The following is a 71356-nucleotide window of genomic DNA, read 5'->3' as shown; positions in this document are numbered from 1 at the left end:
TGTAGAGTTTATATGGGTTTATTTCCGGAGCCTCGCAGTGATGTTTATTGTTTCAGGCTGAAATTTAATATATCAAAATTGGGCTATTGTTTTCGTTATAAAAATGTTTCCTTACAAGGCCCATTAATTGAATAAAGCAATAAACTGGGGGGGGGGGGGGGGGGGCGACCTGCACCGTTTGCAACGTCTTACATGGTTGATCGAAAGGACAAAAGAACGAACAACAGAACAATGCTCCCAACCCTAAAATAATGCAGCTGCAGGTTATAAGGGTCCAGTGAAACAGGGCTTTTGAAGGGTGCAGGTCTATTGTACACTGTAGCCGCTATGAAACCAAAGAAGGCTGAGGATGCTAAGGTTTAACATCTCCCGTGATACAGGAATAAGATTATCAAGCAGTGATAGACACCGGTGTCATTGATTTCTTTTGTTTACTTTTGACTATTTCCAATGTCCTTTTGATTTTGTTTCACGAGTTATAATATAAAACCGAACGCTCTAATGTAGACTGAACTTGTGAGCGAACGTTTGCTATTTCCTCTCACTCCTGTTTCTGAGTTATCTAGGTATTTTTTGAACAGAAGTTCTTGTTAATATGTTTAATCTTAGAAAGTGACGACGAAAGTACAAGTTCTACTTGTGACGTAGCTGAAAAGGAGCTTCAGCAACTCGAGAGACTGCTGTTGTCATTAGAACCCTCACTCTATCCCCCGACAGGTTAGTACATTAGTCTTTATATGCCTCACTCTACCCCCAAAAAGCTAATACACAAATCTTCAGACGCCTCACTCCACCCACCTTTTAAAACTAGGGAGTTTAAGAACGAAAACGTCACAAAACAGTAGGATACAAACTATAGCCCGACACGTGCGTTATAAAGTTTGATACATTTCGTCGCCAAACAACAACGTGACAAGGTTTTGTGGAGAACCTAAGCACATGAAAGTAAATTTTTCATTCTCCGTCTCAACTTGAACGCCGTTCCCACCTATTCTGAAATATCGTGCCATAGATGTGGAGGGCAATAAAAGGTTCCCAGCTCAAATTCTCAAGCTACAACACGACAACATAATACATTTTCTCCTAGTTTAAGGACCAAAAAAGTAGAATATGTTACCTTATAACCCCACGGAGGTCACCTACATCGATGTAAAAATAGAAATGGATAGAAAAGTCTTTCGTTGTTCTTAAAAAAGGTATGTTGTTGTAACAGTTCCTATCGCTATAATGTTACAAAATCAACCCAGATCAAGGCGAACTCAAAAACATGCAAATAAAAAGAACGTTTAAAGGGTTTATATACTTTGATTGGCTATGTTGTGACAGAAACGGATATCAGCGTAGGAAAGTCGCGCGATATGAAAGGCAGAAATGTTTAAAGACGGTGTCTCCTAATACAGAAGTATTTTTTGCCCAGTTCCTGACTATGCGGGAAAAGTAGGTCTTAGCAACGTCTAATCCAAATATAAAATTGGGGGTAACCTCGCATTTTTTAGAGATAATTAAACAACAATAATTCTTAAAAGTTCTAAAATATATAAAAATGTAGGGCATATCTTTTCAAATTGAAGTTAAGTTATCTCTGAAGAGAGCGGGTTACCCCCAATTTCTGTTGGGTTTTTAGTGGCCCTTGCTAAGATCTTCTTTTCCTGTGTAATAAACCGCGCAAAAAATACCTTGGAATTAGAAATCATCAAAGAAATAAGAGTTTCTCGGACCAACCCGAGGTGATGATGACGATTTGAAACAATGCGTAGTGGTTCGTTCGGTTTTAATTTATTGAATTATTTTTTGTTAGGACTGACTGAGTTTTCTTTTCAATTTTCAGAAGGTGAAGAACCAGTCAAAAGCAGGTAAAAGATGTCACTTACATAAAAGTGACGGTAATATACGCTTTTTTCTTTAATGTTACCATGGTTGCGTTTCTTACAAACTTTACTTTTGAAATGTTTTGAATTGCAGAGTTCAACAAGAGACAAAATCCTTGCCTCGAACACACGACTTAAACACTACGCCAGAAGAGGTAGATGTCCTAAAAACGCTGGATGAAATAGCCAGAATAGAAGGTATATATTAACCACTTTGCCCTCAATGTTGTTGGGTTCTGGGCCCAGTTGTTCAAAGCGCGGTTAAGCTAATCCTATGTTAACGTGAACGTTGAGTGGAGGTACCAATCGATAAAAGTTCTTCCAGAAGATTTTTGCCCCTAGGTTTTGATTAAGACTGTTTTTTTCCATTAGCTTAAAACTAGCTTTTAAAAACATTTTAAGGAGCGGGATGAAAACCTCGGTTTCTTTTAAGGTGGCCGAACACAGTTTTCCAGTATACAGGTGTTGGTAAACATTATTTGAAAACTACGTACTTCTGAGTACCCGAAATTAGCATGGTGCAAGATTAACTAAGAAGGAATAAATTTTGATACTTCTTGTTGAGTAAGGTGCCGTTGCCATGGCAACACAGCAAGCTATTAACCGTCCACAAATAATGGTTTTCCTCAACTTTTAGAAAATGCACTCGTTAGATTTTTTCCATATTTTGTATCCAGAAAAACTCACAAAATACTGACATAGTGGCGCTGCTTTCTTGTAATTTTAACAGAGAGATCTCCTGTAAATGTTGTTTTTGCACTTTAAGGATTTTTAGAAATACCCTCTGTTAAATTTTAGTTTTTGTTTGTAGGCGAATTACGCTTTTAGGGAACTACTGTTGTGTCAAATTTTACAAAATTCTAACGAGCGGTTCCTTAGAAAAAGGTTTATTTCCATTAAAACAACCAGTCACAATTTTTTGGTCAAATGCGCATGCGTGGCTTTAAATTAGTTTTCTCAGCCTAGAAGAAAAGCCCGCAAAAAGGCTTAGCTCTTCGTGAACTCACTTTCTTTGTTCGGTGATAAATGAAGAAGGATTCACAGATGAAAAACTGAGTTATTTTAAGAGCAAAACTCACCTTTGTGATCAATTTAGTATACAATCGAGGGATCGATAGTATTTGCTTACCACAACCTTAGCGCGCGCTCAATAGCATCACAAACAGAATCTGTAGCGCGCGCAAAAGCGCGCGCAAACTGTGTTCGGCCACCTTAATCGCGGATTAGCGTTAATCGGCTTTCGAAACACTGGGCCCTGATGATTTGTTCGATATTGCTGTGGAAACCACGACGGTGACGCCAACGAAAACGTCGCTTGAAAATATAAGTTCACGTTACTTGCACCACTTTGCGATTATTCCAATTCGTTCAACTTGTACAATGTGGCTAAACTATCCAGTATTAGTATAAATCTACTAGGGTTCTATCACGAATGCCGTTCTCTGTTTGGCTACGCTACTCGCTATCTATTCTGTGAGAGATAGTGAGTAGCGGTTTTCAACAAAATGGCGGCCACTTCGTCGCGTTTTCGAAGTGTCTGCGATGAGGATATAAATAATTTATTCGTTTAGTTTCGAACGAATAGCAGATTTGTACTTAAACAATTAGATTATTCGCTCTCGATTTCTATGCGTGATAGCTGTTTCGGGCTGCGCCCTCATCAGCTATCACGCGATAGAAATCTCGAGCTCATAATCTAATTGTTAAACAGAACAGGTGGGAACGCCGTTCAAGTTGACACAGGATCGGAATGAAAATTTACCGTCATGTGCTCACGTTCGTTTCTCCAGAAAACCTTGAATTTGGTCATTTCACGTTGTTGTTTTACAGGCAAAGAAAGGTACCAAAATTTATAAGGCACGTGCAGGGCCTTTGCGTTTCTCATTAAATCCTATTGTTTTCTAACGGTCTCGTTGCCATCGCCGTGGTAGCTTTTTAAAATCCCTAGTTTGGAATCTGAATTGCGAGCGGCGAGGCTGTGCAGCGGTTCGGCGAGGTCCGGCTCAATTTCGATTACGTCCGGCATGCGTTCACGATTTCTTTGTTGAAAAGTCGTGAATCAACCAAAAACTCCAGCAAAAACGGGTAACCGTAACGGAGGCGAAAAACGTGCGAAATCCTGACGTTTTGGCAAGCAGAGGACAAAATATCACCTGTGTGAAGCTCGAAAAAATGTGCGTCCAGCCGTTTGGCAGGCCAGCGAGGGAAAACGTTCAACCTGTGTTATTGAACACGCAACCGGCCCGGTTGAACTAACGCGGAAAAAAGTAACCGGCCCGGTTGAACTAACGCGGAATAAAAATAACCGGCCCGCATGAAGTAACGCGGGAAAACAAGTAATAGTCCAGTCATTTTGTGGCTGGACCTGCCACTAATTGCAACAGAAGGTTTCTCTTCGCCAATCATTAAGGAATGGTATCTAGATGAACATACTAAAAGTCCCAAAGGATCCAAGCACGGGAACATGTAAAAATTTTAATGACTAATAACTCCCGATTTGGTGCAACATGGAAACGAGGTTAAAAACCAGAAGTTGGTTTTTTTCTGCTTATTTATCTCCAGAAATGCACTCAATTCATCCAAATTTGATCAATTTTACTTCAGATACTTCTGCGAACTTTCACCTTGTAGATAACTTTACTTAATACGTGTATAAGCTCAATTAATCTCAAAGCCATACAGTATTTCAAATTTTCACTTAGAAAGGTCTGTACTAAAGCCATCTTGTAACATTTCATTATCGTCCAACAGTACCCAGCTACTAGGTACAACTGGTTTTCAATGATACTGATAAACAAGATATGTCTGACAAAAATAAAATAGGCTTTCGCAATACTATCTACGAAAATTTCACACGTACGTACGCACGTTTTAATTTCTAACTCGTCGGAAATTAGTCACTCAAGGAAGTCCAATTATACCAGAAGGTATACGTATGTCACTAGAAGAAGCATTTCTTTACGTGTCAACTAGTACGTTCTGCTCTTTTACAGTTTTTTTTAGGATTCTGTTATTATTTCTCGATCAGTAGACAGAAGGTCAGCGAGAAACACGCGTCGCAGGTGTTTTTGAGCAAAATTTCAATGACAACATCAACGTCAACATCCTGGTCATAGTGGATGTTATGACAGCAAGGGAAAACTCTCGTTCACTATACATAGTTGCCTGTAAGTAAGCCTGCAATCGGCTAAAAGATTGGCATTCTGAAGAGGTTACTAGGGTGCAGAGGATTCGTAACAACTTGTGAGTGTTGGGATAGAGATCAAGGTCGCATTTAGCCAGAGCTTTAACCGCGTTGTGTAATGAAGATTGCAGCTATTTTCGGCGCAACGGAGGAGTTCAAAGTCGGTGACCTGAGGCAATAAAACTGAAGTGCATCTTTGAGCTGATCGAGACAGTAGTCCTTCTGGGTAGCTAAGTGATCTAGCAAGGGAATTGCAAGAGCCCTCTTGAAATACTCTTCGGGCGTCGTTGCCTCCACGTCCCACGTTACTGCGATGCTCCTGTCGGCCTTGGAATAGAGGGTTCGATGCCGACTTTTCTTGCAAGAGTAGCAGCTGTCTCAAGCCATTGTTAAAACTGGGTGTCAATCTGCTCTAAGGATAGCTTGAGGTCGCCTTTGAGGTCATCAACTTGGCGGTATGCCTCCTACGCATCAATGTCGTGTTTCTCAGTGTTGCCCAATGCTCAGGGTCTTTACGAACGATAAGTACTTCATAGCAGTAAATTGAGTGATGAGGAAGGGAAACCTCAATACGGCATTTAAAAGCGAACACGCTTTATTTCGACTTTCACTATTCCAGTTCCATGTAGTGTTGCTGTACTGGTTTTGGAACAGTCGTTCATGGGAGATGGCCTCAAGTGTCTTGACGACAGAAGGTAACATGTCAAAAAATACCTCGTATGCTTCATGCCTTTCGACCCATCGTGTAGACTAAAAAGCGTTGTTTTCTTTGTATCGGCAGCCTCCCTTTCTATAACTGCGCGCAAAAGCTGGTTTCGTTTAGGGGGGTTCCGGAACCCTTGGAACCCTCCCATGGGTACGCACCCGATTTGACGGGTTATCGTAAAATTCGTCCAAATTTTCTTTTCTTAAGACCAGGATGTTCTGAGGCAAATAGCAGTGGGATTTGCTTTTTGGTCCTAAAGTTCACGCTGCACGCCTGATGACAAATGGCATCGGCCGCTGGCAAATCATGAACATGTACTACTTCTGCCCACTCATCTTTCCTTTCGGAACAGGTTTGTTACACAGTATCTTTAGTTTCGAGGGTTGTCACCCTGAACACACCCCCTTGTCTTCTCTTTTCAGGTTCCTCGAAATCAACTTTCGTTTCACAGAATAAACAGTCAGTTTTAAAGATGAAAGACTTTCCAGCCTTGCGATCAAAAGAACGGCGGCTACTTGATAATTGTGAAATGGTACTCTCCTGTTTCTTAGCTCTGGTGATGTCAGTTGGGTGGCAGTATGTGCGGCGGTATGTTTGGTGTACCTTTTGACCGGAGCAGGTTGAATGATGTCATTGCGCTCTATGCTTGCCCGGTTAATACCCTCCCTTCCCTTCTCACAAAAGAGTTACAACGTCCTTTACGTTATCAAGTGATTTTTGGCAAATTGCGCAAGTGTTTTTTTCATCCATTTTAGGATTCTTGATGGTCTAAAAAATAATTAGGATGCAACTTAGAATGTACCAAGCATACTTAATAGACCTTGTCGCGGTTTTCGATGCATTTTTTGTTCAATGAAATATGCTAGAAAATATTATGTTTTTCAAAAAAGTTTCGTGAAAAAAACAAAAAACAAACAAGAAAAACAATCAGAAATTTATTTTTTGGGGGCAGACAATTGATTGTGCAAGACGTCGTACTGCTTCTTTCTAATTTTTCTATAGATTTTTCTGTATGCAATTTCCCGCGGACTTCAATCCGGTTGAGAGTTTCGCGGGAAAAATTATTACTGACCACAAATTGTACGGGAAAATAAAACGTGACTGGGCGCTTTTCAGCACAGCTGCAGCCGCTAACTTGTTGTAGTTAACTGATGGCTTTGATATCTAAAGTTTTTAATTGAGAAATGTTTATCAAATTACTTTGTTTTTACGAAAATGCTTTGTAATCTCGGAATCTCGTAAACTGGTCACTTGATGTGTACTTGCATGTTTTTCCGTTGTGTAAATATCAGAAATCTGATTGAAAATATTCCGCAAGGTGTACAATGTCTTTTTCTAAAGAATCGCAATTAATAGGATTTACGTGTCTGTATCTTTTGTAATTATCTCGGTGTTTGTGCATGTTTTATTTATTCATGCAGGTCGACTCTTTCCGAAGACACATGTTTAGTGTGAAGAAGTACTTAATTCAATTTACTGTTATAAGAACTAAAGAATATTGTAGGTACTCTTGAGTGTGTCTTACCAGAACTAAACATTGCAGAATCACGTCTTCTAGCCATTTTGCTCGACAGAAATATTACAAACGTGCAAGGCAAGCACAAGCACTCCGGAGTGAAATGTACATGTGTAACAGCGAAGGCGCTAGCTCCTACAAGACCGACTTCTAGTGAACCCGCAACGTTTTATTTTCCCACAATAATTTACAACATATTTAAATTAAATTATTTTTTTTTAAACCTAAACGAAATCAATTCGGCAAGTGTAAACTTGAAAACAAAAACAAAACAAAACAACAATAACAACAACAACAAAACAACACTCTACCCAAAAAAGCAGACTTAAAAGTTTCACCAATATATTAAGCGTTTCGCTAGTACAGCTTTTTTTTTTTTTCAACAAAACAATATCTTCTGTTACTTAAAGTATTAGGAACACATTAAATAGAACATTTAAACACGAAATTTCATTACATTTTATTAAGTTTAAGATCTTTACACGCGAGTTATAAAAAAAGTATAAGTCAGCCTCGTTCCCATGCCGTCGTAAAACGGTTCTCAGAGCTTCGTAATAAATCCCGTTTTTTGGCAACTTCCCCTAATGGGATTTTTTGGGACTTTTGGTATGTTATTAAGGATACATTTCTGAGTCTAAAACCGTTGAAATACCTTCTGTTGCAATTAGTGGCAGGTTGACCGAATTTTCTTCATAAAATGACTGGACTATAACCGGCCCCGCTGAACCTGCTCGGGAAAAGAGGTAATCCTCCCGGTTGAACTAGCGCGGGAAAAAAGTAGCCTGCCGGGATGAACTAACGCGGGAAAACAAGTAACCGACCCGCCTGAACAAGCGCGGGAAAACAGGTAATCTTCCCGGTTGAACTAGCGCGGGAAAACAAGTAACCTTTTTCAAGGGCTGAAAACACACTCAATTCACTTTCGATTTTATTTCTGCCGGCGCTAAGTTGTTTTTCTGATCTATTGCTGATCCTCTGTTTCTAATCTATTTATATTTGTTCTCATTACAGGGGCCATAGCTGATCTGAGTTCACTAGTTTCGTTGGAAATGGAACAGTTATGATTTGTGTAGATAGATGATCCTTAGAAATGTTACCTTATATAAGTGTTACATTTTACATAACATGCGGTTTTTTGTTTAACAAAAAATGCGTTAATGAATAACGCTAACCTACTCTAGGTTCGCGTTTTCAGCGGTTTTGATAAAACTGTATAATTTAGTAGAAATTGGTTGTAAGATGCACAGTTGTGAAAAGTGTCTCTAGATTTTTTTGTAAAATAGCAATAACTGTAAATTTGCACTTTATACATCTAAAACGTTTAGTGAGCAGACGAAATGAAGAATTAAAACATGGCCTAAACTAAGTACTTCATATGAGCCGCCATGGTTGCTTTGCCATCAAGAATACAAAAGTGAATTTTTAATTAAAGAAGAAAAAGAAGTTTGTGCTATTGAAAGAGGCTACATTTACTGTGTATATCAGCTGAATACCAAAATAAAGAAAAAAAGGCATAAACTAAGAAAAAACGAAGATACACTTCAAAATAGTTACGTTGATGACAAAAAATATCGTAGTAAAGGTGCAGGTATGATTGAAGGGAACAGATTTATGAGACAATGTCAGCCACTAAGCCATGACTGGGTCAGTGACGTAATCTACAAACATGAATGTGCTCGTTGGTCGCGAGGTTTGTCCCGAGCCAAATCCGTTACGCTAACTTGACGTTGTGCGTCACGTGTTTTGAGGGAATAAGCTTTTGGTCCTGGTTAACATGCAGTGAGGGTGTGGACCCTAGGGTGTATTGGAACCAGGCCTTTCTCAATCTCGTGCCCAGAGTCTTCAGGCTCTTTGGCCAGCGGTTGGTCGCTAGGAGAGACTCTGGAGAATTCGTACCCCAGAGTCTCTCCTGGCGAACAACCGCTGGCCAAAGAGCCTGAAGACTCTGGTTACGAGAATAGGTCTCTCTCTCTCTTTATTGACGCATTCTGTGAATAGTTGTAAAAGAGTAGTGCGAGTGTGAGAAATAAACGGCGTTGTGTTGTACCTCTTGGGTTCGGGACTGAGCAGTGTTGCTTTCCCTGGCTCCTACAATAAACGGCCGCGATGCGTCTGGGTTTTGTTTTGTGCGTGTGTGTACAAATATTGTCAGTAGACCTGCATCCTTCAAAAGCTCTTTTTTCACTAGACCCTGATAACCTGCAGCTGCATTGTTTTTTAGGGCTAGGAACGTTGCTCTGTTGTTCATTCTTTTGTTCTCTCGACCAACCATGGAAGACGTTGCAAAAGGTGCAGGTCGTTCCAACATTGTGTACACGTGCTTCAATAGGCCATTTCCGAGTTGCTTGAACCTCATTACGAAAGCGAAGCTAAGTGCAAAGCTTTTCATGTGAAAATTAGTTTTGTTTGCATATGAATGAAAACTAATTTCCATAATAACAACTTTACACACAGCTTCGTTTTCATAGTGAGGTTCAAAGTTATTCGCTAATGGCTTTTTAATACAGGTCTTATGAGAATTGCTAAAAGAAATTCAGAAGTTGGCTTCGTAATAATCTGAGATAAAATCGCTCAAAAGGAAAGCAAACTCCATGGTCAAAAACGAAAAAGCCTAAAAAATGACCCGCAAAGGATGCAATGTCTCCGAGCATTTGTGGAGCATTTCTCAACATTGACCGCCCCCGGGGATTTTACCTCAGAACTGTCACCTCCTTTAAATGATATCGGCAAAAAACAATAAATTTGTGATTCATACGACGAAGGAGGATAAAAATGAGAATAATTTTGAATAACTTGAATAACTTTGTTTCCACCATGAGGCAATTGCCCGTTTATTTTTAAGAAATCCTTTTTCCCTGGAGTCAGTCCGGGGATGGGATGCGGGGTATTTTGGAAATAACTGATTCATAATTCAACAAACTCGCGAAAATAAAGTGACACCTCGATCAGGGCCCCACGTTTTACTGATAACATCGCTCGTGAAGCTAAGAGGGATTTTATTCTATTTTTAAAATGCAGATCATTGTAGTTGATGTCTAAGGTTAAAAAACTTTTAACTCATGGCATAAAAAAAATTTTGTATTAAGTTATTTTGGGTCGAATTTGGCAGTTTTTTTTATTTTTCCCGTTGTCTTTGAAAAGAAAGATATAGTTATCAGCATAACAAATAAGGTTCAAGGTGAAGTTTTGTCGCGGCAACCATTGCAAGTTTTTGATCTCGGCTTCAAAACCACGTAAAGCCGGATATAAAGTAATCACTCTCGAAAACCAATTGGCTGATAATGGATTTCAACAATTGTACGAGAAAACATTAAGTGCAAAACATCTGCACATTGAAAGGAACACATTGAATGAGTGAAGTACAAATTATTTAACGTATTCATCAAACAACTGAGTTTATAAAGATATATTTACACTTGAATGAAAGTCTTCAGACATTAAAAGGAAGTATTCCCATCCAGTTTTACATTTGAATAAAGATGTATTTATCCGGCTCTGAGAGCTTTACCGGTAAAACTTGACCTCTTTTCCAGAAGATTGGCTCTGAATTGAGTTTATGAAGAGATATTTACACTTGAACGAAAGTCTTCAAACCCTCAGAGGAATATTCCCATCCAGTTTGACATTTCGATAACGATTTTTTTTTCAGACTCTGAAAACCTTACAGATAAACACTTGACTTCTTTCCGAGAAGATTGGTACTTGATAAGGAAGATAATCAATCTGTTGTTAGAAGCTTCCTTTTTAAAAAAATGTTTGTTTTACTCCGATTTGAATCTACCGTCAGTGTTTTATAGAAGGGATGAATACTAAAGCCCAGTTGTCCCGTGTGGGATCCTTCCGCTTGTTATTAGAAACTCATAGCTCTTCTTTATGGTTTCTGGCTTATCAGTTACAGTTAACGTCTTAAAATTTAAAGTTTTGATCCCTCATTACAAGGAAACAGAAACTCAACTCATAAACAGAGTTGCAACTCCGGTGTAACGTCAACTGTGTATGTAGTTGGAGCCGTTGTGTTATGCTTTCTACCCGGAGCTAGCGTCCTTGTATTCCGTTTGTTCGGACAAGCTAAAGCATTTTTACAGGCAAGTCTCGCGCCTTGGTTACGAACGTGCGGCATGTTAAACTCTCTTCTTAATCCATTGATTTACTGTTGGCGGCAAAAAGAAATGAGAAGATTTGTATTTAGACTTTGGACAATTCAGGTCGTGCATCCCGCTGAACGAAAAGAAAAAAAAAGCAAGATGCATAGAACACAAACACACAAATCCAGCTTTCTCTTGATATAAATGAACTTGATAAAAAATAAAGGCCGAATTAAAGGACTTCATTTTAATTTTTTTCTTAACGTGTTTAGTGAAGTAGCTCCATGTCTTTTACGCTGTTTGGGTAGGCTACTACACAGAGGGAGTATGTTAAAACAAGACAATCCACCTTAGATTCCAAGTCCAATTTTTTCCTCTCTCGCGCACCCATCCTCTTCCTTCATCCGCGCCAAATCGTTTCCTTCGTACACACCAAATCTTTTCATTTACCTAGCCCCGCGCGAATACTCTCGCTCGCACCAAATCTTTTCCTTCGAGAACCAATTTTTTCCTCTATTCGTATTATAGCTTTTACTTCCCGCACCAAATCTTTTTCTTCGCTCGCACCAAATATTTTCCTTCCACCTCAACAAATCTTTTCCCCCTTGCGCACCAATTTTTTTCTTCAGCTCGTACGAAAGTCTTCTTCGCTCGCACCAAATCTCTTCCTTACTCCGTACCAAATCTTTACCCTCAAGCGCTATCATTTTCTTTGCCCGCACAATTTTTTTTCTTTGCACTAACAGACAAAACGTTGTCACAGGCAAACGAATATCGCAATTATAATAACGTTCCTATTTAATATTGCTTTTATACGTTTTGTTTAATGTTGTGTTTCAGTCGGTACAGTTTCAAATGCCTGTTAAAAATGTACTGTTCAATAGAAAATAAAAAAAGTTTTCATACACGTGGTCCTTTTTTTCAATCCTTTAACAAACGATATCGCACCAGTTTTAATCGGCTTTCATCGCCATCAAACAAAGCCTGATGAATTATTATTTACTTTTGTGCGTTGGAGTAACAAGTGTTATTTGTCATTATTGCAAATTTTGCCGGATGAAAGTACTTGAAAGGCATGCGTCAGACGATCAAAAAACATTAAAGATAACTGAATAATCGCGATCAAATAATTGATTGACAAATAGTTCCGTTACGACGGAGTTGACCAATGGTTTCATAGGAAAGGTTAAGTGGCCAACATTTGCACAGTAAAAGTGCAAGCACAGCAATCAGACTTTAAAAATATAACTCAGTGAGTCTAGGGTCCCTTTTAACGCCTTTACGCTTTCGTCCCAACATGATCAGCCTTTTTGATTCAAATTTCACGAACACAACCGAAAAGCTTTCTAATGCTACCACAGAAAGCCACGCACGAAATGTCGCACTCGAGGTTTCTTACATCTTCACCATCATCATTAACAGCATCACTTGTCCCTTCACAGTTCTGCTTAACGTGTTGGTGATAATGGCGGTGAAAAGAAGACCGAGACTTCAAACCAATGCTAACATCCTGCTGGTCTGTTTAGCTGTGACTGACGCATTAACTGGTCTCACAAGTCAACCGTCGTTTATTTTGTGGAAAACATTCCAGCTGCATAGTATGACCAACTTTGTAAACGTAATGGCAATTTTTCACAACTTTTGTATTATTACCATTTCAATTTGCTCGTGTCTTCATCTGATGTTAGTAACTTGCGAGAGACTTATAGCGATCAAATTTACCATGCACTACCAAAACTTTGTCACAGTGCGAAACATTAGAGTGTCAGTGAGCGCGTGTTGGTTCGTCTCTATTTTTGTTGAGGTATTAAGTCTTGCAAAACAGAGAATAATTGTGAGAGTTTTATTAGCTCTTATCCCAAATTCATGTGTCCTTTTCGTATCGTTTTCTTACGCAATGTTGTATCGTGAAACAGTCAAGCACAAACAGAGGATCAAAACTCAACAACTGCCGCGAGAAGAAGTGGAAAGGTTTGTTAGAGAGAGCAAAGCGCTCAAGACAACTGTGTATGTAGTTGGAGCTGTTGTGTTATGCTTGCTACCCGGGGCTAGCATCCTTGTGGTCTATATGTCCAGAGAAGCCAGAGAACTGGTATTTTGGCAGCCAGAAAATCTGTCCCCGTGGTTACGGACGTGTGGCATGTTAAACTCTTTTCTTAATCCATTGATTTACTGTTGGCGGCAACAAGAAATGAGAAGATTTGTATTTAGACTTTGGACAGCTCGTGTCGTGCATCCTGCTCCATGAAAAGAAAAGAGAAAACAACACAAGCAAGATCCACAAAAACAAACTCATAAATCTCGTAGCCACCCTGATAAAAATAAACTTGATAAAAGATAAAAGGCCGGATTGAAGGAGTTTGTTTTAATTTTTTCGTACTTTGTTTAGTGAGTTAGTTGTTTGGTGTCTTTTCAGTTATGTTATTTGGGTAGGCTACAATACAGAGGGAGTATGTTGAAACAGGACAATCCACCTTAGATTCCAAGTCCAATTTTTTCCTCTCTCGCGTATCAATCCTCTTCCTTCATCCGTACCAAATTGTTTCCTTTGTACACACCGCCAAATCGTTTCATTTACCTGCCCCTAATTTCCTACCCAGAAACAATCAGGGTTTGACATTAACCTCTCGCCAATACTTTTCCTTTGCTTAAACCACCCAATTTTGTCCTTACACCACACCAAATCTTTTCCCTCGGTCGCAACAAACCTTTTTCTTACACCGTACAAAATCTTTTTCGCGCACCAACTTTTTTCTCTTCTCGTATTATAGCTCTTAATTCGCGCACCAAATCTTTTTTCTTCGCTTGCACCAAATATTTTCTTTCCACCGCAAAAATCTTTTCCCCCTCGCGCACCAACTGTTTTCTTCCGGTGGTACGAAAGTCTTCTTCGCTCGCACCAAATCTTCGCTTGTACCAAATCTTGTTCTGCGCTCGCACCAAATATTATCCTTCCACGGTACCAACCCATTTCCCTCACGCTTAATCATTTTCTTTGCCCGCACAATATTTTTTCTTTGCGCTAACAGACGTAACGTTCTCGCAGGCAAACCCACGATATCGCAACTTTAATAACGTTCCTGTTAAATTGTGGTTCAGTCTGTAAAGTTTCAAATGTCTGTTAAAAAGGCCGGCTATTCAAAAAAAAAAAGAAAAAATAGACGCAGTTTTAATATTCCAGTTCCTTTATTTTCAATCCTTTAACGCACGAAATCGGACCAGTTTAAGTCGGCTTTCAACGCGATCAAACTAAGCCTGACGAATCATTATTTACCTTTTCGCGTTTGATTAACAAGTATTATTTGTCATTATTGCAAATTTCAATCGGCTTTCTTCAATGACGAATCATTATTCAGTGACTTTTGTAGTTTGAAAGTAACAAGTATTGTTGCAAATTTTGCCGGATGAAAGTACTTTAAAGGCATGCGTCACACGATCAAAAGGCATTAAAGAAAACTGAGTTATTTGCAACAAAATTGACTAATAAGTTCCGTTCCGCAGGAGTTGACAAATGGCTTCATGGGAAAGGTTAAATGGCCAACATTTGTACAGTTAAAGTGGAACTAGTACAGTGATTAGACGAAAAAATGTAACTAAGTGAGTCTAGGGGCCTTTTTAACGCCTTTATGCTTTCGTCCCAACATGATCAGCCTTTTTGATTCATGATCAAATTTCACGAACATTACCGAAAAGCTTTCTAATGCTACCACAGAAAGCCACGCACGAAATGTCGCACTCGAGGTTTCTTACATCTTCACCATCATCATTAACAGCATCACTTGTCCCTTCACAGGCTACTTAACGTGTTGGTGATAATGGCGGTGAAAAGAAGATCAAGACTTTGCAAACCAATGTTAACATCCTGCTGGTCTGTTTAGCTGTGACTGACGCATTAACTGGTCTCACAACTCAGTTTTTTGTACGAGCGCTAGAAGTGAAGGCAGTCTTGTCGATATTTTCACCTATCGTTCGCATTAGTCCCCCACTCGGCCAAATGTGTCTAAATGTGGAGCGTGACGTAAGAAAAGGACATCGTGCAAAAATATCCGAAGATTCGTGGTAGTGTTTCAATTGTAAACAGAGAAAATGGTTGAAAAATGTGTGGTTTTTGGATGCAGCAACTCTCGAAATGTAGAGAAAGGAATCAGCATTCATAAGATTCCTTCTGAATCCTTCTGGAGTCCTTTTCTTACGTCACAGCTAAGAAAGTGTCAAATATCGGACGCTTCTCATTGGCTCGTTCCTAATGAGCCCACGAGACAAAAATTTGAAAATTTAAAAATTTCAGTAACTTTTAGTGCTCGTCAAAAAAAAAAAAAAAAAAGGATTCAATATTTCAAAACAAAATCTCGAAAATGAGTTCTTCACAGATGTGGAAACCTACCAAAAGAAAACAAATTGAAGGGTTAGGGGCACTTTAAGATTTAAAACGTTGACCCCTGATTTCAAAGCAACTGAAACTCAAAACAGTGGAAGTGGAAAGGTTTGTTAGAGAGAGCAAAGCGCTCAAGACAACTGTGCTTGTAGTAGGAGCTGTTGTGTTATGGTTCCTACCCGGAGCTAGCGTCCTTGCATTCAGAGCCGGAACTATTTTGGCAGCCAACCTTAGATTCCAAGTCAAGTCTTTTCCCCTGCGCGCATTAAACCTCTTCCTTCGTCCGCACCAAATTGTTTTCTTCCTGCACACGAAATATTTAACTCCCCAAGCCCCTAATCGTCTACCCGGCGAGATATTATTAGGGTACGGTATTTACCCGCGCCTAATCTTCTCCCTAGCGCACACCAAATATTTTCCTTCCACCACAACAAATGTTTTTCTTCGCTCGTAGCATAGCTTTCCTTCGCCCGCACCGATTTTTTTCCTTACACAGCACCAAATCTTTTTCCTCCTGCGCACCAAATCTTTTGTTTTTCTTCACTACAACAGTATTACTACACTAAGCAAAACACACTTAACTATTGCTGTCAAACTGAACACCTTCTCGATATCGGAATTTTAGTAACGTTTCTATTTCATATTGATTTTATACGTTTTGTGTGTTTCAGTCGATAAAGATTAAATTGTCTCCAAACAACGTATAGTTAAATCGAAATAGAAAAAGTTTTAAAATTCAGTTACCTTTATTCAATCTTTTGACACAAAACCTCACACCAGTTTTCATGGCCTCAGTATCTCGATCAAACTAAGCAGGACGAATCATTATTTACTTTCAAGGGTTTAAGTAACAAGTATTATGACAGATTTTGCCGGATGAAAGTACTTTAAAGGCATTTGTCAAACGATCAAAAAACATTAAAGGCAATTATCGCAAACAAACTTGACTAATAACCAATAGCTGATTGGCAAATAGTTCCGTTAGCCGGAGTTGACCAATGGTTTCATGGGAAAGGTTAAGTGGCCAACATTTGCACAGTTAAAGTGGAAGTACAGTGATTAGACCCAAAAAATTAACTCAGTGAGTCTAGGGGCCTTTATAACGCTTTTACGCTTTCGTCCCAACATGATCAGCCTTTTTGATTCAAATTTCACGAACACAACCGAAAAGCTTTCTAATGCTACCACAGAGAGCCACGCACGAAATGTCGCACTCGAGGTTTCTTATATCTTCACCATCATCATTAACGGCATCACTTGTCCCGTCACAGTTCTGCCTAACGTGTTAGTGATAATGGCGGTAAAAAGAAGACCGAGACTTCAAACCAATGCTAACATCCTGCTGGTCTGTTTAGCTGTGACTGACGCATTAACTGGTCTCACAAGTCAGCCGTCGTTTATTTTGTGGAAAACATTCCAGCTACTTAGTAGCACTAATGGTGCCACTCTCCAAGATTTTCACAACTTTTGTATTGTTACCCTTTTAGGTTGTTCTTGTCTTCATCTGATGTTAGTAACTTGCCAGAGGCTTATAGCGATCAAATTTACAATGCATTACCAAAACTTTGTCACAAAGCGAAACATTAGAGTGTCAGTGAGCGCGTGTTGGATCTTCTCTATTTTTGTTGAGGTATTAAGTCTTGCAAACCAGGTAATAACTGTAAGAGTTTTATTTACTCTCACCCTAATTTCATGTATCCTTTTCGTAACGCTTTCTTACGCAATGTTGTATCGTGAAACACTCAAGCACAAACAGAAGATCAAAACTCAACAACTGCCGCAAGAAGAAGTGGAAAGGTTTGTTAGAGAGAGCAAAGCGCTCAAGACAACTGTGTATGTAGTTGGAGCTTTTGTGTTATCGTTCCTACCCGCAGTTATCGTCATTGTATTCTATATGTCCAGACAAGAGAGGCGATTCAGACAAGTGTCAGTTTGGCAGCCACAAAGTTTGATCCCGTGGTTACGGACGAGTGGCATGTTAAACTCTCTTCTTAATCCATTGATTTACCGTTGGCGGCAACAAGAAATGAGAAGATTTGTAGTTAGACTTTAGACAACGCTGATCGTGCATCCTGCTCAATGGACAGAAAAAAGCTAAAGCTAAACAAGATGCACATAAAAACACAGAAATCTCGTATCCATTCTGATATAAATGAAGCAAATAAAAGTAAAGGCCGGATTTAAGAACTTTATGTCAATCTTTTCGTACTGTGTTTAGTGAATTGGTTGTTTCAGTGGTGATTTTTTGCGTTAATTTTCATGATGATTGCAACGTGTCCTCGACGATTTTTAACTCAGCTTTATGTTGCCTTACAAGTTGTTACCATGTACATGTAACAGAGCGCGGGCAATTTTTACGAAGCAGTTTGTCGCGGCAACCTTTGCAAGTTTTTGATCTCGGCTTCAAAACCACGTAAAGCCGGATATAAAGTAATCACTCTCAAAAACCAATTGGCTGATAATGGATTTCAACAATTGTATGGGAAAACATTAAGTGCAAAACATCTGCGCATTGAAAAGAACACTGAATGTCCGATCAGAGTTAAGTATATTGTATGTTAACGTACTCATCAAACAACGGGAGTTTATAAAGAGATATTTACACTTAAATGACAGTCTTGAAAGCCTTAAAGGAAGTATTTCCATCCAGTTTTATATTTCAATAACGATGTATTTATCCGGCTTTGATAGCCTTACCGGTGAAGTTGACTTCTTTCCGAGAGGCTTGGCACACAATTGAGTTTATAAAGAGATATTTACACTTGAATGAAAGTCTTCAAACCCTCTGAGGAAGTATTCCCATCCAGTTTTACATTTGAATAACGATGTATTTATCCGGCTCTGAGAACCTTACAGATAAACACTTGACTTTTTTCTGAGAGGTTTGGCACTTTATGAGGAAGGTAATCAATTTCTAGTTCACTGAAAAGCTTCTTCAGTTTTTCAAAATTGTTCCTTTTGAGTTAAAAAATGTTCCTTTTGACTTCGATTTGAAGCGGCACATCAGTTTTTATCCTTGCTAGAAAAGATGGTAATAAAACTAATGTAGTTAATAGATGAAAGATCCTCGCAGTTATTTACTCAACTTAAGCAGTTGCGAAAAGAAAGCCTTAAAAAAATTCAGGCTTGAACTGGATAAGCACAAGAGCACTGCATTGACATCGCAGAGATCATGGGTTCAAATCCCTTTCAAGCCTAAACGTTTTCTCAAGCTTTCTTTTCGCAACTGCTCAAATTGAGTAAATAAGTCAGTGGAAGGATCTTTCTTCCATTCAATCTTTCACCCGCAGTTCAAATATATGCTTCATTAGATTCATATTCAGAACGGTTGATTAAGAAAATCATAGCTCTTCTTTGTGGTTTCTTTTTTATCAGTTACACTGAGTGAACGCCTTAAGATTTAAAACGTTGACCCCTGATTACAAGGAAACTGAAACTCAAAACAGTGGAAGTGAAAAGATTTGTTAGAGAGCAAAGCGCTCAAGACAACTGTGCTTGTAGTAGGAGCTGTTGTGTTATGGTTCCTATCCGAAACTAGCGTCCTTGCATTCAGAGCCGGAACTATTTTGGTAGACAACCTTAGATTCCATGTCAAGTCCTTTCCCCTGCTCGCATCAAACCTCTCCCTTCGTCCGCACCAAATCTTTTCCTTCGTGTGCACCAAATCGTTTTTTCCCTGCACACCAGATATTTAATCCCACGAGCCCCTAATCGTCTACTCAGATATTATCAGGGTACGGTATTAACGGGCGCCCAATCTTTTTCCTAGCGCACACCAAATATTTTCCTTCCACCGCAGCAAAGGTTTCCCTACGCTCGTAGCATAGTTATAATCGCTCGCATCAGTTTTATTCCTCACACCGCTCCAAATCTTTTCTCTCCTGCGCTTCAAATCTATTTTTTTTCTTCACTCTGACAGTAATACTACAGGAAGCCAAACACGCTTAACTGTTGCTGTAAAACAAAACCTCGAAATCGGAATTTTAGTAACGTTCCTATTTCAAATTGATTTTATACCTTTTGTTTAATCTGTTTTGTTTCAGTCGATAAAGATTAAAATGTCTCTAAACAACTTATAGTTCAATCGAAAAAGATAAAGTTTTTAAAATTCAGTTACTTTTATTCAATCTTTTAACACAAAAGGGCACACCATTTTTCATGGTCTTTTATCGCGATCAAACTATGCAGGGCGAATCATTATTTACTGTACTTTTGAGGGTTGAAGTAACAAGTATTATGACAGATTTTGCCGGATGAAAGTACTCTAAAAGCATTTGTCAAACGATTAAAAAACAAACAAACTTGAATAATAACCAATAACTGATTGACAAATAGTTCCGTTAGCCGGAGTTGACCAATGGTTTCATGGGAAAGGTTAAGTGGCCAACATTTGCACAGTTAAAGTGGAAGTACAGTGATTAGACCCAAAAAATTAACTCAGTGGGTCTAGGGGCCTTTTTAACGCCTTTTCGCTTTCGTCCCAACATGATCAGCCTTTTTGATTCAAATTTCACGAACATTACCGAAACGCTTTCTAATGGTACCACAGAAAGCCACGCACGAAATGTCGCACTCGAGGTTTCTTACATCTTCACCATCATCATCAACAGCATCACTTGTCCCTTCACAGTTCTGCTTAACGTGTTGGTGATAATGGCGGTGAAAAGAAGACCGAGACTTCAAACCAATGCTAACATCCTGCTGGTCTGTTTAGCTGTGACTGACGCATTAACTGGTCTCACAACTCAACTGTCGTTTATTTTGTGGAAAACATTCCAGCTGCATAGTATAACCAACTTTGTAAACATAATGGAAATTTCTCACAACTTTTGTATTGTTACCATTTCAGTTTGCTCGAGTCTTCATCTGATGTTAGTAACTTGCGAGAGACTTATAGCGATCAAATTTACAATGCATTACCACAATCTTGTCACAAAGCGAAACATTAGAGTGTCAGTGAGCGCGTGTTGGATCTTCTCTATTTTTGTTGAGGTATTAAATCTCACAAAACCAGGGATATTTGTAAGGTTTTTATTAGCTCTTGTCTTTAATTCATGTATCCTTTTCGTATCGTTTTCTTACGCAATGTTGTATCGTGAAACACTCAAGCACAAACAGAGGATCAAAACTCAACAACTGCCGCGAGAAGAAGTGGAAAGGTTTGTTAGAGAGAGCAAAGCGCTCAAGACAACTGTGTATGTAGTTGGAGCTGTTGTGTTATCGTTCCTACCCGGAGCTAGCATCCTTGTAGTCAGTTTGTCTGGTGAAGTGGTTTTACAGCCAAGTCTCGATTCTTGGGTACGAACGTGTGGCATGTTAAACTCTCTTCTTAATCCATTGATTTACTGTTGGCGGCAACAAGAAATGAGAAGATTTGTATTTAGACTTTGGACAACGCAGGTCGTGCATCCTGCTCAATGAAAAGGAAAAAACAAAACAAAACAAAACAAGATGTATAAAAAATAAACACACAAACCTTGCATCCGCCCTTATATAAATGAACTTGTTAAAAAATAAAAGGCCAGATTCAAGGACTTTCTTTTAATTTTTTCTTATTTCGTTTAGCGAGTTAGTTGTTTGGTGTATTTTTACGCTGTTTGGGTAGGCTACAATAGAGAGGGAATATATTTAAAAAAACAGGACACTCCACTTTAGATTCGAAGTCCAATGTTTTCCTCTCTTGCACAATAAACCTCTCCCTTCATGCGCACCAAATCGTTTCCTTCGTACACACCAAATCTTTTAATTTACTAGCCCCTAATTTCCTACCCAGAAAAAAAAAATGTTCGACATAAACACTGGCCAATACTTCTCCTTCGCTTGAACCACCAAATATTTTCCTTACGCTGTACTAAATGTTTTCCCCTCGTGTGCACCACGTTTTTTCTTTTGCTCGCAGTAAATCTTTTCCTTACACCGCACCAAATCTTTTCCCCCGTGCGCTCACGAATGTTTTTCTTTGCCTGCCATTTTTTATCTTCCCGCTAACAGTAATACAACAGGGAGCCAAACGCGCTTAACTTGCTATTGCTATCAAACGAAACCTTGTCAAACCAACATCGGAATTTTACTAACTCTGCTATTAATTGCGTTCGACAAAGAACGCATTCCTAATCCAGGCGAAATCGAGATTTTTCGACTGCGTATTCATCGACACCAGTTTGGCCCCCCCGAAGAATATTATGCAGGGGCGAATGACGTCATTTCCATCAACCATGTGCTTTGTTTCTAGCGGGAGTCCTCGCGGGAGTCGAGTATCACGTATTGCCTCGCGTGTTGGTGTGCTTCCTTCTTGAGTTCGATTTTCTGCTTGCTTTTCAAATTCTGGACTGTGCTTCCTTGCTGTGTGGACTGTTATCAGATAAGTTGCGTTGTTTACGTTTGAAGTTAGAGTTACTGGCATTTGGAATCTTGCGAAAGTATTGCGAAAGCTTATCGATGTTCAGTTCCTTCGTTTCAGCGGGAGTCGAGTTTCACGTTCTTGCATCGCATTTGGTGTGCTTCCTTAGGATGGTTTCGCAGTTTAAGTTTGAAAGAAGACTTGCGGATTAGATTTAGATTTATCAACGCCTTCACGAAATGTGTACGACTGCGAAGACACAGGAATAAGTTCGGCATAGTGTTGTTTACCCGTTTCACTACAAGAAACCAACGCTGCCCGGCTTGCGCTGACTAAATCAAGAGACAAGTTGCGTAGTTTCAGTTTCGGAGATGTGTAGCTCGGCAAATAATTTACCTACCAAGTTTTGTAAATCGGCAAATGGCCATAATTTGTGATCACCAAAGCAAAAAGTTGCCGAGTTGTGTAGCTCGGCAAATGGCCATGATTTATTTCGAGAAAAGCAACATTCCAAATGCGAGTGAAACGAACAGGTGCAGTTGCAATGGCAGACACTTTATCGAGTCATTTGATTATAAGTACCCAGTTTTGTCAGCGTTGGTTTCTTGTAGTGAAACGGCCACAGTTTGATTCCGTTTTACGGGGAACAACTCTACGAGACAGCCAACTTTGTTTTGCGTTTTTAATATTGTTGGAGCGATGTGCGGACGTGTACGCTCGAGCTGGAAAGTGTTCGCTCTTGAAGCGTTTTCTCGGTTCCTTGCCGATTGCAACCGAAAATATTGTGCGTTTTTAATCAAGGAAATGCTCTTTTCGAAGATTTGATTCAAAAGATTAAAGCATAATTATGTGCGGCGTACTGGTTTAGCGAGGTTAAATTCGATGGCGCGTGTTTCCATTCTCAGCTTGTGAAACAGCGGCCGAAAAGTCGCAATATTTTAGTTTCGCTTCCTTCACTGTTAAACTGGGTTTAGTGAACAAGTTATCCACCCGAGTTATCCTGTCATCTGTCAGTAGAAGACACGGTTACAATCTGAATCAGTTGATAGAAAATGAAGAAAACGGGAAATTGCCTTTTGAGATGATCTCAATAATATTTATGCAAATTTGTACCGCAAGGCCGAAGATGTCTCGCGGAGGCTTTCAATGTCTCGTCAAAGGCAATGGCAATTTAACGGGCACGTTGATGTTTTCCCGGTTCCTTGCCGAATTCGACCGTAAATGTTGTGCGTTTTTAAAAAAGGAAATGCTTTTTTCGAAGTTTTCATTCAAAAGATTCAAGAACAATCAAATAATTATAATCTCGCGTAGCGTACTGCTTGCGTAGCAAATATATTTTTATATTTTATTCTTTCATTTAGTATATTTAGCTATTTATTTAGTGATTTATTTTTTATTTCTTATATAATTATCTATCTTTTGGCTCCTTTTCCTCTATTAACGCAGATTAACGTGTAGCTCAACTCCCGCTAGAAATGAAGGAAATGAACATATCGATATGCTTTCGCAAGATTCCAAATGCCTGTAACTCTAACTTCAAACGTAAACAACGCATCTTACCTGATAACAGTCCACACAGCAAGGATGCACAGTCCAGAATTCGACGAGCAAGCACACCAAACGCGAAGAGAAGGTCAAACTCGACAAGCAAGCCACCAAATATATACTATATTATAAACACTGGGTTATAGATTGATAACATTTTTTGCGATTTTATTAAACATGTGAAAAATATCTGGCACTTACAGTCAACCCAGGTCACGCGTGAACGATATTTTTGAAATGTGAACGGAGTTTTGAAATTTACATGTCAGTTTTCAAAATCGCCAACGAGATTTCAGAGTTCCCGTATAAATTTCCCCAGGTTATTGACAGTGTAAAGCTACGAATTTTTCTTTACATTGCAAAATTGAATATTTCAAGAATAACAATTGTTTCCCAAGTATTTTTAATCTTTTTTTCAGTTAATGCGTCTTTTTCGGAACGACTTCCAGAGAGATGTCCAACATTTCATTCACACGTCGGACATTACAAAGAGAAATTCGAATGTTCATTTCATTCTTGGAATTACTGTTCACGCGTGACCTGGATTGACTGTAATGTAATTTTCTTTTCCCAAATGATCGAACGCATCTCTCTAATCTCTGATTATTACTAGTATTGGTTTCATATACGTTTTGTTTAATTCGTTGTGTTTTAGTCGGTACAGTTTCAAATGCCTCTTAAACTCAGAAGGGTAGAGCTCAAAAGAAAATAGATAAAGTTCGAATGTGTCAGTTCCTTTTATTCATCAATCCTTTAACACACTGGACTTCAGACCAATTTTCATCGGCTTTCATGGCGAATCTTTATTACTTTTGTGCGTTAAGTTGGACTGAGTAAGAAGTTTTATTGCAAATTTTCTCGAATGAAATTACCGTCAACTCTCACCTTGCGGTCCCCTCGCTGTTATGGACAGCGGCTAGATCCCAGGCAAAGATAAACTACACACGTTTGACTGAAATAAACTTCCGCTATCAAGGACACTTACTCGCGGTTCCGAGAGTGTCCCGGCCACAATAAAGGAAGTTGACTGTACTTAAAAGGCATTTGTTGGAGGAACAACTTAAAAGATAACATAATTATCTCAAACAAGCTTGACTATATAATAACTGATAATTGATTGACATATTCTTCTGTTACGCAGGAATTAGCCAATGGCTTCATGGAAAAGGTTAAGTGGCCAACATTTGCCAGTTTGTACCTTGATCAGTGGAAATACATTGATCACACCAAACCATATACATGCAACTCCGTGAGCCTAGAAACCTTATGACGCTTTCGTCCCAACATGATGAGCCTTTTTGATTCAAATTTCACGAACACAACCGTAAAGCTTTCTAACGCTACCACAGAAAGCCACGCAAGAAATATTAATGTCGCACTCGAGGTTTCTTACATCTAAACAATCATCATTAACAGCATCACTTGTCCCTTCACAGTTCTGCTTAACGTGTTGGTGATAATGGCGGTGAAAAGAAGACCGAGACTTCAAACCAATGCTAACATCCTGCTGGTCTGTTTAGCTGTGACTGACGTATTAACTGGTCTCACAAGTCAGCCGTCGTTTATTTTGTGGAAAACATTCCAGCTGCACCGTATCACCAATGGTGCCACTCTGCGAATTTTTCACTTCTTTTTTATTCCTCTATTTTCAGTTTGTTCGTGTCTCCACCTGATGTTAGTAACTTTCAAGAGACTTATAGCGATCAAATTTACAATGCACTTCCACAACTTTGTCACAAAGCGAAACATAAGAGTGTCAGTGAGCGCGTTTTGGATCTTCTCTATTTTTGTTGAGGTATTCTTGAGTCTTGTAAACCATAAAATAATTGTAAGAGTTTTATTAGCTCTTATCTTCATTTCATGTATCCTTTTCATATCGTTTTCTTACGCAATGTTGTATCGTGAAACACTCAAGCACAAACAGAGGGTCAAAACTCAACAACTGCCGCGAGAAGAAGTGGAAAGGTCTGTTAGAGAGAGCAAAGCGCTCAAGGAAACTGTGTATATAATAGAAGCTGTTTTGTTATGCTTTCTACCCGGAGCTAGTATCCTTGTAGTCTCTTTGTTCGGAAAAGTATTTTTAGTATTTTTACATTTAATGCTCGAGTCTTTGTTAGGAACGAGCAACATGTTAAACTCTCTTCTTAATCCATTGATTTACTGTTGGTGGCAACAAGAAATGAGAAGATTTGTATTTAGACTTTGGACAACGCAGGTCGTGCATCCTGCTCAATGAAAAGGAAAAAACGAAACAAAACAAGATGTATAAAAACTAAAAACACAAACCTAGCATCCGCCCTTTAATAAATGAACTTGTTGAAAGATGAAGGCCTTGTTGATGGAGTTTCTTTTCACTTATTCGTACTGTGTTTTGCGAGTTTGTGTGTTTTACGTTGTTTGGGGAGGATACAAAACAGAGGGAATATGTCAAAGCAGGATACTCCACCTTAGATTCCAAGTCAAATCTTAATTACTTTTGTTCGTACCAGATCTTTTTTCTTCGTGCACCTCAAATCTTTTCCTTCAGTTCGTCTGCACCAAATATTTTCATTCCCTCGCCTCTAATTTCCTACCGAGAAACTATCTGGAGGGTTCAACATTAACCCGCGCAAAATCTTTTCCTTCGCGTCAGCCCGAAACTTTGTCTTCGCTCGCACCAAATATTTTCCTTCCATCGAAACCAATCTTTTCCCTTGCACGCACCAATTTTTTTCCTTCGCTCGTACCAAAGTTTTTTCTTCGCTTGTACTGGCCCCAAGTCTTTTCCTTACACCGTACCATACATCTGATACATTGTATTTTACTGCTTTCAGAATAATTATTGCTTAATTATGTCTAAAACTACCCCGCTACGCGAAATTTTCTTTCTGGATTCCAGTGGGCCATACTAAGATTAGCCTCCCACGCAGTCGTTCTTAGGGGACTCGTATTACCTCCTCTCCTCTGTGGGGAGGAGGTAATACGATTCCCCTAAAAACGACTGCGTGGGAGGCTATGCTAAGATCTACTTTTGTCACATAGTCATAAACTGTGCAAATTAAAATACTTTTTTATGAGGAGGCACCGTCCTTAAGCCTATTGCTTTTTTGACGTTCTCGTTGCCGTTGCCGTCGTCAGTTAAGTTGCTAAAGCTCTCTATTATCCCTACGATACACATTTCCAAAACAGGATACTCTACACATTTCAATGTTTTTATTATGGCATCTCTGGAGGTAACAATCCTTCGACGCTGTTACGTAGAAAAATAGATATTCAGCAAGAGGGGTTAGGCCACTGACAGACTTTCACCTACGCGGCTAAGTGTGGAATAGAATGACTTTTGAATGTCTTGCGCTAAAAAAACCATGAAGCAAAATATTTGTGTGAAATTAATCGAGACAACAACAACAACAACAACAATTTATTTATTTACAGATTCAGATTATATAAAGGGCTTGTCCTGCAAATAGCCACAAAGCTAGTCGAGGCGGGATAAGACGAGCACGAGAACATAATGGAAAAAAAATGAATGAATATTCAAGACTTTGGAAAGCGATATCGGATGAACTGGGTAACTTACTTGCACGCATAGCGGACCTATTACTATTGTGAGCCCGCAGTGGTTGGAGAAAGCTCCACTCTCTTGCCATGCGCTCATGATCAAAACAAAATGGTGGATGTTAGGGAACTCTGCGAGGATGGCTACAGACTAGCGATACAGGCCGTCGATTTAGACAAGATCGGCAGCGGAGAGGCTGCGGCCTTCTTCTACATCGAGGCTGCGGAGGCCCTTATCAAAGCATTATCGTATGATCCAAGCCTAGACGTGAAAGGCAAAGCTGAGCAGTACATCCGGAGAGCTGAGGAACTTCGTTCTCTGGAACAAGCAGGTAATTCGTAACCAGCAATTTACTGGACATTTTAACCTACCACGAACGAACGGAATATACAGGAGCCTCAAAAAGCTGGATATTTGTCTGAAAGTTCAGACCTTTCTTGCAGCTGAATATGTTTTTATGTAATGTTCGTAAATTAATTTGCAAACAAGGAAGTGTTTTTCGTAACGTGAATAATATGACTAAGCATTATGTTCTGATGTATTAAATCACTTTGATTTTATTATTATTATTTTTTAAATTTTGGTAGGTTTAACAAGGACACCAGCCTCCCTGAAGTCTTCACAACAGGTAATTAGATAATTTTGTCTAAAGTGTTTCCTATAAAGATAAGCTTTACACATGTAATATTTTAATTATTATTTTTTCTGTTATTTTTTGTAGAATGGCGTGGAACGAGCAGAATTTCTCATAAAGCAAGCACTTTATGAAGATGAAAGAAACATGCCAAATGATGCTCTGCCACTTTATACTGATGCAGCAGAACTCTGCATTAAAACAGTAAATAGCTCTTTAATTTAAAAAATTAATATACTTTCCTCTAATTTAATTTACTGATCGATACTGCCCTTTACATGTATTCCAGTTTTTTTAGTATCAGATGTTAATCTTCATGCCTTATTTTTCTTACAGAGTAATGGTCTTCCAGATGATGACGACTTAAAGAAGAAACTTCACTCGCTTGCTAAACAAGCAATAGAGAGGTAACTAGTACGAAAAAAAAAAAAATAAATAAATAAATAAATAAATAAATAAATGTTTTGCAATGATGGTGCACACTTTATGGCAGTACATTATATACTCAAAAGTATATTTATTTACTGGTTCTCATCTCATTTATCTTGTGTGGCCTGAGGCCCTGAGTGCCTGTCCACGCTCACTAAATATTCATTTTCTTTTGATTTTTTTTACTTTTTGATACTTTTTTGTCTATCATCCACATTATTCAAAAACCCTGATGAAAATGGAGCCATTCAAAAATTAATGGTTTCAAAGCTGAAACTTTTGAAAAAATACTGTTTTGAAAATGTTTCAGTTTTAGTATGGACAGGTTAAAACAGGTCTAGAATTTTGAAAACAGTGATGTAAATAGGACCATATGCCATTGGTTTCAGTCCAGGCATGCAAAACGCATCTACAGTGTACAACCCAAGCTCTCGGAAGCGACAAGAATCACGTCCTATGAGAATCAATTAAAAAGACAATTTTGGTATAAGTTATGAGCAAATTGTCTTGTGAGAAGGTTTATTATTTCTATCATTATTTTGAGAGTTGCTGTATGCTTATACTGAGAGATTCAACTGTGCATGGATAGATGTAAATTAATGTTCAGTGTGGTTGGTAATGACCATTTTTTATAATGCACTCATTTGTATATGTTTATTTCAAATCTGTAATTCCTCTGTAAATTTGAGTTGTGATAAATAAATTATCTGAAATCATCTTTACATATCTCTGTTTTTCTCTCAGAGCAGAAGCAATAAAGGGGATTTTAAGCCGGAAATCTGCAGCCTCAGCAGCAGGATCAACATCAATTACTCATGGTGTAAAAGACCTCTCTTTGAGCTCTAACAGTGAACCAACCCCTGTTGGAAACTCTGGGGACAAGAGGCCTCACCTGACAGCCAAGGAACTGGATGTTTTAAAGTATGAATCATCAATGTTGCTGTCTCTTACTGTACATGACTAAAATACACTATTCATAAGATGTGATTTCACGGCTGCTTTAGTTACCTGCATAACTGCGATGGTCTCTCATTTATTCCTTGTTTTGTCTGCAGTTTAAATATACAAGTACATGATTGTATGAATTTTATATTCAGTGTTATTTCACTTCCAACTCATCACCTCTCTATGGGTTACTATAATGTAAATTCACAAAATGACCCGCTTGAAATCTGCTTAGGTGGTGGAGCACATGGGTTTGAATGCTGTTCAAACCTAAAGGCACTGTTATACTAACCCCCCCTTTTTTGTCAGTTTTTGGTGCAAATGGTCTCGCAATCTTGTCTTGCAATGTTTTTGCTGCAGTCAGCATTGCACAAAGTATAACTGACTTCTACATGTACTTCTTGTAATGGTTGTGGCAACAAAAAATGTGAGACATGTTCATTGTAGTGAATATTACACTTGTCTAGGCAATGATTCGTGCAGCCTGTGTCACATCAAAATTGTGAGACAAGTTGTAACAAAAATTGCCAAGTGTAACAGCACCTTAAATTTTTATCAGGCTTTCTTTTTGCAGCTGCATTAGTTGCATGCATAGCTGGATGATCTCTCATTTATTCATTCTTTCATCCATGGTTCTCAAACTCATTAATAATTCAAAAGCCAAAGACAAAGGAAATCATGCACTGTGACGTGTTTGGATATATGATGAAAAACTCCTCGTTTTTGAATCCTTAATTTCCCCTTCAAAATCAGTTTGTTTGTGAAGTTATATCAAACACTCGTCACAGTGTTTCATCACAACATCAAAAACCTCGAAGTTCGTCAAAAATACTGCGCTACGCGTCATATTTTCAACTCTCTATCACAATCACCTATGGACGAGGGCGACTTCAGACCTATCTCGTTGACTCCTTGTTTGGCCAAAGTTCTTGAAGATTTCGTGGTCAAATGGTTAATCGACGATGTCAAGGACAAAATCAACCCAAATCAGTTTGGATGTCTGAAAGGAACTTTAACAACGTTTTGTCTACTTGACATGATTCACAACTGGCTTACGTATCTCGACTCACCCGGACGACATCTCTGCCTTTGCTTTCTTGACTTCTCTAAAGCTTTCGATCGCATTGGGCACAATGTACTAATAGAAAAGCTTCTGGTCTTAGGCGTTCGCACATCTTTAATACCGTGGATTATAAGTTTTCTGACTAACCGCCGACAACGCGTTAAGCTGGCTGGCTTGATCTCTGACTGGCTCCCAATAACTGCCGGCGTTCCCCAAGGAACAAAACTCAGCCCAATATTGTTCCTGGTAATGATCAACAATAATTGAATATCCCAGATCCCGAATCTTGCACTTGGAAGTATGTCGATGACGTATCGTTGTGTGAAGGGCTTGTAAGAAATAGCAACTCAACTATCCAAGCTAGTCTCGATACCATCGCCTCTTGGAGCTCCAGTAACTGGATGAAACTTAACGCTAAAAAATGCAAAGAAATGCGGATTTGCTTCCTAAAGGATCCCATAGAACTCCCTCATTTGAAGATCGATGATCAACAATTAGAGCTTGTAACCTCGCATAAAGTACTTGGTCTGGTCATTCAGAATAATTTAAAATGGAACAATCACATTGAATCTATTGTCACCAAGGCTTCTAAACGCCTTCATATACTCCGAGTACTCCGTCGAGGGGGCGTTGAGATTAATGATCTAATTTCTATCTATTCCGCCCTGATACGATCCTTACTAGAATATTGCTGTGTAGTATGGCACCACGCTCTTCCCTCCTACCTCTCACAAGAGTTAGAACGCATACAGAAACGTGCGTTCAAAATCATAGTTCCCGCGCTTTCCTACTCAGAAGCTCTTCATTTCCTAAATTTAAGAACATTAGACGAACGACGTAGTGAACTTTGTGTTAAAACTCTTGAAAAGATCTCAAGAGGAGGACCTCTTGTTAAACATCTTCCAGTAACGAGAGAGCACATGCATCACTATCAAACGAGAAGCGCTAATAAATATACATTAATTAAATGCAGGACAGAAAGATTGCGCCATAGTTTTTTCCCAAGCACTATTTTAGCTTTCAACGATCTTTAGATTTTTAGACTTTATACTCAAGTTTTAACTTGCATAAGTATGAATTTATTTGTAATTTTGATATGAAACTTATTGTAACCCAGTCCCTCATTGATTGATTAACAGTATGTAATTCTTATAGTTGTACAATTGTAACCACATTGTAATTCAGATTAACTGCGATGATGATGGAATTAAACTTCTTTATTATTATTATTATTATTATTATTATTATTATTATTATTATTATTATTATTATTATTATATCTTCTCAATGTTTGATATGTGATGAAACACTGTGTCTCGTGTTTGATATATTTCTTCAAATATATGATTTTCATTTCTCTTTTGAAGTCTGATTAGTCTCAAAACAAATCAGTTTTATGGCAAGCTCATTGGTTCCATTCAGGTAACTTTCCTGTTTTTTTTTTTTGTTTTTGTTTTTGTTTTTCTTAGACGTACATCATACATAAATGGTAAACTGTTTCCCCCTTGGCTGGATATTGATCTCAAGGAGAGATTTGCTTATCCTGATTATTACAGGTATGGCTTATTTTGTTGGCATTTTTGTTGTGTCAAATAAACAAAGGCTGTTAATGGGAACTGGTCATAACAAGTTTGTTGGAAGAAGACTCACCTTGTCTGGGGTATGGGGGTTATCAAAGACACCACCTATCTCATGAACATTACCAACAAAATTTTATTGGCTTTAAAATTTGAGTTGACACAGAAATATTCAGCTAGCATTAGAGTCGTGATTGCTAAATAAACAAGAAAAGTGAGGTTTTAATCTCATTATCATTTTTACTGCTGGATAGAGAGGTGGCTATGCAACAAAGACACCATCTTTTGAGGTTGAGGAAGGAGGGGGGTGGGGTGGGGGAAGGGGTACATGCAGAGACCACCATCTATTTTGTGTCCTGTTCAAGTTTTGACCACTTCTTTAATTGTAATCCCTTGTAGTTTAAATTTGTTTTTGGTTTGGAATTTTTCATTAAAACCAGTTTGATTTATGATTTATTCATGAATCTGAGACAAAGAAAAAACAAACCTGACCCAAATTTGAACCACAACATAAATTCCCTATTTTTCAAAATGTACAGCTTCCTACATGGACAATTGCAATGCATCATGTGGTTTTCTTTACTCAGTGGACATTTTGTGATTTTATCACCTTGAAAATAATCATTCTTGTTAATGTTAGTGACAAAGATGGCCAGCTTCCACTTTCTCAGAAGCAAAGGGCACGTTTTGCCAAGTGGTTAAGGTAAGCCATTTTGCAATCTCCTAAAACCAGGTAAATTAAAATGTTTTAATTAATAATTCAAAGGCTGGAACTCCCTGGCAGCATAAACAATTTTTTATTTATGTTGAATTTTAGGTTTTTCATTTTTTTCTCAGATTTTGCTTTTACATTTTGTTTGCCCCATAAACCTGGTTTAATGGCCTTAGCTCCCACGAGTCTCCTGTAGCTCAGTGGTAGGGCAAATGAACTAGTAATTAATCGGAAGGTATAAGGTTCGACTTCTGATAGGAGCAGTCAGATTTACATTTGAAATGTTTTTCTTGCCGGCCGAGCTTGCGAAAGAGGCAAGAAATGAAGTTCTCGCACACTGAATTGGGAGGCTAGGTGTGAGTCAGGATATCAGATGTCACATTCGGTGATGTGATTCAGTTTTTGTTTTCTTGCCATAAGAAGCAACAGCTTTCTCACCCTGTCAGCCCCATGCCAGTCTGTCAGTGAGTCTGCAATCTTTGTGGAGTTGTTGAGTTGTCAATAAATGCTGTACTTTTGCATTCTTGTGTAGCAGACAAATGGCATTCAGTGTGTGAGAACTGTCTGTACTCTTATAGACAATAGCTACGAGCCAATTAGCATGCGAGAATTTTGACAGTTATTGTAAAAAAATTAGTTATACTTATGTACAGTCATGTTAAATAACATTATTCTTGTTTAGGCCACCAGAGCTGTGTGAGAACCCTGACATGATCTATGCTATCTCCAGTTTCAGCATCAAACAGGTGAATGATTCATGAAATTACGCTCGTCTAAACAAAATTGGATGTCATGATAAATTTGCTGTTCTTTGTCAAGGATGACAGTTTATGTAAGAATTTAATATCACCAAGTCTTTTGATCCTGAGATCTAACTTCAGACAGTTAGTAGAATTATGTTGATTTGTGGTAAGAGTGGAGAGTAATAGATAAATATTACCAGTGTTACAATGTTTATTTTGGCAATAAAAGTTGCACTAGGAGCCTCACTGTAAGTGCCCACATGGCCATACAGGTAACTTAACCTGGTTTTGTTTTTAGCATGAAGCAACTAGGAGTATTACTGCTCTCCCTGGATGGGATGTTAGTCCATCACAGGGTTATCCCCAGCAGTATGTCGCTGGTACCCATTCATACACCTGGGTGAAGAGAGACAATCACAATGTGGAAAAAAGTTGCTTGTCTAACTTAAGGAAATAACACAGCGATGAAGGGACCAACCTAGTCTTGAACCACCGATCCTCTGGTCTTCCAACTTAACATCCAATGTGCTTTAAACTACATCATCATCCCTACACTATTTTATCAATGAAAGTTGAAACATCCAAGTGTTGATGGAAGTGCTGTTAATTTAGAAGTTTGTTTTTGAGTGCAGAAGTTGCAGTAATGTTCAAACATTGACAGGAATTTCAGCATAAGGTGTTCACTGTGACAGATTTCAAAAGATGTTTTAACCCTTTGAGCCTCGAGTCTTTACAATATGTATGAAATTTAAGACATTATTTTTATCTTTTGGTGATTGTTTCCTTCATTCTTGATGTTTGATCAGGTAGTAATATTGTTAGGAAAAATTTGATTATGGCGATGAGCAGGCTTTGAAGGATTAAATTGTTGTTAAAAAACAGTATTTAGGGAGGCCTTGGGTGGCACCAAGCTACAGCTATCTGACTTGCAATTAATGTGTGTGGCGCTCAAGAGTCAAATTTGAATTTGGAAGTGTTGTTGATTTTTGTGGAGGGAGGAAAACCGGAAAACCCAGACTTTAAATTAAAACCCTTGCAACAAGGAAGAGAACCAACAACAAACTCAACCCGCATATGACATTAATGCTGGGAATAGAACCTTGAGGCCACATTGACCAGTGGGAGGCAGGTGCTCTCACCCCCGCTCCATCCCTGCTCACAATTAACCTTTAAAAAATGGTGAAAGTATTTAGACATTAATTTTGTTTATTTTATTAATTTTATTCCATAACTGTTGCATGTGAAAATAAATTATTTTAATTTGAATGTTTGATTATTTTTTTGTTTGATTTTTTTTTTTGCACAGACTATTGTATCAGATTGTTCATTTCTTGCTTCATTAGCCATCAGTGCTGCATACGAGAGAAACTTTAAAAAGACTTTGATAACAAGGTATTTTTAGTTTTTGAATAAATATTATGTAAAATTTGGATATAAGCCCTAGGCCCAGTAGTCACTGAAATAACACTTACAGGGGACTTATTTTCAGAGAGGAGGGTAGGGGGGGGGGGGGGGTTATCATTGAAGAGATTTTGCGTTTCAAAATTGGTTGGCTTGTGTAATGTTGTGTATCACATTTCAAAACGAGAGACAGTGAAAGATGCATTTTGTAGTCCTGTAACTCCAAACTGTATTTTTACGAATGCTTTGGAATATTTCACAGGAATCAATAATGTATCCTTGAATTGTAATCGGGCAGGAATTCAGTCATGGAAGTGCAAATGACTAGAATAAACTATATTGTACTATTGTAATCATCGGATGCATGTATGTAAACACAGACATTGATTAATATGTTATTAGTAAATTACATTAAGGTCACAGTCTAGTCCCATTGTGAAATGTCAGACAATGTGATATCATCACAGTTCATAAAACAGGTTCACTTGATACTACACAGTGTAAGAGGTAGATACATTCTACGGCTTATATTTGTTTCCTTTTTTTGGGGGGGGAGGGTTGGGGGGAGGGGGTGGGTGACTTGTTTATATTGGAGGGAATTTATGGTCTGAGATTTGAGGGCTTATATTTAGGGTGGGGGGTGGGGTGGGTTGGTTATACTGGAAATTTTTCAATGTTTTTACTTTAGTTGCCGGGCTTCATAATTTCAAGCTGTTCTGACCAATAGGAGCTGCATAATACCGAACTTAGTTATGCACAGGTCTTTGAGCAAATTAGTAGTCACAGTATTATTTTTTTTTATGTGTGATTTGGCCTCTTTTAAGAGGGAATGTTCTTGGTAGATACAGGAAGTTACATGTACATTGAAGAAACAGGAATATTATTTAACTATTTTTATTTGTCGCAGCAGTAATTTTAATTTTAAACTCATTATGCGATGGTTTTGCTCACCTGATACATGAACATCATTGTAATACAGCTGTATTAATTTATACCTTTTTCAGCATAATTTACCCACAAAATCGTGCAGGAAAACCAGTTATCAACCCATCTGGAAAATACATGATCAAACTGCGCATTAATGGAGTTGCAAGAAAGGTATTTAGCATTAAAAGGAATGTTGGATTTGAAGGATGAGGGTAGAATAAATATACATGTTTAACAGTGCTGTATGCTGTACCATTGGCCACCACACTTGACAAAGTTTTTGACAAGTCTGTTTAACATCTGGTTAAAGAAATTTCCACTGGCTTGTGTTCCAAGTGGATAAATTTAACACATCCAAGAACTGTACCCACCTCTGGGAGTTGCAGTTTATTTTTTTCTGGTGGGGGGGGGGGGGGGGGTAATTTCTTTGAGGTTCTAAAAGCAATGTTTCAGGAAGTTTAACTTCCCTTCTTTTTGCATACTGCCCAAAAAATATTCTTTGAAGACATTATCACCTCAGAGAACCACTAAAAATTTTATGGCTTCATTTTCTACTCCATACAGGTGATTATTGATGACACGTTACCCGTGGGAAGAGATGGTGAACTATTATGTTCCTACTCAAACAATCGCAATGAAATGTGGGTCAGTTTAATTGAGAAGGCCTATCTTAAGGTCAGTTAAACATATTTGGCTTTTACTCATTTGCTTGTTCTTCTCAATGTCTCTTAAAAAGGCGTTGTTACACATTGAAACTTTTAGCTGAAACTTATGTGCAACAGCGCTGCGAAACAAGTTTCACAAAGTGGTGTTACATGGCGAAACTCTTGTTTTTTCACCACTGCAACTGTTGCGAGCCGTTGCAGAGGTAGAAAGCGGTTCTACTTTTTGTGAAACTTGTCTCGCTACGGAAGTTCAAAAAAGTTTCATGAAACTGACCATGTTACATGGTTCAATGCCTGCTGAAACTTGTTTCGCAGTGCCATTGCACACAAGTTTCAGGTAAAAGTTTCAATGTGTTAATGGCGGTCTTTTTAAAGGAGACAAGAATCATTTGTTGTGTGAGGGTTCAACTTACTTATGAGCAGTACTGTAGATATACCTGTAGTGCACTTTTAGTACACATATAGTGGAGTGTTAGGGCACGGGGGTATGCTGCCACCTTAGCCTACCACAGGAAGATGGTTGCTCCCACCCACCAGAGTCTGAGGTGACACCTTTAGCAAGTGTCAGCAACCTCTAAACCACCCTTGTTACAAGGGTGGTTTACAAAACAAGGGCAGGTGGGGCTCTACAGCCCTGGTCAGCAACCCTCCCAGGAAACAGTAATTCCAAATAACAAACCTGCTTATCAGCTATGGGTTAAATAGCATGAGGAAGGATACTTCAATAAACCGGCCACCTGTACTTGTGGGCTAAGTAATATTGGCTCTGAAAGCCACAAAAGTGGTCGAATGCATTGCAGTCAGCTAAATGAGGGAGGGAGGGAGGGAGGGAGGGAGGGAGGGAGGGAGGGAGGGAGGGAGGGAGGGAGGGAGGGAGGGAGGGAGGGAGGGAGGGAGGGAGTGAGTGAGTGAGTGAGTGAGTGAGTGAGTGAGTGAGTGAGTGAGTGAGTGAGTGAGTGAGTGAGTGAGTGAGTGAGTGAGTGAGTGAGTGAGTGAGTGAGTGAGTGAGTGAGTGAGTGAGTAGATATAGTTTTAACTTTTGTGTTCACATTCCTCCTACAAAAAGGCAAGAGAGTGGAAATCGTTAACATTTCTAATATTTTGTCTGCTATTGTTTCCTAGGTGATGGGAGGATATGATTTTCCAGGTTCTAATTCTGTAAGTGGATTTTTCAGGGGATTTATTTTTTGTTCTGATAATAAGGATTAAAGTAAAACATCTTCATATTAATTGACTCTTCAGCTGCAGGCTCAAAATGGTTGACGTCATTGCACCAAGTTCAAAAAGCAAGTAATCCAGGCTCATTTGCCAATTGCCATTAGACAGATTAAGAATTACGTTTACAGCAAACTTAATGGCAGAAATGGCCACGTGATCATGTTTACCCTGTATTTGCTGCTCGCTGTTTGTAGTTCTTAGTAAAACTGAGTAGTTTTGTGTTAGCATCGAAGGTCAGAATTATTTTGCACTATTCTCATCTGTGTACTAATTTTTTCGAGAAAACATGAACGTGAATCTCATGTTTGCTGTAAATGCGATTCTAAATGTCTCCATTGTAAAAAAATTCAAGGGTGAATCTCTTACCCTCCCAAACTACCTTGAGGACTTGTATCAACATACAACCCCCCTCCCCTTTCATAACATCTTGGATCTGTCGCTGCCTGTCTTTCCACAACCTTCGCCAATCAACAATAAATTGTATGTGATGGTTTTGGCCCTTAGAAGTCTGGAAAAGCAGAAAGAGCATGTAAAAGAGGTGTCAAAACCTTAGGACTTATCAACTGTGCCATGCAATATAATACAATGCTTTTTGCATTTTCCAGCTGACTCTTTGAACAGCTCTGTTTCTTTTGATTGAATTAGAGTATTGACCTTCATGCTCTCACGGGCTGGATACCAGAGCGCATGTCCATCAAACGGAACAATCCTGCTTTCAATGAGAGTATGCATTTTGATCGGCTCTTGAATGGACTGAGGAGAGGTAACTTGTATTTGAGCTTTCCTTTGTCACTCACAGTGATTAATGTTTTCCTAAAGATATCATTACAATCTCTGTGAAAATTGTCACATCACACGTTAAACTTTAATGTTCACACTAGTGGGGACTAATTGCATATTTAAATTTGTCACGACAGGCTTTTTTTAACACACACTAAAGAAACGCTCTTATTATCATCTCAATCTACAATCGAGGACAAAACTTGTTAAGAAAAATGCGAATTTTGTGCATACATATCAATCTTCTTAAGGAAAACACTGCCTGGAGAGTAGCAAGCCTTCACTCCCCCCTCCCCCTCACTCAATGTAGCTTAAAGGCCGGACAATGACTCAGCCTGTTTTTCAGCGGTGGACTAACATTGATGAGGGGAAGGGGGGCTGTGTTGTTGATGTACACTGTATCACTGTAGCAGTCGAATTTGCAGATCAACTGAAAGTTTCTTAACAGTTTGTGCATGATTGTAGGTGACTGTCTCATCACAGTGGCGACAGGACCCTTGAGTGACAGCGATGCTGACCGGGCGGGACTGGTGTCTACTCATGCCTATGCCTTGTTAGATATGAGAAAAGTCCAGGTGATTTTTGTTTGTATGACAAAAAAAATAACAAGGTAAGGATTGAGAATCATAGCAAATGAGGATAAGATTAGGAATGGAAATGGGAATCGGACAGGGAAGCAAATGAGAAAAGAATTAGAAACCCCTGGTGTCTATCTTTGTTTAATCACTTTATCCTGTTTCACAATAATAAAAGGGGTAGGACCAACAAATGGACTGATAGCGGCAGCCATTGGCACCTGTATAAGCTGTTGTCCAGTCATATTTTCCAACAAAATAATTGAACAGACACATCTTGTTGCCCATTTATCCAAACCATCATCATCATTGCAAATTTGATTTGAAATACAAATGAGAATGGGGATTGTGTTTTGAATAGGATTGCGACATTATGGGAATAACAATAGGAATGAAATTAGGATAGTGAACTGGATTGGGATAAGGAACTATAATAATTTGTATGTTCAATGATGGTGACATTCAACATTGTTGCTATAATTGAAGGGTGTTAATGACTTTTTTTGCCTTTAAGTTGAAATTGCTCTGGCAAAGAAGCCCCACTTTGGCAGAGAGACTGGTTGTCATTGTGAGGAACTTTGCTGCGTATTTAATTCTTGAGCGAAATGTTCAATCATTTATTAGAAACGCAAGCAACCTGCACAAAAGAGTTACGGACCCTTGACTGATTTCTTTTGTTCACAACTACTGATGCTTTGCTTGACTTGGTTCACTCTCGTATACAAAACAAATCAGTTGAGCATTGGTATCTTTTTGCTGTAGGCTTTTTTCGGGGCGGTGGGAAGTCACCCTGGGTTCATTCCAGCCTGCCTTGAGAGTTTCACCATACACTATATCTGCTTACTTATGGAAACACCTGGTCTGTTGTATTTCAGGGACATCGCCTCCTTCAACTTAAAAATCCCTGGAGCCATCTAAGATGGAAAGTATGTATCACTTCGCTAATATTTACATCCATTGTGATGGGCCAGATTTGATAACTTTGGTGTTGGCTTTTGGTAGGCACTAGAGCTTTGCCTCAAGTAAGTTACTAAGTAATATGTGTGTTTGCATTTCACAGGGAAAATTTTCCGAATCGGACTCCACCAACTGGACACCGGAGCTTCAACGAGCGCTCAATTATGACAGGAAAAGTGCCCTTCAAATTGATAATGGTAAAATTACCTCAGTTATTTATTTAAAAAAAATTAATAAAGCTGTATATAAATTAATGTGTTGCGACGTTTCGATGGATTGAACATGACTATCAAGAAAGCAAGTGACAATCAAGTGCAAACTGGGTGTAAATGACTGTTCAAGTAACATTCTTTTGATCTGTGCTAAGTACAGGATTGGCCACAGGAATAGCAGTTCCTATAGCTAAGCGCGTGTAAAATACCTGCAAATATGGCAGTTTTACGCGCAAAAAAAAAATGCTTAAAAAGTTACACGAATTATTGCACGCACCTTGAATTACACGCAATCTGCGTGTACATGTAATTTGACCTAAGAGAAATCGCAAAAAAAAAGCTTTGGGCAATGTAAGCTCTAGACAGGAACGGTAAGAATCTCAGAGTTCGTATTCCAATCTTTGAGAAATTCAGCCTCGTTTGTAATCTTAAAATAATGTTTTATCTTCGAATTATTTCCGTAAACCGTCAATAGACCATTTCCGAGTTGCTTTGAACCTCATTATGAAAGCGAGGCTAAGTGCAAAGTTTTTGTTATGAAAATCAGTTTTCATTCAAATGCAAACAAAACTAATTTTCATACAGCTATGTAGCCTGCGAGCAAGCACTCTTGGGGGTGGGGGGCGGGAGGGAGAAAGAGGAGAAATCTCTCCTCTTTCTCTCTCCCGCCCCCCACCCCCAAGAGAGCTTGCTCGCAGGCTAACAGCTATGAAAAGTTTTGCACTTAGCCTCGCTTTCATAGTGAGGTTCACAGCAACTCGGAAATGGCCTATTGATGGTTGCATGTAACGTCATGGCGGCCATGTTGGTTGACAGGAACAATAAGATTTTTGTGTCTACGGCTTCTAGAGAAGCGTTGACACTATGTCATCGGGTTGAGTGAAAGAGTGAAAGAGTGTAAGAGTGTAAATGCCACAGGAATCCCAAATTGAATCCTATCGAAAGCCGACGCTAATCCTCGACTGACCGAGATCTAAGCGATTATATTTCTGGATCAGGACAATGGCGACAATACGGTAAATGATGTTTTCCGATGTTGATTTGCTTTTTACAAATAGTCTAAGTGATGATTTGAACCAAAATTCTGTAACTTCTGTAATTTTCATCGCAAACGTGCCCAAATTACTGCGAGTGATCGCTTTGAACAAACACGGAGTGTCTTCAAATTTTACATGCGTGTTTGCACGCACGCAACTCTAATAGCAAATGCATCGTTTATTTCAATAAAATGTTTTGTTGGAAAAGCTTTTGGTTGATTTTTGTGTCTTTGTCAATTCATATATGCGTTTGAGAAGCGACAGATGCGTAATCAAGACAATTTGCATAAGCGGGTTGAAATTTGATATGCCAAAGGTCTTCATCAACATGCCGTGAATTTTAGCAATTTTTGCGTTCAAGTGTGTTTTTCGGCAAATGATTAATAGGTAACCATATTATTTTACGTCAGAAAACATTTGTTTAATCATTCCAGTTTAATATACAGTTAAGTTTGGAAGCCAACGATATTTATTTATCTACTGCGCATTTTACGACAGGAGTCAAAGGGTTAAAGAATGATACTTGCCATTCATAAGTTCAGTATAGATTAATTAATAGTTTCTGTTGCATTTTATGCCTACGTTTCAGATTAGAACTTTGTTTTCAGTACTTTATGTTTAGAACTTTGCTGCATTGCTTTCAGTACAAAGTTGTGGTTCACGTTCTAAGATTATATGATATATTGTTTATATTAGAATAAAGTTACAGTTCTCTTCATACAAAATGTTTGTAGTAAACGATACCAGCGTAATCGCAATCTCACCAGTATTCTGTGCAACATTTTTACAACCATTTTTTTTATCTCTATCCTATTTCCACTCCTCCCTCTTCGTTTTCATTTCAGTCTTATTTCCCTTTTCTTCAATTCTTTTTTTATCACATTTCTATACCAGTACTGCAGTAGACACATGCAGTCTGAGACTGCCTATTTTTCTCCTCTGCGAGTTAACTTCCATTTTTTTGCAAACTATGTGAACAAATTTTCTTTTGTTTTGTCCACCATCGTAACATGTCAATTTTTGTATTTTTTTGCTGAAGTGTATGACTAGAAATTCAGCTACCGTGTAGCATGAAAATTTTGCGGGTTCTAATTTTTGCGGATTTTGCGGATTTACCTCGATCCGCAAAAAATGAGTTCCTGTAGAAAGAAAAAAAAACCCCGTAAGATAAAACGCCGCAAAAATTAACTCCCTTCAATCAAATTAAAACTCCGCTTTTAATAGACCTGTACCACTGGGGTGATTACATAAGACTTTTTTACGTTTAAAAACGTTAAAGTTATCATGATTTTCTATTGGGAAAAGCAACCAGAGCTTGTGCGATAGTCTGTATCGCAAACAAAAAAATGTGTAAAGCACAGAAAATGTCAAGTGTACAGCAATTCAGTACATTAGATTGGCACGAATGGGTCATCTGAAGGAACACCATTTGCTAGGGCGTCTGCGATGCCACATTATTATTGCTGGGTTTTTCTGCATGTACTGATTAATCGATCAGCCAACGCGACGGAGGTAAGCTCACGCATAAGTAACTGGAATGCCCATCTCAATTGCAATGTCACTGGTGTTTTGCCCAGCGTTAATCTCCTTCTCAAATTCTCCAGCATACCATCCTTGAAATTTTCCTCTCATGGAATGTTTACAGGGACGACTTACTGATACATCAAAAAAATCGCCAATCCGCAAGATAAAACTCCCGCAAAATTTCCGTGCTACACGGTATATGTTAACAAGTTTTAGTGTTTTGGGGTTTGCAAAACAACTTTTAAAAATCTGAGGTGGGGGAGCTACACTTGAAAAAATGTGAACCTCGTGTTTTTAAGTATTGATACACGCCATTGTTAGTAATGCTTTTTATATCAACAAAAAAACATACATGTATATCAATTCATCTACAATATATTGCAAGCGAAACATCGCCTCACCACCACCATGTCTTTTTCTCTCTTTTGTTAGGAGTCTTCTGGATCAACTGGGAGAGTCTTTTGCAATTTTTCGATGTGATTTACATGAACTGGAATCCTAAACTCTTCAAATATCGCTTCGCTCTTCACTCGTGAGTATCCACCAGCTTGGTTGGTTTGTTTGTCTTCGTGTAGTTGAGTTCTAATGTTTGCTTTGTGTTTCTTTCCTGGCCTTACTTAACATGATCGAGAGGGATGTATGTTAAAAAGTGTGTATGAAGTCTTAATTGCTTGATGGATGGTTTACATCAAGTTTCAATTGAAAGCACTTTAATTAAAACGTTGCTCTACAAACACCTGCTAAGGTATTGCCCGTTCCGAAGTTCATAAAGGGACTGGGCTCTAGATACACACTGTTCAAATTGCATCATATAAATAAATGAACTTCGTCACCAGAGCAATCACCTAAAAATGAGTAAGTTCACCAAGTTTGGTTATCTTTCACTGCATATCAACCAGGCTGTGACCTGTCAAAGGTCTCGCAAATTCCATACAAATGTCTCCAATTCTGAGATGGGGTCCCCCAAATCCATACCACGTCTCTCCATTTGTCTGATATTTGAAAGCCTTCTACATGGTTACAATCTTACGACAGAACCTCAACCTTGGTAAACTGACTGATGGATTTTAATGTGATCTTTCTTGTAATGGACTCCAATTTCTGATAAAATGAAAATTTAAAAACTCTTCCCCAGTCTCCATTTGAATTCCGGAACGGGCAATTAGAGACGCTTTTCTTGTTTCCAATGGAAAGACAGGATTGTCGCTAAATTTAACGTCGGGAACTTTTGCCAATCCAGAGTGACAAGAATCCTATTTCAAGTTAGCCAGATTTGTGAGGACGTTGATCATGCAAAATTCCAAAAAGTGCAAAGATCATCTTCCAAAGCCATGTGGTTTGGCATATTTGCTTTTCAATGCAAATATCTCAAATTGTACCACACTACAGATGAAAGATTACTGTTTAGTAGTAAAAGGGTTGGGGGCAAGTCTACCGTGTTATGGTCTTAGACAAGAAACTGAACTCAGTATGCTTTCTCCATCTAGCACTTGGACAGCTGCTGAAGGACCAAAGAAAGACGTCTACAACATTGGTAATAATAATAATAATAATAATAATAATAATAATAATAATAATAATAATAATAATAATAATATAATTTATATAGCGCCTTATACAAAAGTTCTAAGACGCCTCACAATAACAGAAGAAAATAAAATAATAAAACTTAAATTGCCTAAGAGGTAAGATATCTTTAAAAAATATTAGTTTTCAGAGATAACTTAAAGGTACTGACACTGGAGCTACGCTTAATATAATTAGGCAGACGGTTCCATAACTTGGAGGTACAAACAGAGAATGCTCGGTTTTCAGATTTGGTAGAGGAAGTTGAAACTGTAATTTTCCTATTTCAACAGCCCGTAACACATAATTTATCATAACACCATAGGAAAATGCTACACAACGGTTTTTTTTTTTCAGTTTGAATGGCTATACTTTAAAATTGGATCCACAAGTTCGAAAATTAGAACTTCAGAAAAATGTTTCTCAATACGGTCGCTCACGCTTTTGTGATTTCATTTATGTATTTAGAAGCTGGAGCCAATTTGCACGGCCAAATAGACAGCACATGCCAAAATATTGTTATTAAACTGTGATACTTTTCTGTTTATATGCGAAGTGAAAATGACAATTTGAATAAATAAGTAAATAAACAATACACGTGGTTGACAGGTGACAATCCACAGTACAAGCTGGAGTTGATGTCATCCGACAATGACGCTGTTGTATGGATTCTGCTCACCCGACACATCACCCAAAAGGTATGCTTTTGAAGCGCAGTCTTGTTACACTGTATCACTGAGAGGAGAGGAAAGTCCGGTCAGTTTTGTAAATGACATGTGCCATTTTGAATACCCTGTGAGCAGTGGTTTCTCCAGCGGAGTGTCCGCTGGACAAACCACTGCTCGCAGGGTGCATTTTGAAGGGCTGGCTCTACAAATATTTACGCCTAAATTTCAAATTCTGAAGCTGGTACGCGCCAATTTAAAGCACTAGTCATAACCAGATGCTTTCTTTTTGCGAATTGTGATTAGGACTCAGATCTGGCAACAGAACATCTAAACATCTGGACCCTTTTGCTAAAAGCCCGATTTAGCTAATCCTGGATTAAGAAGAACTTTGGTTCGAGTTTTATTACACGTCAAGAAAGACTTTTCAAAAAGATTTTTGTCCCTCAGTTTGACTTTGACTTTTCTTTACCACAAGCTTAACATTAGAGTTTAGAAACAATTGTAACGAGCGAGCAGAAAACCTCGGTTAACTTTTAATCGTGGATTAAAGTTAATCGGCTTTCGAACAACCGTGCCCTGTTGACCGCCCGGCCGATAATCCTCTTCATTGAGGGGTGGAAAATGTTGGAAAATAGTAATAATTATCCTTTGTTCACGCTTTGTAGGACAGGTAATAAAAATGCATTGACACCTAGTAAAAGGATCAGGTATGCGTTCCCCAAAGCTCCCGAAAAGCTTTCGGCCTTCGAAAGGTATTAATTTTTTTTCTTGTCCCTTTAAATTTCTAAAGATTGCCGGTTGTTTCTTAATCTTGGGAAACTTAAATGTTTTTGCTTTCAAAATTATCAAAAATTGAATTTTTGGTAATGAATTTTGTGAATGTAAAAGAGTTTTTCGGGAGGTTAAGGAGCCCGCATACGCCAGGTTTTTAAAGTCTTTCGTTTAAGTCTCAAAATATTTTTGCTTACGATTGTCTGTATAATTCCTGGCTTTACGGAACGACATCTTCGCTATTTTATAACATAAATTGTCAAACTTGGCCTATTTACTCCTTTTAATTAATGCTCTTTGTAGCAGTGTGAACTGTTGGATTTTCATTACGTAGCCTACAAAAAATTTTGAATTACCTTGATAATTGTCTGTAGATGCGCCCTGAAGGTCGAACCTGGGAGTGGGAAGCGAGCGCTCTCACCACTGCGCCAACCCTGACCCCTGTTTGATGTTATTAGTACAATGCGCATTAACCTTGGTGTACTAGTAATTGTGTATTAATGTCTTTGATTACTAGACATCTGTACTTCGATTTCGATTTTGCAATTCTAAGATAAGAAATAATACTGTTTTGCAACGTAAGAATTATGGTCATTTTAATATACTGGTACTTTACTTAACTCTGTTTAACTTTATTTTTGTGTGTAGTTATGTGCTTTTGTTCTTGTGTCCCTGACCTTAACATTTAGATATCTTTTCTTACAGCTGGCTGCCTGGCATTTTTAACTTTTAGGTTATTTCGGGCAGCCAGCACCCCTATCATCTATTGTATGTATATATTTATATTTTCTGTTGTAATAATAATGGGGTGAAATAAAGTATTGTTATTGTTATTGTTATTGTTATTGTACCATCTGACAGGATGATTTTGCAGAGAACAAAGAATTTATTACAGTTCATGTCTACAAATCAGATGGTGGGAGAGTGTTTTATCCAGGTAATTGAATTACCTGTTTGTTTCTTGGAAGTAAAGTTTTTTTAAGAAGGAATATATTTTTAGGGCTGAGACAGCAGACAGGCGTCTTTGATAAGACGTTGTGTTTCAACTTATCGATAATGATCGGTGATTTCACTTGTACATTTTCTAATTTATAAAGATCCTTGCAATGCTTTCTGTGTATTCACCAGTTGCAAATCAAGAGGCTTGCAAAAATTCATGGTTTGAACGAGAATCCTAAGACCGATGGTTCAAGTCTTGTTTAAGCCAAAAAAAAAAACAACAACAACAACAACAACAACAACAGCTTCGTCATTCTTGTATTTGCAACAACTGAATTTGCTAAAAGCACTGTCAGGGTATTCTTCTCCGCAGTTCTCTTTTCTGGTAATCTCCATATACTTGATTTTATTTCAATTTTTATTTGTCCTTTCAGATAACCCGTTCTTAGAGGGCACCAAAATCAACAGTCCGTTTTACTTGGCCAAGCTCAACGCTCCCAAAGGAACAAAGCGATTTACTCTCGTTGTCTCTCAGTACGAGAAAACCAACACCATTCACTACACTATCAAGGCATGTCCACCTACATTCCACTTGATAACTTCATCTTATCGTCCTATTTTATCGTTTGTCAGTTAAAAGCTCTTTTCCACTGCTGTTCGGAAGCAATTAAAACTTTCGTTTCATTTGTTTCCGTTTGTTGCAGGTTTAAATACTCTGCAACATTGCATTCGTTTTTGCCACAGGTCACGTGTTTTCCCGCGCTTTTGACAGCTTACACGTTTTCCCGCGTTTTCTGCCGGTTACACGTTTTCCCACGCTTTCCACAATTTTTTTCCTACGCTTGTCACGTGTTAGATGTTTTGCTTCAGGTTTGCTTGGTTTACACCATCGCATCTCACCATAGTAACCATACTTGTCTTAAGATAAGAGACGTTTAAACTTTGTTGCTGTTGTTGGACTGCAGGTCTTTTCATCCACTGAATTCCGTTTATCCGCCGTTCCTGTCCCATACACAGCTGAAAAACAGGTATGACCGGATTAACTTGTTTACTCGACCAACGAAATTGGGGTTAAATTTCTTGTAATAAAAGGCTTATGTTAAACTCTTGTACAACGCATGATCACCTCTGGCTCCAAGTTTAACTTTTAATTTGTTCATTTCCCTGACAATACTCTCAAATTGTTTGTGTTCAGGTGACTGGTGAATGGAAAGGCAATCTAGCTGGCGGATGCCCCAATTACTCGTCCCATACCAATAATCCTGTTTATCGTATGCAGCTCAAACCATCTTCGCCTACAGAAACAGCTGAAGTTTTGCTTAAACTGCGTGGTCCGAAGTAAGTGTTGATTATGAAGCAGTTTTCCAGGCATGCTTTAACAAGTGCTTTTTTTCAGGTGAATATGAGGAAAACCCCTACGCGATTCCTACACGAGTCGAGGCAATTGCAAGACACGGCATAGTTCTCAGCAACCAAGATTTGTAACCCACTGTGAAATACGTTACCTTTGATGTGTGACTTTTTCTGAAGTTTTCATTGGTTAAAAAATTGGGCCATGACATGTTCTGCAATCATTTAGAGGGGAAGCGTTGCAAGTTTTGTACCATTTTACATTTATTCATCGCCATGTTGGATGTCTTTGTGATAATAGCGACCTTTGGGTTTGAGCAGGAGTACGCCGGACTTTCAAATTTCAAACAAGTCATGTCCCCAGAGCTCTTGCCCTTTCCTGTTGCTTACCAGTAGAAAAGTAGTTATCTAAAGCATGCTAACTGGATTTGAGAAGTCCTACTTGAACTTAATCTTGTGCTCTTACTCAAGTGGAGAGCAGGGATTGCGCAGTGGTGCGAGCACTCGCTTCCCACCAATGTGGTCCGGGTTCGATTGCCGGACTCGGCGCCATATGTGGGTTGAGTTTGTTGTTGGTTCTCGTCCTTGCTCCGAGAGGTTTTCTCCGGGTATCCCGGTTTTCCCTTTTCTTCGAAAACCAACACTTCTAAATTCCAATTCGATCTGGAAAGTGTCCCAATTTGTGCTCTCCGCTAAATTCATTGACTCTTAAATAAAGTTATTTATTTATTTATTTATTTATTTATTTATTTATTTATTTATTTATTTATTTATTTATTTATTTAAATCTAAAGGTCCCTAATTTTCGTCTCAGTGTTGAATATAGGCTCGATTACCAGCCGCTGTTCGGGAAAATGAGCCCGCACTCAGGATCACAGACCGGACCCGGGAGACGGCGGAAATCGAGCCTATGTTGAATATTGTTCGTCCTGGATTGTTCTTACATATGTAATTAGCGCACCTCATCCAAGTTAAAATTACCCTTTTGCTTGTTTTTATTCCTTTTTAGGCAATTTTCAGTTGGTGCAATAATTCGTTCGGTTGACCGCGCCTCAGATGGGAAACCTGTGTACGAGGCTTTCTCTGACACTTACAGGTAATTAGATAGCCAGCAGTGACAGAAGTCTTCCGAATGTTCCCGACCACTTCCGATAATGCCCGCCGGTAAAGGACTCGGATTTTTCTTAACATTGCTTAAAGTGTTGATCGCTATGATTTTTATAATAAGTTGCGGTTTTAATTTCATTTGGTAACTTCTTTGTCATAATCAATTAGAAACTTTAGAAGCTTAACAGAATAAAAGAAAGTAATGGCTTTATGACTTAAATAAAATGAAATACCACGAGTACTCTGTATGGCAAGTAAAAAGTCGAAGCAAATTTCCAAACATCGTGGCTTTTTTTTGCCGATTGAGAGATCAAGTTTAGGTCGATTTCTATGTCGAGAAAACAGACACACAACGCTTAAAAATCAGTTTTCAGTACTGAGATTTCCTGATGTATGAGATATTTCTCTTAAGACTACATTTCTCATCTGGGAGCTCATGGGTATGTGATTGTCCTTCATGACCACGACACACATGTGATGAATTCATTCTATTTCAGGCCTGGCTTTTACGTGCAGCAGCTGACCAAGGTACCTGCTGGAACATATGACGTGATTCCATCTACATTTTACCCAGGACAGGAAGGACCTTTTATAATGACGATAGCAGCGAGCTGTAAGCTAGCCTTGGCGAGGAAGTAGAAATAACACAGCAATTCATCCTGAGATGGACTGGACACTAGCCAGCCTTGCAGGCGCGGCTGCTTGGCGAACGCACCTTGTATTGGATCGCGTGCAAGCATCGGGGAGAATTCTGGAAGAAGTACATCGCAAGGGCTGTCGCATTGCATTGTATGAGTCCTTTGGGGCTAGACTGTCGACGGTGTCACAGATCCCGTTAAAATAGCCAATATCTACGTCCTGCTTCGGACAAAAACAGGTTTTAAGAGGTTTTTGGTGGTGACGGCGTGCGTTTTTGAAATACTGTTAGGAGATAACTTAGATAAGAATTACAAAAAACCAAGCGCCCCTCCCCTGTTAAACAGGACTTAATAGCCATTAAAGAGGGCAAAATAGTTGAAAAAAGGAAGAAGTCTTTAAAGCAAGGAAAATAGTCATAGATGATAAAGAATTTAAGGCAATCTACAACACAAACTCTCTCAAGTTCTTCAAGATTTATGCTGTTGTACAAAAACTGCAGCAGAATCTCGTGTTTCTAAGGAGGGTGTTTTACATGGATATAAATTCAGCCCGGTTCAATTTCGTGAATCTGCCTTCGTTGACATGATTCCGGTCCAAATCCTCATCAGTACCTTTTCGGGTTCATCCCGGTACGAACCTCATACCCGCGTCCTTGAACCGCGGTATGGCTGGCTGTTTGTTTCGTATTCCCTTGCATTTTCATTCTTTCATCACAGAACAAAACAAAAGGATTTAAGTAAACGGAATGTAAAGTTGAATCTTGCACCGGAATTTGAGTCGTACCACCAACCCATGTCATGAAAACACCCGTCAAATAGGCCTAAGAGAGTATATTTAAAATTTAATTCACTTTAAAGTATAGTATTTCGTCTTACCGAAGCAAATTTCGGAAAGGATAGTCAACGATAGTCTACGAGTCTAGTAATAGACGATTTTTACGACGGCCGCGTTTGAGGTATAGAACAATAAAACATTGTTTGCATAAAACTAAAATTTGTTTCCCAGGGGAAACTTGTTTATTGTTTTGGCCGCCGTCAAAATCCTCTATACAATAATGAATAGAACTCGAGTGTATTCAAATGCAGATTATATATTTTCTGTAAATTAGAAACTATTTTAAAGTAAATTGTTAACTTAACAAAGTTTTGAATACGTAAATTATAACAGCAATAGCAGCACCAACAGTCACACAATTGGATTGACTTTGCTGGTGTGGAAAATTGCCAAAATTGTGGAATATTGTCGAAGACCGTCCGGACAAACAAAGCCTCGTTCCCAGGCCGAATCGCGCTTGTCGAGTGAACCGAGCTACTTGTCAGCGGCTTGGGAGCGAACTCAGTCGCGCGAGACCTGAAAGAAAATGGCAAATTTATTCCTGATCGGGGAGCTTTTATCCCTGATTTTTCGGCTGGAGAAAAATTTGCTTTCCAACGAAGAATCATCCAATATTTTGGACATGTGGTCAAGATGTATACCTTCAGTCTCAAGCGCTCCTTCCCGATCAGCTTAACGGGTGACGTCACGTTCGACCACGTGCCAAAGATGGGAACGAGGCTGACCCAAACATGAGCGTGAATGATAATGAGAGACTAGCTCTTCTTATCCGGTTTAAAACCAGCAATTACTGCGACATAAACACAAACATAAGGAAAGAAAATTTTTGCAACTGTGCTTATACTTTACACGCCGAGTCCTTTTTCACGCTGACCGAATTACTGTTGTCCTCACGTCGCTAGTGACAAACAGCCGTTTTAAAATTTAATAATGTCATTACATTTATGTAAATGGTTGTGAACAATCTTTTTTTTCGATGTTTGCTTTCAGCAGTATACTACAATTGTGATCTTTGATTTTTCTCTTTTTTGCTCCTTTTTGTTTTTACTTCTTGACCCAAACTTGGAGTAAGTCATTCAATCGTGAGTCTTGAAAGAAAATATAAGTTTTCATTGATCTCGCGGTTTCTTTTAGATTTCCCCGCCATTTCATCTTCTTTTGTTTCGTTTGTAAATTTGTTTTTCTTAAATTTGTATTGTAAAGTATGGCAAAATGAAATGAAAAAATAAAAACTTTAAAAATTTCCTTACATCCCTGAAATCAGATTTGATCTGCTGAGATCTGCTTGAAGCTACGTAGAGATTTCGTTCTCTTTTTGACGCCATTAAATTTGCAGAACACATAAAATCCGCCATGATTTTTAATATCCAGTAAAAGATCTTAAGTTTATGTATGGCGCATGTTTGATCATTTCACAAAAAACCTAATCAGTGACTTCTCCGCAGACAGACTAAAGCTGAGTTTCCATCGGCTTTTTTCTTTACAAATCGCTAATTTACAAATCAATAGTCGTTTTGGTTCAGGGGCGATTTATTTTGAAGTGTTTGAATAAATATTGTGATTACCATTTAAATGTACTGCCTGGGAAGATTGACGCATGTCACAGCCGGGGACGAATTCAATTTCACTTGTCATTGTATTTGCAATACTCGTCAGATGGTGATTTTACAGCAATAAATCGAGAATTTTACCCCGCGGAAATCGTACAGAAAGTGGTAAGTAAGGAAAAGTGTTAACTTCGATATCTTTTTCTGTTGTCTGTAAAACGATTGATTGCTGTACTTCATGCTTAACGAACCATTACAGTATTTCGAAGAGTAACAGTATTCATTGCAACGTAAAAAAGAGTTTTGCAACAGTTCGCTGTTTATAATATCCTTCCACTTTTAATTCGTTGAAATATTAGAAAACGAGGAACTACCGTAAATGTTATATTATCATCAATAAAAAAGCTCTCGGCTCATTTTCAGGCAATGGATCTGGAAGGGTTTTATTGGAGAAGCAGCTTAAGAAATGTTCTATTTTTAGCTCCCAGATCTTGAGTTTTAAGTTGTTGTTTAAAGAGAATTTACTACTTTAAAATTCAAGAACGTAATTATCCCATAAACGAACTATAAATCTTTGATCAAACTCGTAGAAATAGCAAAATCAAACTCGGTTTTGAGGTTTCGTTTTGACGATGATTCGTTTGCACGCGCATGCTAAAAATTCCCACTGACTTAAAAAGAATCCAAAGGAAATTTGTTATAAATCCTTTCTCCTTATTTTCCAGATCTCAAAACGTATATGATCGCTGTTACGTTGTTACTGTCACATTTTCGGCATATCTTCGAATATTGTCGAAAAAGTTCACGGATTATTGTAACAGTAAAGATGAAGAGAAAGCCTTTAATCCCGCTTTGCTGGATCGTCTTCACGCATTTCAGCTTCGGTAGGTTTAATCACTAGTGTATGGAACAATTATGTGATGAAGGTAGCAAAATGACGCCTTACAAAACGACCTCCATGCCTGGACCTCGCGATCCGGATCGGTAAAAGCCGGGCAAACTTCTGTAACTTTTGTAGCTTCAATCTATCAGTTCATTCCAACAGCCTGGAGCGCGCCTCTGGCATGAAGAAACTAAGGTTTTCGTGGGTAGATATCACAAGATCGTCGGAAACTTAAACTTAGCGAAGAAACTGACACAACGTTTCGATGTCGCTATGACATTATTTTCAAGTGACCAAATATGATGATGCCGACGGTGTCGCCATGATGTCATGGCGACATCGAAACGTTGTGTTTTCTTCGCTAATTTTTATCCTTAATTGTGTATCTTAATCTAAACCAATTCGTCTGAAACGTTTGGAGTAACGTCAAAATTTTTCGCCGATCTATCAAAAAGGGAGCTAGTTCTTTAAAATTTGCCAAAAAACCTCCCCAAAGCTAATGTTTCCTCGGTTAAAACTGAATTGGTGTTGAAACCCTGCTAAGGATATCACAGATTTTGATTGTTCGGCACAGTAGACGAAAAATTGGATTTACTACATCCCGGCATAGTAAATCGAACCCAATCGAACTAAATTTCAATCGAACCCAATCGAACGAAATCGAACTCAATCCGTGGATTGAGTTCGATTGAGTTCGGCAATCGAACGAAATCGAACTCACCGAAAAGACAAAAAATCAATCGAACCCAATCGAACGTTCGATTTTCGAACTCGTGATTTGTGTAAAACAGGCTTTGAAAATCGCTAACCAGATCTTGGAAGCTCGAGTTACTTCAGTCCGGAGTGTAGCGCACGTGTTTTTCGTAAACGAAGAAATTACGCAGAAATGGCTTCAGATGCGCTGTGGATTGTAAGGTTCAAATACTGTGTGCCGTTGCCTGTGTCGCAGTTAGTAATTTGCTTGTCTTTTTGCATAAAAGCAACCCTTCGATTTGTCACTCCGGAATTATAAGTTAGCTAAAAAAGGAAAGGGTACGACAATTTCGGAATACGCCCGCGGGAATAATGATAGCTTTGTTCTGTTCTGTTCTGTTCTCTTAACTGCCGTGAACAGTTTATAAATGAGGTTTCTGTTATTGAATAAATTGTAACAAAGCACAAGAAAAACCTGCTTTGATGGGCTTGCTTTGGGCTTGCTTTGTATAGGTTTACCAGAGCCAATCGAACTCAATCAATTAAATTGTGTTCGATTGAATTCGGTTTCCGAACTCAATCGAACACAATCAGATGGATTGAGTTCGATTTAGTTCGATTTGTTCGATTGAATTCGATTTGTTCGGAAATCGAACTCACTGAAAGTCTGGTGTTCGATTTCGTTCGATTGCCGAACTCAATCGAACTCAATCCACGGATTGAGTTCGATTGAGTTCGATTTTCGAACGTTCGATTTACTATGCCGGGACTACATATTTGCGGAAACGTTATGCAAATCTTGGGGAACAAACTGAAAATGTGGGGCAAAGGAGGTGAGGGCCACCTTTGTACCATCATTTAGTGAGGAATGGAAACTGGATGGTTCAAAAGTGGCCTTAATTCATTATTATTGTTATCTATTATTGACTAACTATGAAATCGCAGATGACACTTGAAAATGCTGTCTAGCACTGAACATTAATTAGTGGTATCTCGGCTTATTAAAATGTCATTCTCCGTCATTCAGTGCGTTCTTTCAGTTCAGTCAAGAGAAACTTTCTCTTGGATCAGTAAGCTTGTGCTTGCGAAAGTCTTCTCACACGTTTCCCCACAGGTGACAATTCTTAATTTTTAGGCAGACTCATACCCAGTCACCATTTAATTGTTTGTGAGGCGAGGTCGCTATTTTTTCATTCGTCCTTTCCCATGGCACCCCACGCGCCTCAATCCACCCTCGTATGCAATCTTCTCGTGCTCCACAAACAAATAACTGAATAGCGGCTGGATACGAGTCTGTTTTAAGGCGCATGGTCCCAAGTTTGCCACAGGTTTAACACACTTTACTGCCCCTTGGTACTCTTTAAGAGATCATACTTTGTTGCGTTTGCCTCCAGTTTCATGTTTTTCGCTAATGTGTACCTCGTATGCCGCATTTTTATCTCATAATCACCTCTGTTAGGTCAGTGATATATAAAGCCAGTCGCATGTATAACTAACTGCTTTTAGTAGCAGTTTTCGTATAAATTGGCCCGATGCATGGTTAAGAAAATGACGCGAGTTTTTAAAACCAATCATAATCGCAGTAAAGTAAATCCAAAGCAAATAGGAATTGAATGCGGATTAATTTCAGCTCTCAAATAAGAATTCTTATATAGACCTTAACGGCCTCTGAGAAATCATGGCAATCACATGTGATCTGTCAAAAGAAACGCTACCTAGTGAGTTAACACCAAGAGAAAGAGTGCCAATAAGATTCAAGGGTTAATTAGACGGAAGTTTTGGTTTTCCACCGAAGACGGTAACGGAAAACTCTGTACGGAACTGTGGTTAGACCCAGACTTGAATAAGTAACATCGGCTTGGGACCCCCGCTGATTGGCCTGAGGGGGTGGAAAGAACTGCTGCAGCCCTCAGGTTGTTCACCGCAGCACAAAGAATGTATTTCAGTTTTCCTTCTTTCCAAGAACTGCCCAGCAGAAACGTGATTCAGCTACCAGCTGATGTAACCACCATTATGATCAATGGTCCGATTTAAACAGGAAGTTTCTAAATTTGTGAATTAAGAAGCTACTTTTTACTTACTTTTGCTCGTGTTGTTTCACATATGTTTCTATTAGACAGTATTCCAGTTAGTGTAATGCCTCTACCCAGCTCTTAATTGCATGATGCAGTTTGACATCGGTTGATAATGTTAAAGTATTACAATTACAATTATCGTTGTTTAATTTACTACAGTCCACTTAAAACTGTTCTTTTATATTACTTTAACCAAATGTTGTTAAGAACAGTGAAAAAACCATTTGCGTATGCATGCACTAGACGTGACGGCCAATAGACAGTCAAATTTCGGACAAACAAGTCGTCTCATACGAACCATTCGTTTTCGTGTTAAAACGGGACGGCTCGGCAAGATTCTGGACTTAAAAGTCACCTAAATTTGTCCCTCCGTTGGGACGATCACAAAATCAGTCCATCCAGTTTTTATACCAAGTCGACTTGTTCGTCTAAAAACTAAATTGTCCGTCTTGAGTTCTAGTTTAAAACGGCCATCGTTGTCGTCTTGATGACCAAGTATTGACCTCCATTGTGTTGTTTTTATCGCAGTGTTAACACTGTCTTCAAACAATTGTCCGGAAAAATGCGAAACACTTTACGATCCCGTATGTGGAAGTAACGGTCGGACTTACAAAAACAGGTGTTATTTGAGCCGAGACAACTGTTTTGGGAGAAAAGAGGAAGTTACAGCGGTCCATAAAGGACAATGTTTATGGAAGGAAGATGTTGAAGAGGATGAACCAAGGTGAGCCTTCTGTGGCTATTACCATTGTTCTTGTTGGTTTTTCTCATGTGAAAGTGACTTCTTTTTTTAAGTAAAGGTTTGGTAACATATAAGCAAGTAAAATTCAACGATAAAATCGAACAACGTTTCGTCAGCGAAGTGTTTGAATTCTGACATTCTATTCTAATTGAACTTGAAAATGGTGGCATTCTTAATCCCCACGTAATTTATTCTTGTTTTCCATCGTACCATCCCACCAATAGCAATGCTTCACTGCTCACTACACAAACCACATACAACCCACAATTCATTGACTTCCCTCGTCTCTGCCATAGTATTTTTTATTTCAACAAGAAGTGTTACTCAACATTTTCTCCTGTAGTCATTAACCTATGTGTATAAATGGATTAATGGGTAGCAACAGAGCATCCGGGTAGCCATGTAATGGACCATGCAACGTCTTATACAGAGAAGAACAGTAACATTCTATTCACTTCATGCTACAGAAACCTGCCGCTTAAAGTCGCGGCTTCATGAGTGATTTTTTTTTTACTTGCCCAAGCAATGCTTTTTTTCCTAAAAGGTTCGCCGCTAGCGCGCGGCGAAAATCACACGCGTAGGCACTCTAGCACATGACAACGCAACAATCCCGAGCTTTGCCGCGCAAAGTTTAACTTGTTTAATTCTCATGCAACTTTTTTCTGCAAATTAACTGTCGCGTCGCCTGTGCCGGTCCGGCGGAGTAGCGACCCTGTGGCCTTAACTATACAATGGCGTAAGTAAAACCAAATGCAAGGCTGATCGGACAGCTAAAATGGGTAATTTTATTGCCCAATATTTCGGTTAGACAGAACTAACCTTCTTCAGGGGCTGTAGGAGGCTAAGTAAACGGTTACAATATTTTAAATGATACTAATTCAAATTGATGGCGTAAGTAACTGTTTCTCATTTTTCTTTTCCCAACAGACCCTACACCTGTTTAAGAGTTGGACGAGGAAAATATTTAACTTGTTGAATGGTGAATGGGGGATCATCGACTATTCATGACGGTTTCTAAAAGGAGCTTATAAAGCCTACTGTTGAGTTTAATCTTCTTGTATATACGGGTAGATGGGCGATCGACTAAACCACCCAATGTAATCAAACTTGTCAGTATGGCTAAACCTTGCTCTTATTTAAGAAAATCGCGACGTTGAGAAATAAAATTCGACATGTTAGTTGCTTTAAAGACAAATTAAATGTTCACTTTCGTCCTCGGACTCACCCCCTTGTAGCTTGTAAGTTTTAAAAATATGATGTTGACTAGACCTATTACAAGCCTTTGTTAAAAAAAAAAAGGTTTTGATAGCGGGAAACAAGTTATTATTTTGAAGAAAAACGCAACGCATTTTATGTTTCGACCGCTACAACAGTTACCGTTAGTTACGAAGTAAGTTAAAGAATTGAATTTGAAATAATTAAATAACACATGATCAGGAATATATTCAAACGAAAATAGCAACAAGAACAATAAAAGAATGCGTGACTACGTAAGAGCTTGCATACAGAGTTTTAAATTATGTTTGAGGGAAGTTTATTTAAAGAAGGCTTCTCCCAGTGGATATGTAAAGATTGATTTATCTTAATCTGGATGCTGGTGGCAGCATGATCTTAAATGTTAAAGCTTAGGCCTTTTGCGTGTTGCTATAGGGCTATAGGGAAATTCGCGCACACATTTCATCTGCCCGATAGCGACCATCTATCCAGTGGATAAAATCATCTGCTCTTTGAACAAATCAGGGGCCTGTGCATTCGCGAAGCAGGCAAGAAACGACTTTATTGGTGAGGACAGTCGGTGACGACTAAGTGAAGACAGTAGCGATTGTTATTCGGTGTCGACACAAACGGGCGCCTGGAAACTAGTGCCTGCTATTCTGATGGTCAGTGGTTGGGCCGCCCCTTCCTATGACGCATGGCCAACCTCGTCCCCAGGGCTTTCCGGCGCTGAAATCACCGATGGCGCCATTTTAAATATCGAGACCCTGGGAACGAGGGTGATGCATACATATACAAGACCGAATAACACACTGCGCATATTCCGCTACGTCACCGTAAAATGCGTTACCATAGAGTGTACTCAATAGACTGTATCCTGGCTTATGTTTGGACAGAATGTTCTTGTTATACTATTAACTTAATGTCAAAAACCAATTTTAACTTTGAGGCCTCAGGATAACTCTTGAAGATTGAAGATATATTTCGTATTCTTGTTTTTAGTCTAGCCGACATCAAGGTCAATCGATAGCACCCTCAGCTCTGGTATGGTGCTATGGCGTTATGGCCGCTGCCGGTGTTAAACAGAGCTGATTAACTCGCTTGGGGCTTTATAATTTGAGAGGGTTTTTTTTGCCATAGTAAAGTTAGTTATATAAATCGATATCATATACAGCGTTTTAAGGGCGTCTAAAGTGAAATTTGTATGCATAAACTGAGTGGTTAACAAGAAGCTAAAAATGTACATTAGTTAGGCTGTCTGATAATCCATCATACTACCAAAAACCGCTACCTCTGCAGAATTATACAGAAGCGTGCCATAATTTCTATCGAGGTCATAAGAATTAATATTTACAACACGCTTGAAAAGTTGGTCACAATAAGAAAGATGTCATATCCTAATTTAAAGGAAATTCTGACAAAGCAGTTTCCCGTGAGCGACCCTATGCATTTTGCATACTCACGTTTCAGCAATGACCTAGAAATTTGCTTCATAAGTGCTTCTATATTGTCTTCGATTTCTAACGTTTTACGTATGTCTCAAGTATAGTCGATATAGTTTGTGGTTCCCGTCTGCTTTACCGACAAAGCAGACTTCCTCGACAGGGCTTCGTGCGTACGTGTGAATTCGTCGCTATTGTACTCCTCCCCGAGTTGGCATGTATGCCGACAATTCTTTTCTTTTTTTATTATTATTATTATTATTTTTTTTTTGGCATGTCAAAAATGTTAATAAATATGTGCGTAAGGATTCTTAATACAGGCAAGATATTTTTGATGATTTGAAATCCGTGTATGTCACCGCGTTTTAATCGCCACGTTAGCACAAAGAGTTCCTTTCGGGACCCCCATGCCAAGTCTGCCAAGAGAACTTGATGCTTACATCCCACGCAGTCTGCTCTGACCATGGCAAAGTTACAACTTTATCAAACGAGTTTTTTAAGTGTTCTCGTGGGTGAAATCAATTAAGTGCTCAACGATTTGTGTGGGAAACTGTTAATCGATTTATTACCGTTTTAAACTCACGAACATTCAAGAAAGAGCAAAAAAAAAGGGTTGTAAATTTTTGTCAAAAATGAAACCATTATCAGTTGATATCTAATATCCGATTCGAATACACTAAACTTTATACCGAGGTAAAAGAAATAATTATTTATCTTTTGTTCAAGCCCTTTTTTTTGGTCCACTCCTTGAATTAGGCCTGAATCACGCGTGAAATATGGTTCCATCTTAGTGATTTTTCCTCGTGAAGAATTAGCCACACTACTAAATTTAACGATATCTTTCGCAACTGTGGTCACTCTTGACACAAATTTTAGATGGATCGGAGCACTTAAATTAGCATTTTTCAGTTCAGGCAATCTGCTATTAGTCAGCGCAATTTGTCGCTCCGATTTGTCGGCACGAAGATGCCACAGCGCGGACCGTAAATGTCTGTCGCCGAAAGATTTACGGCCGTTTGATAAGAATTAAAAATTCGGTCCGATACAGAAGATTTTATCGCATTGCAATTTTTTCGGAGATACGCCCAATTTTCAGGAAACGGGCCGACACGGTGTCGTGTGTAAACGCGTCGTCCTGACTCTTGTGGGTAAAGTTTTTGAGTAGGTGTGTGAAACCTGATCCAACAAGTTCTTTATTCGTATTTTAGCTTGGTCTCTACCCTTTGTTTTACCCTCCTAGTTTACATAAATTCGAGTTTTCTTTGATGCAAACGGGGACAAGAACACAGTGGGTATCAGAAGTAATATCTGGCTTGTAAAATATGCCCGGTGAATATTCTTCGGAATTTTTGCCGGGTAGGGGTGTACGGATATGGTCTTCAAACCCTGCCCGTTCCAGGACCAAAATATGGAACTTTTCGCTACCTTTTTGTCAGACATGGCCTCTAAAATTCAGACGTATTTTCAGATCTGGTCTATACTGAATCCATACCCATTTTCAAAGTTTCAGACCGAAACGGTTAAAATCTATATCCCTTTCAGTCTCAGACCGACTGCGAAACGACTCTCACACTTGTAGCAAACGTTACGTTATGTTAATATTTGTGTTGTCAAGTTAGCTGAAAGTGCATCCCGCTTATTACTACTCTTGCTGAAAATTTTAATTCTTAACTCGATTCTAAAACGCACGAGTACAGGCTGACGTGAAAGAGACCAAGTTTTACAAGTTTTGATTTTTTTAGGCAAAATCGCCATCCAACTTTGGCATCAATGCCTTCAATTTTGGAAGAAGCAGCATCTGATCCGGCAGGGAATGATTTAGGAATGTTTCTTCAGTGGAGAGTAATTTACGCCATCGTGTTTGCCTGGTTATAACGGCAGGTACTCTAGTTTGTTTCGCGCGAGTTTTAACCGGCCATCTTCGCGCGTGTGCCTTCGCGGCGCGCGTGAAACAAACTAGACGGCCTGCCTGTAGGAGCTTATGGTTATTTGTGATCATGCGCAAGACGCTGATTTAGACAGAGACAAGTCAGAGAAAGTTATTGGATAATACATTAAAATCCGCGATAAACACTTTGAGTTTTATGAAAAGCTTTGACATCTGGTGAAGGACTCCATAATCACACTTAAAGTGCGGGCACGTGACTTAGTAGCAGGCGAGCTGTTTCTTCAGAGTTAACTCTCCACTACTTCTTTGGTTGCGCAACAGTTGATAATTTTTATTATCTAGTATATCTGGTAATATTAGTTACAGACATTAAGTTGCGTATATGTCTGAGAAAGTTCCTGACACTAATTGGTTTCCTTTTTCCGCGTGCCTATTATTTATTTTTGGTTTTCAAATGTCGTCGAGTCTCCTGATGTTAGCTCAAGGGTGAAATCACTTAAGTGTTTAAAGATTCGTGTGGGAAATTTTTTTATAGATTAACTGGCGGGGCGGGAAAATCATAACTATTTAAAAAATCAAAAGGTGACGTAAATTTAACCAGATGATATCAAAAACGAAATTGGAATCACGAATTGAAAGACATTGTCTGAATTTTCGTGGTCGGAGGGTCAAAGGTGTGAAGGGAATTGTTTCTCTTTCCAAAAGAAATTTCTTTTGACTACAGACTTGAAACAAATAAACGGAAGTGAGAGATTAACAGTTCATCTGGGTGTGTCGAACTCCACACGTGCCCATTTTGTGATTTTACTTAACAACTTCTATCGAGTTGTTACGCATCTATCGAGTTGTTACGCATTGTACTAAATTTGCCGTTTGTTTGTACACATGTGTGTCTAAAATTTTTATTTGATCAAGACTTAGGCATAACAAACACTCCTGACGGATTAAAATGAAGTTTACATTCAAAGAACACGTCCAATTTGAACTTTTTTGTTTTTATGCATAAACCTAAGGACTCATTGAATTCTTTGCATAACATGCCTAATCTTAAAACATTTACCCGCTTCTTTGGCATTTTCCGCGCGGCCAGTTCTAGCTACTTCTACCGTACACTCCAAGAATGACACTTACTCACTGACATTGTCTAACAATATAACTAAACTGGATATCACTATTTTCGGTATGATATGATTAATTCTCGGCGGTGCAGCGTTGGTATATTCGTTTTATTCAGGCCGTACCGACATGCATTGTTGCAGACCATGATGAAGTATCCTTGAGGCGATATTGTACTTTCAGCTTAACTCAGAAAACGTAAATCTTTCACGGGAAGGATTAAAAGATATAAACAAATAACCTTCAGCACCCACAGGTTAAATCTGAGAGAGAAAACCGCCGGAACTAAGCCTAAGACATTGGCTAAAAGAAAACGGAAGGTTAAATCCACCGCAGTCAGCACCGTGGGTGGAAATAGTATGAGAATCCGCTTTCAATGCGAGTTCTTAGAAAAGTACATACTTATTGTGGAATTTTTACGACCATGCTTTGTAAAAACGTCCAAAAGCAGTTGTTCAGTACTTACGTTTGGCTCTTTGGCACTTAGTTTGGGTCTATTTTACGACAGAAATTCCTGTAACTGCTGTATTTAGACGCCCCGCTTACGGAATATATAATGTCCTTTGAAATAGGTTAGGCATGCGATATACAGGCTTGTTCATGCCCTTACTCTGTTCGGAAATACAGCAATTCAGTGTATTCAACGTCATTTCTTGCACGTGTGGTGCATAGGAAGTACCGTAGCTTGAAATCAGGATCCTTACTGAGTTAGTTTTCCTTGCAAAAAATCGTAAACAACACACGCAAGTCCGCAATGTCGATCTGGCGATAATGTTAAGAGTCTCAAGGACAGCTTAGTTGTTCTGTTCACTTAGCTGTCATGAGAGATTCAGTCTGCGAGAGTTGTAGCGCAATATAATTTTGCAGCAAGAATTCGTAAAAATATCGCCTCGCGTGCACTAGCACTAACAAGTTCTCGTGGTGTAAGGTATAGCAAACAAGGTATTTCCGAAAGCTCTGAAGAGAAAACAACACAGGGGTTTGTATATCTCAATAGGCGATCATAGCAAATGCGACGAAATGTGTACAAAATGCTCTTAATTGTTCCCATGTAAATACAAAACCTCGCAAAAGTTATTTCTCCGTCAAATACTGTGGCGCGCCATTTAAGTTCACTGAAGCGTGCTCTATTCTTGTACAATGCCTTGCCGTGATATTGCTGAAGATGAATAAGTTAAAAACAGTTTCCACTTGTGCAGACCTAAGCATACGTCCGCAATTTTAGTCCACCATACAAGGTAAAAGCATTTGAAAACGTAAAACCTGTGCTGTCGATATATCCGTTTTAGAGAGTTTCCCATGGGACGGCCTATGAGTTGATTTCATCAGAACAGGCCAAGCTTGTGAGTACTTATTGACAGGAATCAGCGCGTAGGTAGCTAAAGGAAGGCATTTTGTGGCTTGCTTCCCTTTTTCTGTTTCTTTGTATCTGTAGGAAGTTTCATTGTCGCGAATTTTAAGCTGGAAATTTCGTTGTACATTCCAAGTCTGTGATGAAATGGCGGAAAATTCAAAAGAAAGTTAAACAATTACGTCATTTTCGTCGTCGTCTTTGTTACTTTAGGTTGCTCCGGAAACCCCCGAAAATATATAAAGAGGCATACGTTGCCTAAGAATATTATTAATAGCGATATCTTGACACGCGAAGAGCTAGTCAGTGAGTGAATTTGCAAACAGAAATAAATCCCCCAAAGTTTGCTTCTGCCGACGAACACAGGTTTTCAAAACTGAAGATAACAGCTTTGCAGAGACAGAAGGAATTCAAAATGAGTTTATTGAAGGTAAAAATCTTTGGATTTTTTTTAATACTTCAGAATTTTAATGATCCTGCGTGACACTTAGAGAGACAGTTTAAACCTAGTTTCATTTTTGTAGAGTTTAATTTGAATATGAAAATAATTTTCTTCCAATGGCCTTAACTTCTTCATAACATTTGAAGACGAAAGTTATTGTAATATTTTTGCTGATTATACGGATTTTCAATTTACCAAGACTCAACGAAAACTGAAAACGATAAGTCATCGCTCCGATTTAAAGCAGCCTATTATTTGTGGTATACAACCAATATCAAGTTTATAAGATCCTCGTAGATTTTGAAGGCTTTGAAAGTGTTTCTTAATATTTAACTTGTTCCGACTTGTGCGTGTTGGATATTCTTTCATCATCAGACTTGTAATCGCTGTTTTAAGCTCATTAGGGAACTTCCCTCGCCAACAACCTGGGCCAATTAAACTAGTTAATTAAAAACTTTCCTTAAAAATTGCTTAAAAGGCTATTTTTGGAACAGCTAACTTTGCAAATTAGCACAGTTCAAGTTATCACCTAAGATTGCTAACCGTTTCTTTCAAAAATATAAAAATGCGGAAATGGACTCGTTTTGGTACAAAATTTAGACATTTGAACAAAGATCGTCTCCTAGATTCTCTTCACATTCTTCTTTGTTTACGAGTAAAATCTCCCACGGCGTATTATGCTAATGTGTGAAACGAACTAAGGAGAGTTTTTAATTTGATATTGAGACGGGAGCGTCAAGTTAAGTGAATGAGCTGTGATCCGTAAAGACATAAAGAGGTGCTCTTTATTGTAGGAAATGGCTCCAAAAATAAAACAAGAGTTATAATAAAAGAAGATCATCGAGGCATCAAAAATTTGTCACGCCTCGAAAAAGTAGAAGGATATGTTTTTCATGCAACTTGTATCGCTTGCGTTTCAGGGTATTCAGACAGCTTTCCTTTTAATGAGCGTAATCACTCTCTCCGGAGCCCAGCCAGTTCATACAGGGTTAAGAAGAATTCTTCAAAGACAACGGAGACATGCAAAACCAACGATATCGCCCTCAGCAAGGTCGCGTCCCTGCAATCATAACTCAGGACACACTGCAGCTTCAGATGTTTCTCTTTGCTACAAAAATGGCTGGTTTTTGGCTGTTTACGACAACGGCGAGATCAACGGAACGTCAGATGCGCGTAGCTCCGACAGTAAGTCAGCATGTTTCGCTTTACTTGCGTTGAAATATTTATGCCTCAATAACACTGCTCACAATGAGTCACATATCCATGTTTTGAGTTCCATTACAATATAAGGCAATAAGACTGGGATTTATGACTTAAAGATGTGTCTTTGTATTTGTCAATGCATTGTGGTGGGACAATTAGCCTCCAGACTGTTTTGAGAGTCAATACTGACAAAAGCTTTGGTTGTTTGAATGTAATTACAAGCTTCATTCGCTTGCCCTTGTGTGCCTAAAAAAGCTTAGTAATTGCCTTCATTTATTAATTGTAATGTCAATGATTATTGGTTGCAGTCAAGCTTCAGTTACGCTCTGTCGGAAGAAGTCTAGTTCGAATTTATAGCCCACAACATTGTCTATACGTCGCCATGGCTTCCAACGGAAAAGTCTTCACCACGGTAAGAACAAAACTGAGGTGTTTGTTTTCATGCTTTGGCCGAAATAAATAAATGCATTCCATGCAAACTGCAGATCAAATATTATTTCTCCTGCTACCTTCATTCAAGCAAATATTGGATCTTTCTTCAGCTTATGCAAAGGGATACAATGTTCTAAAAAAGTTTCGTCAACAATTGAAGTGTTTTCTTTAAAGCAAACATTGGCAAGTGACCAGCTGATTTAGTGCTCAGAGCGGAGTAAAGAGGCTGATGTTTTAATTGATACCACAGACTAAGTGAAAAACTTGAGTGCATCAAGAGGGTCAACAAATTAACCTTTTCCTATGTTAGCTTGCTGAGACGCCGCTAATAATTGGTAAAATGTCTAATGATCATATATTCAATGACATTCCTTCAACTGAAAATTATTTCGACTGCCGCAAAACGAAAAACAGTTTATCCATTCTGTCAGAAAGCTGCCAAGTGGAATTTCAGTTGAAACTTTCTCTTTTTTCCTCTTCATTTGTAAGCTGAAGCCAAAATTTAGTGTTCGTTTTTGAAGCCACCAAATATGCATGATATTTTTTTTGGTGAGATTCGTGTAATGTGCGATGGTTCTCTGGGGCGAATATTGCTTCCCACGTTAATATTCTTACGTTAATTTGGTAACAATTCCACCTTGTTTATTGAAGGCGTCGTTAATAGACCAAAATGAAACGAAAATTGAAAGAAAATTAACTGCATGATTAATTACGGCGTTAAATCTATTGTCATGTGACAAAAGTATTTGATTCGAAATGCGTTCAACGAAACGCAACCTATATTCGTTGTAAATTCCTGAAAATAAAAATCACAGCCTCGGCACAGTAGAGAACTTTAATTTTCTCGTTCACTCCATGTACAATAGATACGCTTTGCTTGCCAATATTTCATACTTATAATGTTGTTTGTTTATTTATTGGCAGGAACATCCAACTGACGAAACGGTATTTCAAGAAACTCATGAACCCAGCGGATTTCAAACATTTGCCTCCAACAAATACTTCACAGTTAAACAAAACCACCGACAGCTACACTTTCTATCTATGAGGAAGACAGGACACATGAAAAATGGCAAGAAAACTACAAGACATCATAGAACAACTCTGCTTTCTGTTATGCTGGCTAGAGAAGCCTTATAAAGACACTTCGCGAAGGCTATGAATGTTAATTAATATTAATTTATTTCAGATATCTTGTCGGTCTTTCCAACGACGAACATAAAGCGCAGAATATATTTTGATAATTTAGATGTCTAGATATTTATTGCTCACATGTTCAGATTTATTTATTCAATTTAATAATTGACAAAGCTGATTTTAAAGAATCAAATGCAGAAAGATTATTTATTATTTAAAGGAAGTAAATAAAACTGAAGGACTGTCAAACAGTTATCCAAGTTTTAAGGCAGGTGTATTTGAGTATCTCAAACTATTTGTTTGGAAATTACAAAAAAAAAAAAATAAATAAATAAATCGAAAAATACACCAATAGTTTAGTAATACTTTTAGGGTCCTAATGGGGTTAAATTAGAGAGATATTCGGTCACGCTGAAGTTCCACTTTCCGGATCACTCAGATACGAATTTCATTGACTTTATATTTTTGCCATAAAAATAGTTAGAAAATCACAGCTGACCACGCTTGGAGAAAACTTAAAGCCACACACCGCATGTCTATTGTTTTCTATTTCTGAATTTTTTGCAATTTCACAGAGAAGTTATGCTAAATTCACACACAGTCGTCTGAGAAAGACGTGGGGCTGCGCATAGGGCCTGCAGAATGTTTACATTTCATGCTCCCATCATCCTGCACCAACACCATTATGACCCTCGTATTGACGGTATTTCAAAATGGAAGCGATAATTTTATTCCGATGGAATAAGACAGTTATTGTCATTTTCTTGATGTTTTTGTCCATAATCAAACTGCTGATGGTTTTTTAAGTGTTTTCTGAAAGAATGCTGATTATATTTTTACTGACGATGTAACGATTTTGTACTTAAAAAGTAGAGAAAGAGAAAATTTCGACGAATAAATTGATAAAGAATATGCAGATTATTATCGTGCCTTAATATTATAATTAGGTAGGATTTTTTTGAATTGAAATAAACTTGAAAAAATGTCAGTCTTTGCAGCAGTTACGTCTTCCCTTAAAATGTTGTGAGCAGTTGCTGATCATACTATATGGTAGTAGTATTTGTGAGCCTGAGGAAAACTCACGGTCTTAAAATCATACAGATTCGTTCCTCTTGCAGAATTTTAATTTCCTGAGGTATCTCGACAATTTAATGCTCATGCTATTTTGAAGATCGGCCTGATTGCTTTTAAGCCCCTTGTGATAAAATCAAAGCACGAATTGTATGGAAAATTCTACGACAAAAGTGTAGCAGCATCTAACGTCACGAAACACATTAGATGGAAAACATATTACGAGTTTCCAATGAGAAAATTGGTCTTCCGATGTTGTGAACATTTCACCGAACAAGAAAAAACAAGTCTCATTTCTTCCAACCTCACTATGAGTCTTTAAAATTGGCGATCAAGAAACTATATCAGTTCTAAATTTTCTCCTATCCTTGTTGTATTCATTTTAAGACAAATAATCAGAGATTCTAGACCAGTCTAGGTTTCAACCCTTATCAAGAAAACATGATAAATGCACTTAGCTGCACCCTAGATTAGCAGATACGTGTATAATATATTCACACTGACTGTCGATAAATCACAAAACGATTGATCAATACATGTAGAAATGTAGAACACAATATATTGGAGATAAGATTTTCTATTAATTTTTTTTTCAACTGACTACCTTTTGTACCATTTTTGTGTCAAATTAAAATAAAATTGAAACACTTTCGCTTCGCTGGTTTTTCCATATTTGGCAAAAACGAAGTGTATTCTCTGCTTAAAATGTTAGTGTCGAATCAATGAGAAAATCAGAATGTAAATACTATGGTTTGTATTTCATGACACATGCAGAATACCCTTTAAAGGAAGAATAGATAACATTATCATGAATTAATGATCCCGTATACCGTCTCCAATATTTTACATCTTCCAGCAAGCCACAAGCACCAATGGAGATATTAAAGTTCGTGTTGTGGAATTCATATTTACTGTTCCAAAAAACACGATAAATAATCACTTATAAAAGTTTTTTCTGTGATTTGAGTGCTTTTAAACAATTAAACTAAATGTAAAGTATGCGTAGAATGTAAAAATGGCCCTTGCCTTAAAAAATCCTGAGAATTTATAAAATTTTCTGAAGATTATGTGATGTCACGCACGTGTTTGCCGTCAAAAAGTCACGTCATCGTTGATTCGATAGAAGCAATTTTTCACTTACAAAACTTTGTTGTTTTCAAATGTTTTGTCTTGTCTCGATGTTACAGAAGCGTCTAAATATTATCTGCTGACACGGAGTAGTAATCAAGACGTTAATCAGATGATATAGGTAATTATATAAGTGAGTGCGCACCTTACGAAGAGTAAACATTTTGTCAAAATTCCACAGGTCAATTAGCTGAGACCAATTGCGCCATGATTTAGCACAATTTTTAAATGCCTCATTAGTAACTTTTCCATGTCAGTCGTTGACCCACTGCCAGGAGAGCAGCCTAATTTGCCACAATTTTCAAATACCGTGGCTGTAATTGCCACTTCAGCTAAAATGCTGTGAAAAAGTCACGCACGCCAACGAAGATTACTAAGAGCTCTTTAACTGATGTAATTAGTCATCTAATGTAAAGCATTCTAAATTGACTCAAAGTTATGCGGCTGTTGTTCTGTTAATTGCGGCGTGGGTTGTTTCATTGTGTTAAATAGTTTCACCAAGTCACGATTTAGTCACCTACACGAGAACTCTGTTTCAATCAACTTTGTCTTTTTATCGTTTAATTTCGTTTCTTTGATGATTGTTCTGCCTATTCCCTGTTGTTTTGACATAAGCATTTATTTGAAGACTGTTTGGTACATTGATCAAATGAATTGAGGTTGCATGACTTAACTTAATCTATATTGACGCCATAGAACATGTTCTCAGCTATAATCACCGTAATCAGGCAGGCAGAAAACAAAGAATACTGAGAAAATAAAAACATCACTAAATACCTAAGGACGCATCTATTAACATCACGTAAATTTAAGAAATGGTAAGAGAACGAAGAGAAAGAAAGTCGACGAAACTAACAAGGGAGAAACATCGTGCTAAGTAACTTTTTTACGGTAAAAAATAATGAAACAAAATAGAGTACTTCAGTCAAGGAAACCTATTTGACACATACACGCAAACAAAAAACAAAGGTGGTTTCATATTTAGCCATTACCCATAAGTTTATATTTTCGTGATGTGTTGGCGTGAGTATGCATTGAATCCGTTTCCTTCATAAAAACGTGATAGCCTTCGAGGTGGCCACAGGCTTAATTAGTTCAATTAAAACAAAAGACAACTTGAACCTACAAGCACTAGAGTTGGCTTTTTGGTGTCTGTGAGTAAATTATTTCCGACCCTTAAAACCTTATGTCTGTCTAATAAGGTTTTATAAATACTTACTGAAGAGCGATGGCATTTACAACGCTTCCCTAATGGCTGTCATAAAATCTTGAGTGATCACGGAAACTTCTCAACAACATACTTTTTGGAGGGAGGAGGGGGGTGGGGGGGTTGAGTGATAGGTGCTGATCACATCAACCTGTTTCAAATAAGAGAACTGTTCCTCTTGAAGTCTTCCCGCCAGAGTAATGACAAGGTGGTTGCTCCGATAGAGTAGAGTACAACACCTGACAAGTAACCGGGGACAAGTGGGCTCGATTCCCCCTCGGGACAAGATGTTCTTTTCATGTGAGGTATGAGTCCAAATTAATGTCATCTTTATACGCAATTCACTATGAAGTATTCATTTATTTGTGCAAGGACTCTCCTGGCCTCGAAATGTTTCTTCAGATAATGTTCAATTTCTAGTAGTTTCTTTAGTAGAGGGGCGCAGACTGGGTAGCTCAGGATTTCATTGTTCTTTACTTCGGCTACTAATAAGTATTTAATTTTTCTTTTTTCTTTTTATGGAAGCTAGAGTAATTTCTTTACGAAATCATAGCTCAAATCTATTGTATTTATATCTGGGTTTGGCTCTTTTAGATAGATTTATTCTTGAAAACGTTCATGTCCGTGCTGAAGAAAAGGGTAACATTTCGAGTGATGAACTTCGCCGTTTCAACAGTAAATCATATACGCTATACAAGTAGTTATATCAACAGTTTTTGTAGATACAACTTTAGACACAATGAGCTAAGTTGGAACACTTGTCTCAAGTTCAACTAGTACTGTGTGTGTGGATGATATATCCTACCCTTAGCGCCAAGTAAAACAGGTTTCGGTGTTACAAGTCATTGTTATCAACACAGTGAGAAAACCGAGGGAAGTACTCCAACAGAAGTCTCCGAGATCTGAGAGTCTAGAGTCTTCTTGCAGAGTTAGTGTCATTCTGAATCGAACAAACCAAATACCCTGGGAATAACAGACCTACAGATATGAACGATGTTGGTAAATGTCATAAATTAAAGACCACTGTAATTTTCAAACAGTTTAAACTGACTCAAGTGAAGTTTAGCTAATTGAAAATCGCTCTCTAATGGGCATTTATTTGTATAATTATCACTTTTCTCCAATGTTATGCCATCATGACTGATGTAATTGCGCACACAGGTTTGCTTTATTTAGAGTTATAATTATAACTTTAAAAGGAATTATTTTCTACTGCAGAGGAAGTAAATTAGCTAAGAAAAGAGAAAAAAATAATTTTTATTTAAGTAGTGGAGGTACTATAATCCTTTGAATTTGAACTCCAGAGTTCATAAAAAGTCATCCTTTTTAGCCAAAATTTTAAAACCCGGGTTTC

General features: G+C 38.4%; 4 protein-coding genes across 6 annotated transcripts in view; all 4 read left to right on the top strand.

Annotated features, from left to right (window-relative positions):
* Positions 1-8721, top strand: part of LOC146457617 (uncharacterized) — a 20287-nt gene extending 11566 nt beyond the window's left edge. For 2 of the 3 annotated variants that reach the window (XM_085091745.1, XM_085091746.1), the window contains exons 11-14: positions 610-717; positions 1829-1853; positions 1963-2066; positions 8286-8721. In XM_085091745.1, the coding sequence (XP_084947871.1) occupies positions 610-717; positions 1829-1853; positions 1963-2066; positions 8286-8338 (290 nt within the window). In that variant the 3' untranslated portion in view covers positions 8339-8721. Of the gene's footprint in view, positions 1-609; positions 730-1828; positions 1854-1962; positions 2068-8285 lie in introns of those variants that run through there. The other variant, XM_085091747.1, reaches the window with a different exon arrangement.
* Positions 8722-27240: 18519 nt separating this feature from the next.
* LOC146457616 (calpain-7-like) lies at positions 27241-50050 on the top strand. The gene is made up of 25 exons (XM_085091665.1): positions 27241-27488; positions 27745-27785; positions 27879-27995; positions 28128-28198; positions 28965-29141; positions 31698-31784; positions 32446-32508; positions 33200-33263; positions 34567-34652; positions 35666-35759; positions 36153-36263; positions 37376-37411; positions 38117-38234; positions 38717-38826; positions 39702-39752; positions 39887-39980; positions 42989-43088; positions 44044-44090; positions 44732-44820; positions 46423-46498; positions 46935-47071; positions 47466-47528; positions 47696-47838; positions 48860-48946; positions 49455-50050. The coding sequence occupies exons 1-25, from the start codon at positions 27269-27271 to the stop codon at positions 49594-49596; spliced, it is 2424 nt and encodes an 807-aa protein (XP_084947791.1). The 5' UTR covers positions 27241-27268; the 3' UTR covers positions 49597-50050.
* A 2552-nt stretch (positions 50051-52602) lies between these two features.
* On the top strand, positions 52603-57464 carry LOC146457615 (follistatin-related protein 4-like). Its single transcript, XM_085091666.1, has 3 exons — positions 52603-52861; positions 56157-56352; positions 57298-57464. The coding sequence occupies exons 1-3, from the start codon at positions 52717-52719 to the stop codon at positions 57344-57346; spliced, it is 390 nt and encodes a 129-aa protein (XP_084947792.1). The 5' UTR covers positions 52603-52716; the 3' UTR covers positions 57347-57464.
* Positions 57465-61824: 4360 nt separating this feature from the next.
* On the top strand, positions 61825-67558 carry LOC146457614 (fibroblast growth factor 2-like). Its single transcript, XM_085091681.1, has 4 exons — positions 61825-63812; positions 64745-65009; positions 65336-65439; positions 66384-67558. The coding sequence occupies exons 1-4, from the start codon at positions 63798-63800 to the stop codon at positions 66597-66599; spliced, it is 600 nt and encodes a 199-aa protein (XP_084947807.1). The 5' UTR covers positions 61825-63797; the 3' UTR covers positions 66600-67558.
* Positions 67559-71356: the final 3798 nt, after the last annotated feature.

The sequence above is a fragment of the Pavona decussata genome, unplaced genomic scaffold, assembly GCF_977016875.1.
Source record: "Pavona decussata unplaced genomic scaffold, jaPavDecu1.1 SCAFFOLD_238, whole genome shotgun sequence".
Classification (NCBI taxonomy): domain Eukaryota; kingdom Metazoa; phylum Cnidaria; class Anthozoa; order Scleractinia; family Agariciidae; genus Pavona; species Pavona decussata.
This window is presented reverse-complemented; position numbering and strand designations above follow the sequence as displayed.

What these genes read in the sequence shown, in the direction of transcription:
- LOC146457615 (XM_085091666.1), top strand. Translation starts at nt 52,717, where the DNA reads ATGATCGCTGTTACGTTGTTACTGTCACATTTTCGGCATATCTTCGAA. An exon ending in CTTCACGCATTTCAGCTTCG is followed by an intron (nt 52,862 to 56,156) that starts GTAGGTTTAATC and finishes TTTTTATCGCAG; the next exon opens with TGTTAACACTGTCTTCAAAC. An exon ending in GTTGAAGAGGATGAACCAAG is followed by an intron (nt 56,353 to 57,297) that starts GTGAGCCTTCTG and finishes TTTTCCCAACAG; the next exon opens with ACCCTACACCTGTTTAAGAG.
- LOC146457616 (XM_085091665.1), top strand. Translation starts at nt 27,269, where the DNA reads ATGGTGGATGTTAGGGAACTCTGCGAGGATGGCTACAGACTAGCGATA. An exon ending in TTAATGGAGTTGCAAGAAAG is followed by an intron (nt 35,760 to 36,152) that starts GTATTTAGCATT and finishes TACTCCATACAG; the next exon opens with GTGATTATTGATGACACGTT. An exon ending in CTTAAACTGCGTGGTCCGAA is followed by an intron (nt 47,839 to 48,859) that starts GTAAGTGTTGAT and finishes ATTCCTTTTTAG; the next exon opens with GCAATTTTCAGTTGGTGCAA.
- LOC146457614 (XM_085091681.1), top strand. An exon ending in AGATGCGCGTAGCTCCGACA is followed by an intron (nt 65,010 to 65,335) that starts GTAAGTCAGCAT and finishes TATTGGTTGCAG; the next exon opens with TCAAGCTTCAGTTACGCTCT. An exon ending in ACGGAAAAGTCTTCACCACG is followed by an intron (nt 65,440 to 66,383) that starts GTAAGAACAAAA and finishes ATTTATTGGCAG; the next exon opens with GAACATCCAACTGACGAAAC.